At 29.2% G+C, this 72,089-nt stretch overlaps 4 protein-coding genes across 7 annotated transcripts; 2 read left to right on the top strand and 2 right to left on the bottom strand.

Annotated features, from left to right (window-relative positions):
- The first annotated feature begins 34,982 nt into the window (after positions 1-34,982).
- On the top strand, positions 34,983-36,312 carry LOC149951968 (uncharacterized). Its single transcript, XM_090168432.1, has 6 exons — positions 34,983-35,106; positions 35,352-35,550; positions 35,612-35,686; positions 35,744-35,833; positions 35,889-36,031; positions 36,094-36,312. The coding sequence occupies exons 1-6, from the start codon at positions 35,093-35,095 to the stop codon at positions 36,263-36,265; spliced, it is 693 nt and encodes a 230-aa protein (XP_090024558.1). The 5' UTR covers positions 34,983-35,092; the 3' UTR covers positions 36,266-36,312.
- A 33-nt stretch (positions 36,313-36,345) lies between these two features.
- On the bottom strand, positions 36,346-37,875 carry Fsn (F-box synaptic protein). 2 transcript variants are annotated; one of them, XM_090168431.1, is made up of 4 exons: positions 37,770-37,875; positions 37,181-37,698; positions 36,878-37,110; positions 36,347-36,813 (listed from the first exon to the last, which is right to left on the bottom strand). In XM_090168431.1, exons 2-3 carry the CDS (start codon positions 37,613-37,615, stop codon positions 36,925-36,927), a joined length of 621 nt encoding a protein of 206 aa, XP_090024557.1. In that variant the 5' UTR covers positions 37,616-37,698; positions 37,770-37,875; the 3' UTR covers positions 36,347-36,813; positions 36,878-36,924. The 2 variants fall into 2 exon arrangements, with proteins under 2 accessions (XP_090024556.1, XP_090024557.1); XM_090168430.1 differs by having other exon boundaries at positions 36,346-36,813; positions 37,181-37,813.
- A 200-nt stretch (positions 37,876-38,075) lies between these two features.
- Positions 38,076-48,153, top strand: LOC149951966 (phospholipid-transporting ATPase IF). Of its 3 annotated transcripts, XM_090168427.1 has the most exons (25): positions 38,076-38,332; positions 38,491-38,580; positions 39,642-39,758; positions 39,816-39,905; positions 40,204-40,392; positions 40,458-40,586; positions 41,876-42,027; positions 42,153-42,217; positions 42,281-42,362; positions 42,431-42,569; positions 42,668-42,749; positions 42,843-42,958; positions 43,015-43,176; positions 43,263-43,426; positions 43,521-43,767; positions 43,827-44,212; positions 44,271-44,424; positions 45,025-45,333; positions 45,400-45,527; positions 45,588-45,726; positions 45,796-45,861; positions 45,925-46,028; positions 46,093-46,255; positions 46,731-46,916; positions 47,039-48,153. In XM_090168427.1, the coding sequence occupies exons 2-24, from the start codon at positions 38,530-38,532 to the stop codon at positions 46,842-46,844; spliced, it is 3,348 nt and encodes a 1,115-aa protein (XP_090024553.1). In that variant the 5' UTR covers positions 38,076-38,332; positions 38,491-38,529; the 3' UTR covers positions 46,845-46,916; positions 47,039-48,153. The 3 variants fall into 3 exon arrangements, with proteins under 3 accessions (XP_090024553.1, XP_090024552.1, XP_090024554.1); XM_090168426.1 differs by having other exon boundaries at positions 38,076-38,580; XM_090168428.1 differs by having other exon boundaries at positions 38,076-38,580; positions 46,731-46,925.
- A 790-nt stretch (positions 48,154-48,943) lies between these two features.
- Positions 48,944-53,004, bottom strand: Acadvl (Acyl-CoA dehydrogenase very long chain). The gene is made up of 12 exons (XM_090168425.1): positions 52,917-53,004; positions 52,457-52,603; positions 52,306-52,396; positions 51,761-52,240; positions 51,573-51,686; positions 51,133-51,516; positions 50,169-50,298; positions 49,957-50,070; positions 49,714-49,892; positions 49,584-49,656; positions 49,374-49,522; positions 48,944-49,320 (listed from the first exon to the last, which is right to left on the bottom strand). The coding sequence occupies exons 2-12, from the start codon at positions 52,576-52,578 to the stop codon at positions 49,183-49,185; spliced, it is 1,974 nt and encodes a 657-aa protein (XP_090024551.1). The 5' UTR covers positions 52,579-52,603; positions 52,917-53,004; the 3' UTR covers positions 48,944-49,182.
- Between the last annotated feature and the right edge of the window lie 19,085 nt (positions 53,005-72,089).

The raw sequence follows: 72,089 nt of genomic DNA, 5'->3' as shown, positions 1-72,089 counted from the left end.
TGGGCTGAAGTGGGCTTTAGCCCCCCTGCCTTTCTGAGAGGGGCCACATATTTCTATTAAAAGGGCCACATATTTATAATTAAGAGGCCACATATTTCAATTTATGAATTTTTTTTATCTCTAGAAATTGGTTTTATTGCGAAAAAATTTCTGAAAAAAAATCAATTTGTTTACTCAATAGTAGACCATAAACAGTTAGATTCGGGAGGAAGGGAGCGGAAATTGATAGAAAGTTGAATGGACAATAGAAAGAAAAGAAAGGGAATTTAGGGAAATTCCCCGGGCATGCACGTATCCCCTCCAGGTCAGATACAAGGTCATAGGGGTCCAGTAAACGCGACGAGAGCCGCACCAAGAAAACGACCTTGCTCTTCTCGCTTCCTGGAAAATTTATAAGGGGTCACTAAATTTGTAAGTTGGAGTGTAGCTACACTCCATGGTTGTAAGGGCCACAAAATTCTTAGGGGCCACAAAATAATTAGCCCACCTGTGAAAAAACCTTAGCGCTGCTACCGGCAGGGTTTCCACCAATTGTTTACGGTATTCGTCTTAGTGTCAATTTGCGATTTATTGGTGTCGGCCAAGGGGGGCGCATCTTTGGAACTCGTTTTTTGAGAGAAAGTCGAAACGAATAGAGAGAGGTATATTTCTCTCTGACCAGTGACGTCACTGGTCAGATTTCAAAAGAACTATTTTCGGGGTGGCTACGTCTGTTCTTATAAGAGTCTGTCCTTCAAAATAAGCGGTTTTTTGCTTTTATACTAATCTTATTTTTAAATCAAAGCCTAAAATACAAATTAGTAATTCTTTAAATTTATTTAATCAAATAATGGCAAAATAAAAACTTACCCAAAATCAAAACTTTTTATTGAAAATATAAATCATTGTTGGCTCGGCCATGTGGTTAGTAACATATCATAAAGAAAACTAATTTAAAAGATTTAAAGGCCTCAATCGCCCCGCATTACTAATAAATACCGCCCAATAAATTAAATAAAAATTGTAGCTTCATTGTTTCATTATATTTTAATATTACTTTTCAAGATTAGCATGTTTAATAAAATCTTAATACCATAAAATTAATTCTTCAAATAGCGACATTAATATAAACCATAATGTATGTTAATTAAAATTCACTGTTTTACTAGAATATAGCCAACTTGGGCTGATATAACTATAATCTGGAAGCTCAGCAAAAGGAATTTCTTTTTATACCTTTACGCCTGCGCAGTTGCTATAGTTGCTATAATTTCACGCGGCGTCTTGTTTAGATTTTCCCTCCAGTTAAAAGGGGAATACAGCGCTATCTTTCCCCTTTCCGCACAGCTGCAGATATCTCCCTTCCCGCCACTTTTACAAGAGCCAACCTTATAGTGCCTTTTCTTTTACGAACCTTGGGTGTCGGCTGGGAATCGAACCCGGGTCTGCTGCGTGTCAGAGATTTACTCTAACAACTGAACCACCGACGCTTGGTGTTTTTCGAAAACAGCTTTGCCGAATGTCCTGTACGAAGTTATAACGTAAGGTACTATAATTTATTCTACATCATTTTAAATATTTATAAATTATATTAATCTTATATTTAATTAAATATTTATAAATTATATTAATCTTATATTTAATTAAATATTTATTAATTTAATTTAATTTATTCTACATCATTTTAAATATTTATAAATTATATTAATCTTATATTTAATTAAATATTTATAAATTATATTAATCTTATATTTAATTAAATATTTATAAATTATATTAATCTTATATTTAATTAAATATTTATAAATTATATAAATCTTATATTTAATTAAATATTTATAAATTATATTAATCTTATATTTAATTAAATATTTATAAATTATATTAATCTTATATTTAATTAAATATTTATAAATTATATTAATCTTATATTTAATTAAATATTTATAAATTATATTAATCTTATATTTAATTAAATATTTATAAATTATATTAATCTTATATTTAATTAAATATTTATAAATTATATTAATCTTATATTTAATTAAATATTTATAAATTATATTAATCTTATATTTCATTAAATATTTATAAATAATATTAATCTTATATTTAATTAAATATTTATAAATTATATTAATCTTATATTTAATTAAATATTTATAAATTATATTAATCTTATATTTAATTAAATATTTATAAATTATATTAATCTTATATTTAATTAAATATTTATATTATCTTATATTTAATTAAATATTTATATTAATCTTATATTTAGTTAAATATTTATAAATTATATTAATCTTATATTTAATTAAATATTTAAAAATTATATTAATCTTATATTTAATTAAATATTTATAAATTATATTAATCTTATATTTAATTAAATATTTATATTATCTTATATTTAATTAAATATTTATATTAATCTTATATTTAATTAAATATTTATATTAATCTTATATTTAATTAAATATTTATAAATTATATTAATCTTATATTTAATTAAATATTTATAAATTATATTAATCTTATATTTAATTAAATATTTATAAATTATATTAATCTTATATTTAATTAAATATTTATAAATTATATTAATCTTATATTTAATTAAATATTTATAAATTTAATTTAATTTATTCTACATCATTTTAAATATTTATAAATTATATTAATCTTATATTTAATTAAATATTTATAAATTATATTAATCTTATATTTAATTAAATATTTATAAATTATATTAATCTTATATTTAATTAAATATTTATAAATTATATTAATCTTATATTTAATTAAATATTTATAAATTATATTAATCTTATATTTAATTAAATATTTATAAATTATATTAATCTTATATTTAATTAAATATTTATAAATTATATTAATCTTATATTTAATTAAATATTTATAAATTATATTAATCTTATATTTAATTAAATATTTATAAATTATATTAATCTTATATTTAATTAAATATTTATAAATTATATTAATCTTATATTTAATTAAATATTTATAAATTATATTAATCTTATATTTAATTAAATATTTATAAATTATATTAATCTTATATTTAATTAAATATTTATAAATTATATTGATCTTATATTTAATTAAATATTTATAAATTATATTAATCTTATATTTAATTAAATATTTATAAATTATATTAATCTTATATTTAATTAAATATTTATAAATTATATTAATCTTATATTTAATTAAATATTTATAAATTATATTAATCTTATATTTAATTAAATATTTATAAATTATATTAATCTTATATTTAATTAAATATTTATAAATTATATTAATCTTATATTTAATTAAATATTTATAAATTATATTAATCTTATATTTAATTAAATATTTATAAATTATATTAATCTTATATTTGATTAAATATTTATAAATTATATTAATCTTATATTTAATTAAATATTTATAAATTATTTTAATCTTATATTTAATTAAATATTTATAAATTATATTAATCTTATATTTAATTAAATATTTATAAATTTTATTAATCTTATATTTAATTAAATATTTATAAATTATATTAATCTTATATTTAATTATATATTTATAAATTATATTAATCTTATATTTAATTAAATATTTATAAATTATATTAATCTTATATTTCATTAAATATTTATAAATTATATTAATCTTATATTTAATTAAATATTTATAAATTATATTAATCTTATATTTAATTAAATATTTTTAAATTATATTAATCTTATATTTAATTAAATATTTATAAATTATATTAATCTTATATTTAATTAAATATTTATAAATTTTATTAATCTTATATTTAATTAAATATTTATACATTTTATTAATCTTATATTTAATTAAATATTTATAAATTTTATTAATCTTATATTTAATTAAATATTTATAAATTTTATTAATCTTATATTTAATTAAATATTTATAAATTATATTAATCTTATATTTATATAAATATTTATAAATTATATTAATTTTATTTTAATTAAATATTTATAAATTATATTAATCTTATATTTAATTGAATATTTATAAATTATATTAATCTTATATTTAATCAAATATTTTTAAATTATATTAATCTTATATTTAATTAAATATTTATAAATTATATTAATCTTATATTTAATTAAATATTTATAAATTTTATTAATCTTATATTTAATTAAATATTTATAAATTTTATTAATCTTATATTTAATTAAATATTTATAAATTATATTAATCTTATATTTAATTAAATATTTATAAATTATATTAATCTTATATTTAATTAAATATTTATAAATTATATTAATCTTATATTTAATCAAATATTTTTAAATTATATTAATCTTATATTTAATTAAATATTTATAAATTATATTAATCTTATATTTAATTAAATATTTATAAATTATATTAATCTTATATTTAATTAAATATTTATAAATTATATTAATCTTATATTTAATTAAATATTTATAAATTATATTAATTTTATTTTAATTAAATATTTATAAATTATATTAATCTTATATTTAATTATATATTTATAAATTATATTAATCTTATATTTAATTAAATATTTATAAATTATATTAATCTTATATTTAATTAAATATTTATAAATTATATTAATCTTATATTTAATTATATATTTATAAATTATATTAATCTTATATTTAATTAAATATTTATAAATTATTTTAATCTTATATTTAATTAAATATAAGATTAATATAATTTATAAATATTTAATTAAATATAAGATTAATATAATTTATAAATATTTAATTAAATATAAGATTAATATAATTTATAAATATTTAATTAAATATAAGATTAATATAATTTATAAATATTAAATTAAATATAAGATTAATATAATTTATAAATATTTAATTAAATATAAGATTAATATAATTTATAAATATTTAATTAAATATAAGATTAATATAATTTATAAATATTTAATTAAATATAGGATTAATATAATTTAAAAATATTTAATTAAATATAAGATTAATATAATTTATAAATATTTAATTAAATATAAGATTAATATAATTTATAAATATTTAATTAAATATAAGATTAATATAATTTATAAATATTTAATTAAATATTTATAAATTATATTAATTTTATTTTAATTAAATATTTATAAATTATATTAATCTTATATTTAATTAAATATTTATAAATTATATTAATCTTATATTTAATTAAATATTTATAAATTATATTAATCTTATATTTAATTAAATATTTATAAATTATATTAATCTTATATTTAATTAAATATTTATAAATTATATTAATCTTATATTTAATTAAATATTTATAAATTATATTAATCTTATATTTAATTAAATATTTATAAATTATATTAATCTTATATTTGATTAAATATTTATAAATTATATTAATCTTATATTTAATTAAATATTTATAAATTATATTAATCTTATATTTAATCAAATATTTTTAAATTATATTAATCTTATATTTAATTAAATATTTATAAATTATATTAATCTTATATTTAATTAAATATTTATAAATTATATTAATCTTATATTTAATTAAATATTTATAAATTATATTAATCTTATATTTAATTAAATATTTATAAATTATATTAATTTTATTTTAATTAAATATTTATAAATTATATTAATCTTATATTTAATTATATATTTATAAATTATATTAATCTTATATTTAATTAAATATTCATAAATTATATTAATCTTATATTTAATTAAATATTTATAAATTATATTAATCTTATATTTAATTATATATTTATAAATTATATTAATCTTATATTTAATTAAATATTTATAAATTATTTTAATCTTATATTTAATTAAATATAAGATTAATATAATTTATAAATATTTAATTAAATATAAGATTAATATAATTTATAAATATTTAATTAAATATAAGATTAATATAATTTATAAATATTTAATTAAATATAAGATTAATATAATTTATAAATATTAAATTAAATATAAGATTAATATAATTTATAAATATTTAATTAAATATAAGATTAATATAATTTATAAATATTTAATTAAATATAAGATTAATATAATTTATAAATATTTAATTAAATATAGGATTAATATAATTTAAAAATATTTAATTAAATATAAGATTAATATAATTTATAAATATTTAATTAAATATAAGATTAATATAATTTATAAATATTTAATTAAATATAATATTAATATAATTTATAAATATTTAATTAAATATTTATTAATTATATTAATTTTATTTTAATTAAATATTTATAAATTATATTAATCTTATATTTAATTAAATATTTATAAATTATATTAATCTTATATTTAATTAAATATTTATAAATTATATTAATCTTATATTTAATTAAATATTTATAAATTATATTAATCTTATATTTAATTAAATATTTATAAATTATATTAATCTTATATTTAATTAAATATTTATAAATTATATTAATCTTATATTTGATTAAATATTTATAAATTATATTAATCTTATATTTAATTAAATATTTATAAATTATTTTAATCTTATATTTAATTAAATATTTATAAATTATATTAATCTTATATTTAATTAAATATTTATAAATTTTGTTAATCTTATATTTAATTAAATATTTATAAATTATATTAATCTTATATTTAATTATATATTTATAAATTATATTAATCTTATATTTAATTAAATATTTATAAATTATATTAATCTTATATTTAATTAAATATTTATAAATTATATTAATCTTATATTTAATTAAATATTTATAAATTATATTAATCTTATATTTAATTAAATATTTATAAATTATATTAATCTTATATTTAATTAAATATTTATAAATTTTATTAATCTTATATTTAATTAAATATTTATAAATTTTATTAATCTTATATTTAATTAAATATTTATAAATTTTATTAATCTTATATTTAATTAAATATTTATAAATTATATTAATCTTATATTTATATAAATATTTATAAATTATATTAATTTTATTTTAACTAAATATTTATAAATTATATTAATCTTATATTTAATTAAATATTTATAAATTATATTAATCTTATATTTAATCAAATATTTTTAAATTATATTAATCTTATATTTAATTAAATATTTATAAATTATATTAATCTTATATTTAATTAAATATTTATAAATTTTATTAATCTTATATTTAATTAAATATTTATAAATTTTATTAATCTTATATTTAATTAAATATTTATAAATTATATTAATCTTATATTTAATTAAATATTTATAAATTATATTAATTTTATTTTAATTAAATATTTATAAATTATATTAATCTTATATTTAATTAAATATTTATAAATTATATTAATCTTATATTTAATTAAATATTTATAAATTATATTAATCTTATATTTAATTAAATATTTATAAATTATATTAATCTTATATTTAATTAAATATTTATAAATTATATTAATCTTATATTTAATTAAATATTTATAAATTATATTAATCTTATATTTAATTAAATATTTATAAATTATATTAATCTTATATTTGATTAAATATTTATAAATTACATTAATCTTATATTAAATTAAATATTTATAAATTATATTAATCTTATATTTATTTAAATATTTATAAATTATATTGATCTTATATTTAATTAAATATTTATAAATTATATTAATCTTATATTTAATTAAATATTTATAAATTATAATAATCTTATATTTAATTAAATATTTATAAATTATATTAATTTTATATTTAATTAAATATTTATAAATTATATTAATCTTATATTTAATCAAATATTTTTAAATTATATTAATCTTATATTTAATTAAATATTTATAAATTATATTAATCTTATATTTAATTAAATATTTATAAATTTTATTAATCTTATATTTAATTAAATATTTATAAATTTTATTTATCTTATATTTAATTAAATATTTATAAATTATATTAATCTTATATTTAATTAAATATTTATAAATTATATTAATCTTATATTTAATTAAATATTTATAAATTATATTAATTTTATTTTAATTAAATATTTATAAATTATATAAATCTTATATTTAATTAAATATTTATAAATTATATTAATCTTATATTTAATTAAATATTTATAAATTATATTAATCTTATATTTAATTAAATATTTATAAATTATATTAATTTTATATTTAATTAAATATTTATAAATTATATTAATCTTATATTTAATCAAATATTTTTAAATTATATTAATCTTATATTTAATTAAATATTTATAAATTATATTAATCTTATATTTAATTAAATATTTATAAATTTTATTAATCTTATATTTAATTAAATATTTATAAATTATATTAATCTTATATTTAATTAAATATTTATAAATTATATTAATCTTATATTTAATTAAATATTTATAAATTATATTAATCTTATATTTAATTAAATATTTATAAATTATATTAATCTTATATTTAATTAAATATTTATAAATTATATTAATCTTATATTTGATTAAATATTTATAAATTATAATAATCTTATATTTAATTAAATATTTATAAATTATATTAATCTTATATTTATATAAATATTTATAAATTATATTAATTTTATATTTAATTAAATATTTATAAATTTTATTAATCTTATATTTAATTAAATATTTATAAATTATATTAATCTTATATTTATATAAATATTTATAAATTATATTAATTTTATTTTAACTAAATATTTATAAATTATATTAATCTTATATTTAATTAAATATTTATAAATTATATTAATCTTATATTTAATCAAATATTTTTAAATTATATTAATCTTATATTTAATTAAATATTTATAAATTATATTAATCTTATATTTAATCAAATATTTTTAAATTATATTAATCTTATATTTAATTAAATATTTATAAATTATATTAATCTTATATTTAATTAAATATTTATAAATTATATTAATCTTATATTTAATTAAATATTTATAAATTTTATTAATCTTATATTTAATTAAATATTTATAAATTTTATTAATCTTATATTTAATTAAATATTTATAAATTATATTAATCTTATATTTAATTAAATATTTATAAATTATATTAATTTTATTTTAATTAAATATTTATAAATTATATTAATCTTATATTTAATTAAATATTTATAAATTATATTAATCTTATATTTAATTAAATATTTATAAATTATATTAATCTTATATTTAATTAAATATTTATAAATTATATTAATCTTATATTTAATTAAATATTTATAAATTATATTAATCTTATATTTAATTAAATATTTATAAATTATATTAATCTTATATTTAATTAAATATTTATAAATTATATTAATCTTATATTTAATTAAATATTTTTAAATTATATTAATCTTATATTTAATTAAATATTTATAAATTATATTAATCTTATATTTAATTAAATATTTATAAATTATATTAATATTATATTTAATTAAATATTTATAAATTATATTAATCTTATATTTAATTAAATATTTATAAATTATATTAATCTTATATTTAATTAAATATTTATAAATTATATTAATCTTATATTTAATTAAATATTTATAAATTATATTAATCTTATATTTAATTAAATATTTATAAATTATATTAATCTTATATTTAATTAAATATTTATAAATTATATTAATCTTATATTTGATTAAATATTTATAAATTACATTAATCTTATATTAAATTAAATATTTATAAATTATATTAATCTTATATTTAATTAAATATTTATAAATTATATTGATCTTATATTTAATTAAATATTTATAAATTATATTAATCTTATATTTAATTAAATATTTATAAATTATAATAATCTTATATTTAATTAAATATTTATAAATTATATTAATTTTATATTTAATTAAATATTTATAAATTATATTAATCTTATATTTAATCAAATATTTTTAAATTATATTAATCTTATATTTAATTAAATATTTATAAATTATATTAATCTTATATTTAATTAAATATTTATAAATTTTATTAATCTTATATTTAATTAAATATTTATAAATTTTATTTATCTTATATTTAATTAAATATTTATAAATTATATTAATCTTATATTTAATTAAATATTTATAAATTATATTAATCTTATATTTAATTAAATATTTATAAATTATATTAATTTTATTTTAATTAAATATTTATAAATTATATAAATCTTATATTTAATTAAATATTTATAAATTATATTAATCTTATATTTAATTAAATATTTATAAATTATATTAATCTTATATTTAATTAAATATTTATAAATTATATTAATTTTATATTTAATTAAATATTTATAAATTATATTAATCTTATATTTAATCAAATATTTTTAAATTATATTAATCTTATATTTAATTAAATATTTATAAATTATATTAATCTTATATTTAATTAAATATTTATAAATTTTATTAATCTTATATTTAATTAAATATTTATAAATTATATTAATCTTATATTTAATTAAATATTTATAAATTATATTAATCTTATATTTAATTAAATATTTATAAATTATATTAATCTTATATTTAATTAAATATTTATAAATTATATTAATTTTATTTTAATTAAATATTTATAAATTATATTAATCTTATATTTAATTAAATATTTATAAATTATATTAATCTTATATTTAATTAAATATTTATAAATTATATTAATCTTATATTTAATTAAATATTTATAAATTATATTAATCTTATATTTAATTAAATATTTATAAATTATATTAATCTTATATTTAATTAAATATTTATAAATTATATTAATCTTATATTTGATTAAATATTTATAAATTATAATAATCTTATATTTAATTAAATATTTATAAATTTTATTAATCTTATATTTAATTAAATATTTATAAATTTTATTAATCTTATATTTAATTAAATATTTATAAATTATATTAATCTTATATTTAATTAAATATTTATAAATTATATTAATTTTATTTTAATTAAATATTTATAAATTATATTAATCTTATATTTAATTAAATATTTATAAATTATATTAATCTTATATTTGATTAAATATTTATAAATTATATTAATCTTATATTTAATTAAATATTTATAAATTATATTAATCTTATATTTAATTAAATATTTATAAATTATATTAATCTTATATTTAATTAAATATTTATAAATTATATTAATCTTATATTTAATTAAATATTTATAAATTATATTAATCTTATATTTAATTAAATATTTATAAATTATATTAATCTTATATTTAATTAAATATTTATAAATTATATTAATCTTATATTTGATTAAATATTTATAAATTATATTAATCTTATATTAAATTAAATATTTATAAATTATATTAATCTTATATTTAATTAAATATTTATAAATTATTTTAATCTTATATTTAATTAAATATTTATAAATTATATTAATTTTATATTTAATTAAATATTTATAAATTTTATTAATCTTATATTTAATTAAATATTTATAAATTTTATTAATCTTATATTTAATTAAATATTTATAAATTATATTAATCTTATATTTAATTAAATATTTATAAATTATATTAATTTTATTTTAATTAAATATTTATAAATTATATTAATCTTATATTTAATTAAATATTTATAAATTATATTAATCTTATATTTAATTAAATATTTATAAATTATATTAATCTTATATTTAATTAAATATTTATAAATTATATTAAACTTATATTTAATTAAATATTTATAAATTATATTAATCTTATATTTAATTAAATATTTATAAATTATATTAATCTTATATTTAATTAAATATTTATAAATTATATTAATCTTATATTTAATTAAATATTTATAAATTATATTAATCTTATATTTAATTAAATATTTATAAATTATATTAATCTTATATTTAATTAAATATTTATAAATTATATTAATCTTATATTTAATTAAATATTTATAAATTATATTAATCTTATATTTAATTAAATATTTTTAAATTATATTAATCTTATATTTAATTAAATATTTATAAATTATATTAATCTTATATTTAATTAAATATTTTTAAATTATATTAATCTTATATTTAATTAAATATTTATAAATTATATTAATCTTATATTTAATTAAATATTTATAAATTATATTAATCTTATATTTAATTAAATATTTATAAATTATATTAATCTTATATTTAATTAAATATTTATAAATTATATTAATCTTATATTTAATTAAATATTTATAAATTATATTAATCTTATATTTGATTAAATATTTATAAATTATATTAATCTTATATTAAATTAAATATTTATAAATTATATTAATCTTATATTTAATTAAATATTTATAAATTATATTGATCTTATATTTAATTAAATATTTATAAATTATATTAATCTTATATTTAATTAAATATTTATAAATTATAATAATCTTATATTTAATTAAATATTTATAAATTATATTAATTTTATATTTAATTAAATATTTATAAATTATATTAATCTTATATTTAATCAAATATTTTTAAATTATATTAATCTTATATTTAATTAAATATTTATAAATTATATTAATCTTATATTTAATTAAATATTTATAAATTTTATTAATCTTATATTTAATTAAATATTTATAAATTTTATTTATCTTATATTTAATTAAATATTTATAAATTATATTAATCTTATATTTAATTAAATATTTATAAATTATATTAATTTTATTTTAATTAAATATTTATAAATTATATTAATCTTATATTTAATTAAATATTTATAAATTATATTAATCTTATATTTAATTAAATATTTATAAATTATATTAATCTTATATTTAATTAAATATTTATAAATTATATTAATTTTATTTTAATTAAATATTTATAAATTATATTAATCTTATATTTAATTAAATATTTATAAATTATATTAATCTTATATTTAATTAAATATTTATAAATTATATTAATCTTATATTTAATTAAATATTTATAAATTATATTAATCTTATATTTAATTAAATATTTATAAATTATATTAATCTTATATTTGATTAAATATTTATAAATTATATTAATCTTATATTTGATTAAATATTTATAAATTATAATAATCTTATATTTAATTAAATATTTATAAATTTTATTAATCTTATATTTAATTAAATATTTATAAATTTTATTAATCTTATATTTAATTAAATATTTATAAATTATATTAATCTTATATTTAATTAAATATTTATAAATTATATTAATTTTATTTTAATTAAATATTTATAAATTATATTAATCTTATATTTAATTAAATATTTATAAATTATATTAATCTTATATTTGATTAAATATTTATAAATTATATTAATCTTATATTTAATTAAATATTTATAAATTATATTAATCTTATATTTAATTAAATATTTATAAATTATATTAATCTTATATTTAATTAAATATTTATAAATTATATTAATCTTATATTTAATTAAATATTTATAAATTATATTAATCTTATATTTAATTAAATATTTATAAATTATATTAATCTTATATTTAACTAAATAATTATAAATTATATTAATCTTATATTTAACTAAATATTTATAAATTATATTAATCTTATATTTAATTAAATATTTAAGTATTTTAATGTAAAATTCGATCGTGATCAGGAATTGAACTCGGGTCGCAATGTTACCATGCGGATAGTTCACCGCCGAGCCATTGACTTCCTTAGGGAGCATATTAAAGTAAAGGAACCGTTATGATAAGCGGGTTCTTTTACTAAACGGATGAATACAATATATGTGGATATTTTTGTTTTTTAATTTTTGTGAACTTGTTTTTATTTCGTCGGGAATTGAACCGGGAGCGTGGTTTTAGGACTTTGATTCGTTGCCGCTGTGTTATTGATTCCTTTTACGTTGTGTTTTAAACCTGTAATATATTATTCAATGACGATGTTAAACTCTTTAATTGGCATTAGGTTTAGTTTTTTCGGATACTCTTTTTACCTCTCCGAGGGGACTTTGTACCCTAGGAGGGGTTATACAACCACCGTGTCTGTCTGTGGGTTGGTCTGTCTGTCTGTGGGTCTGTCTGCCTGCGAACGCGTTCGCATTTTCGGGGCAAAGGATAATCACTGCGTACCCAGTTTCTTAGAATAAGGGAAAAGGTTTTTCCATAAGCGCCCTCTTTTTGTCATTGGGTGTAGTATAATTATTTAATTGGCCGGGATTCGAACCCGAGCCCTCTTGCACGACAGGTGAGCGTTCTACCGCAGAACCACGGATACGGTTACGCTTCACTGAAAATTAAAAACTCTTCCGAGGAGAGGTATATTTTGGCTTGCCAACTTGTTTTAATATAATATGTATCTGGGTTTTAGGCAAAGGAAGAGTCGTATGTTATTTTTATTGATCGAGATAATGTTGTTTTTTGTCTATTCTTTGATCTTATATTTTTACCTCTCCGAGGGGACAAAGTCCTCTAGGAGGGGTTATACAATCACCGTGTCTGTCTGTGGGTCTGTCTGTCAGGCCTGCGAACGCGTTCGCATTTGTGTAGCAAAGTGTAATCATTGCGTACGCAGTTTCTCGAAGGGTTGGCAAAACCACCGTGTGACGGTGAGCGTTAACGGATTTATTCGCGGTTGAATTTGGTTGGCCTTTTTTCGTCAACGCTCACCGGATATTTCGTTATTGTTATGTTGTAGGTCGTGAATGATGATTTCGTGTTGTGACTGCTGTGGGTGTTGAGTTTGTGTTATGATTGTTGTGGATGTTGAGTACGTGTTATGACGGTTGTGGATGTTGAGTCTGTTGTGTTTGTATGGGCGTTTTCTATCCAACTTCTTCTTAATGACTTTGGGACGGACCGAGTGCTGAGTTTAATGCTACCACTCAACGTCCAATGGCAGAGTTTCCACCAGTTGTACACGGTATTCGTCTTAGTATCAATTAGCGAATGTATGGCGCCGGCCGGGAATCGAACCCGGGTCTGCCTCGTGCAAGAGATGTACTCTAACCACTCAGCCACCAACGCTTGTCAAGTTACGGAAACTATATCAAAGTAATAATATAGCGCCACCGTGTGGAGAACTATAAATCAAACCGGGTAAAAACTATAATCTCTTCAGTTTTTCGAACTTTAGTCAAATCTTGACGAGTCTAAAAAACGCCAAATTAACGTATATAAAGCCGTTGCCGTCAATAAAGTCTTTCTTAGTTCTTGGCTGTCAGACGAACTACTACAGGACGGGGTCCTGGTGTCGGTCAAAAGTTATGAGGTAACTTTGCGGTTTTAATTAGTATGTTCGGTCTTCGGTCAAGAAAAGAGTTAAATTGTGTCTCGCGTTTGGAACGTGAGTGAATGGACTTAAGTGTATGAACAGTGCGTGTTTAAGACTGAAAGTGTTAAAGTAATTGTGAACTAACTCAAGTCAGCTGTAAGATAAAATTGATTGTTTTTATTTTTTGAATTGGAATAACCCTTGAAATTATCAACTCAACCTGTGAGGCTAATTAAGTAGATTGGAAGTAATTAGTAGCGAACAACTCTCAGCTGTTAATTAAGACAAGAGTTTATAGTAAGATAGTTTGAATTTAGTTAAAATAACTCAGTATAATTTATGATATTTACTTAAGTGTAAGTATGTTTTGGTGTATTTTTCAATCACGATAAACTAAGACAAATCTAGTCTTAGACACTTGAGTACCAGTTCTGTCCAATTACGTAGGAGGGATATATATATATATATATGTGTTGTTGGGTTATTGATGAAAGTTAAATCTAGAACGTTCCATAGACTGTTCTGAATAAAAATAAACATTTATAATTTTGCATAATTCTGGTTGCCATTTTATTTTCTAATCACTCGCCCACAACATTACAGTTCTGGCAATCCCGAATCAAATAAATTTTCGTTATAACGGCGACGGGAAATTATTCTCGTAAATTTATCGCGCGGCCTTAGGGAATATTCTTTTAACAAAATTTCGATAAACTATCGTTTAATTAAAATCGGCCCGATTCCGTTAAAATTATAAACCAAAAAGCGAACCGTCGTTATAATACCCTCTGTAGATATTTCTTTCATTAACTTTGTATTATATTCAACTGACAAACTTGTACTGTAAAAAGGGTTTAATTCAATTGTGCATTGTTATAGTACGTCTTACTCACTGTTGTAACTACTTAACTTATGATATTCTGAATAAATTAAAATTGGTCGTCTCGTCTCAATTATTCTAATTATAATTAAAATTCTATACCGGGCGGGATAGAACTGGGATAACATTTTTAACAAATAACTCTAAATTGCGGAGATATATCTTTAAGGGTTATCTCGAGAAATTAATACCACTAGGGACAATTCTTCCGATGAGAGGTATATTTTGGCTTGCCAACTTGCTATTCAACGCCTTTCTTCTAAGGGCTCCCCTTTCGCTTTGTAAACAAGTGTAAAGTGTTTATGAGATTATTTTTTTTCACGAAAACGTACAGTTTTGGAGGAAACTTTATAGTGTGTACGTCGTGTTGTTTAGCTTATCCGGTTTCATGATAATAACGTCGAAAATTCCTGTTTGTTAATGGTAAGGTGTCGCACTAACTATTCCGTCTACGGTCATTTATTGATATACGACCTGTGGTTTAGTCAAGTGGCTTTCTGTGCTTGGTGAATGGTAAGTTTTTCGCTTCTTGTTAATTCATTTTTATTGGTGTGGATATTTGGACATCTACGATTCCTAATGCAGTCATTGATTTCCTGGGTGTGCGAGTCATTATGTGATATTGGAAATTGTACGATATTGGTCTTTTTCATGCGGCATGTGTCACAACGTCAACAGGAAGTCTACGAGTCGTCCACTACCAGATGTCGAATATAGCTATTCTAAGGGCGACTGTTGAAATAACATAAGCGTTAAAGATGCGGCCAGTATTTTGTAAGCGAGAAAAATACAAATACCCTCTATAGATATTTAATTCATTAAAATTTGCTTCGTAATATATTTAACTGATAAACTTGTTCTGTAAATAGTGTTAAATTCAATTGTGCATTTTTTTAGTGCGTCTAACTCACTGTTGTAACTACTTAATTTCGTCTCAATTATTTTAATTAAAATTAAAATTTTACACCGGGCGGGATTGAACCGGGATTACGTTTTTAACAAATAACTCTAAATTGCGGAGATATATCTTTAAGGGTTATCTCGAGAAATTAATACCACTAGGGACAATTCTTCCGAGGAGAGGTATATTTTGGCTTGCCAACTTGTTATTCAACGCCTTTCTTCTAAGGGCTCCCCTTTCGCTTTGTAAACAAGTGTAAAGTGTTTTTGAGATTATTTTTTTTCACGAAAACGTACAGTTTTGTAGGAAACTTTATAGTGTGTACGTCGTGTTGTTTAGCTTATCCGGTTTCATGATAATAACGTCGAAAATTCCTGTTTGTTAATGGTAAGGTGTCGCACTAACTATTCCGTCTACGGTCATTTATTGATATACGACCTGTGGTTTAGTCAAGTGGCTTTCTGTGCTTGGTGAATGGTAAGTTTTTCGCTTCTTGTTAATTCATTTTTATTGGTGTGGATATTTGGACATCTACGATTCCTAATGCAGTCATTGATTTCCTGGGTGTGCGAGTCATTATGTGATATTGGAAATTGTACGATATTGGTCTTTTTCATGCGGCATGTGTCACAACGTCAACAGGAAGTCTACGAGTCGTCCACTACCAGATGTCGAATATAGCTATTCTAAGGGCGAGTGTTGAAATAACATAAGCGTTAAAGATGCGGCAAGTATTTTGTAAGCGAGAAAAATACAAATACCCTCTGTAGATATTTAATTCATTAAAATTTGCTTCGTAATATATTTAACTGATAAACTTGTTCTGTAAATACTAAATAGTGTTAAATTCAATTGTGCATTTTTTAGTACGTCTAACTCGCTGTTGTAACTACTTAATTTCGTCTCAATTATTTTAATTAAAATTAAAATTTTATACCGGGCGGGATTGAACCGGGATTACGTTTTTAGTAAATAACTCTGAATTGCGGAGATATCTTTAAGGGTCATCTCGAGAAATTAATACCACTAGGGGCAATTCTTCCGAGGAGAGGTATATTTTGGCTTGCCAACTTGTTATTAATATAATTATAAAAGCACATTTAAATATACATAGTTAAGCCAAGAATGTATTTATTTATGTTTGGGATAACTAAAATATTTATCTAGTCAATTGAAAAAAAAACGGGAGATGAAATACGAAGTGGAGAATATCGAGGGATCGGACGCAACTCGAGATCTTCCTACAAAATCAAAATCTAAAATCACTACGCGACAGATTTAGAATTTTGACAAGATGCACTATTTCTATCAAAATTAAAAAATCTGGGAGGAAATTAAAACAGCACAAAATTTTAGAATTCCGAAATCCGTTTCGAAATCGATAAAAGTGTTATTGATTTCGATATATATCGAAATCACTAACACTTTTCTCTAAATGTTTGCCTACCGTGAAAAGGGTTAAGAAAACGCAAAAAATCATATCCACGCAATCATAAGTGGTATTACTCTTAAGTACCCAACTTCGAACGGGTTCTATGGGGGCCATGCCTGTCCGTGTACCAAACTCTCTCTGTCTAAAATAGTACTATCTATACCTGCTACTGAAATGAATGCTAACCATTGCCGCGGTAGGCTTACGCTTTAGTGCTCTGTTACTAGAAAACCGAAGGGGAAGAAAAAACGAATGTCTCTCGAGTTTCCTCTCGATTCCCGAGGCTCGGCTCGATTCGCGGAGAGGGGGATAGTTTTGAATATTCTTTTCCCCAAAATATCCTATACAAGAGAAACGGCCTAACCCAAGGCGACCCAAGGTTGGTAAAAATACTGCGTGGGCCTAACCCTCAGCACCGTTAATTCCCGTTTGGCACACTAGTGGGCGCCACTAGCAGAAATAAAATTTAAATCTTGCTCTCTTCAATTCTCTCGAGGATTTTTCGCGCTCGCAACGGCCCCCTGAACCACCTCACTTGCTGACGTCATGAAAAGTGGGAGAACACGTCCCAGAGAACATCGTCTTGGGTACTTAGAGTAATACCACTTATGTATTCATGTATTCATTATCCATAAATATAAATACGTTGTTGATAAAGCTATGGATCGTAAAGCTCACAAATATTTTATTTCCGTTTACCCGCGAGTAATGGAACCAGCAACCAGTCATTGCCGCTGTAGGAAAGTTTCGCGCGAGGCTATTTCTTTGGGAACTTTCAAAATCTGCCATTATTTTCGCTGGTTGACAAGGGCTGGTTGACCGGGGGGGTGCCTAATAAAAATCAGTGAAACTTCCGTCAGCACCCCCCTCCCTTGAAATTTTCCCTCAAAACCCCCCTGAAATAAAATCCTGGATACGCCCTTGCTGGTTGAAGTGACGGGAATTCCTGTGTTATGTATGAGAATAGCTCATTATATGCGTCTACACTTTTGCTGACCATCAACGCGTAAATTCCGGGGAAAATCTAAAAATATATAAATATTAATTTTAATTATTGTTTACTGAAACTAGCAAGTTTTACAAAAAAAACAAAGATAAAGACAATGAATAGTTATATAATATACGAGTTATCTTACGTATCTTGAGTTGTTTCCTTCTAAATGCACCATAAGCAACTGTTGAAACTTCGAAAGTACCTTAAAGGTACCGTCGACAAAAATGGACGTTGCTAATGGGAAATAAAAACGACGGTTTTAAAACCCGGAAGTAGAACTTTAAAGAATTGGTTGTTTGTTGAATTCCTTGAAAATTTGTCGCCAATTCCACCTGGTTGTAGCCCTTCCACAAAGTTGTCGATAGTGGCGGGACTAGGTGGATAGGCGGCCGTTTTAGATCTTCTAATCATAGACCTCATATTAGGGAATGATATGTGATCAATGTGTGGCTAAAAATTAAGCCACATCATTTATTTTGAATATTTTCTTAATTATCAGTAGGTGTTCCAGACGCGTTAAATTTTGAAATTATTTATACTACTGTGCGAGGGGCTAACCACTTTGAAATCCTGTGTACAAATCAGTAGTGAAATCACTTGAAATTTTAAATCAGGTGTACCAAATTTCCAAAAGTGGGCAACCCCTCGCTAGGGTACCGAGTTGAGAATTGGCGCATATTAGTATTAATACGGGAAGGAATAAAAATAAAATGGGTAATAGGTGAGAATTTATTAATTAAAATTGACTTACTTCATTCGAACGCGATCGAATGCGTTTCGATTCGAAATATTAATCTCCGATGCTCCTTTGGTTCTCAATTCCTGTTTGAATTTCATTTCTTGAATATTATTATCCGGGACCGGGTGAGTGTGGCCTTTGTTGTTTGTAAGCTCTAAGCGGTCTTTTCCTACGCGTAACACCGCTCTTTGCATGCATTGAAAATCATCTCGAAAATAACATCGCATATATTCGTTTCCATTCTTATATAGTATTATCTCTGAGATAAATATGCCCCTCATGTTGATATACCCGACTTCCATTTTTTTGGCCAGTAAATACATCAATGATTTTAAGTCGAGAGTAAAGCACGTAAGTGACGTATGAAACAAAACTTTAAAGATCTGTGACTGTGCTTATAAAAACAAAAATGTTCATCCCTCCCCTATCGCACTTTTTTGAACAAAATTATAAAATTTCACTAGATAAAAGATATGGAAGGGAAACTATTTACAATCGAAAAACACGGGAGAGAAATGCATATGATCTGGAAAACACGAACGAAGACTCTATTTTGAAGAAAATTCTGTAATTTCGCTGGGAACCATTTTATTTGAAGGAAATTCTTGTTTTGAAGCTTTCGATAAAGCACAAAATAGTATGACTCTGAAGTCTCTGATCTATAAATTATTAAATATAAACCTGTTAACATTAAACATTAATAAAACTAAATATATCTGTTTCTCAGTTAGAGCTGAAAATAATCTTAACCATAAAATCCTAGTGCATAGAACTACAAATTGTACAAATTGCTCGAATGATTGTTTAACATTAGAAAGAGTATTTGAAATTAAATATCTGGGCATTTTTCTAGATAGTTCTTTTAAATGGAAAGATCATATTAATATGATAATTAAAACGGGTGTCTATACAAATTTTACTCAATGCGTAATTTCCTAACTGTCCATTGGTTAAGAGTTGTTTATTTTGCACTGATTCAATCAATAATAGGTTATGGTATGTTAGGCTGGGGGGAACGTATAACTCAATCATTGAGCCCCTTGAAATTATGCAGAATAAAATTGTACGTATCTGCCTCAAAGCCAACTACTTGGAAAGTCGCGTAAGAATATATAATGAATTAAAGTCCTAACGGTTAAACAATTGTACGTTAAGCAAATTTTATTATTTACATATAAAATAAAAGACCCGATATTATGTCAAAATACATATTATACTAGAAACGTTGAAATGAGAAATGTTAATCACTTAAGAACTCATAAAGGCATTGGTCAAAGACATGTCACATATTTAGACCCGAAAATATATAACAAACTAAACAACAATATAAAACTATGTAACTCATTAAATGTATTTAAAACTAAAATTGAACAATGGTTAATTGATGTTGGCATGGAAAATTTATGTAAAATGTTAGAATCGTAATTTATATACGAGTCTTCAGAGATACTGTTTAATTAATTTATTCCTTTGTATAATATTTGTATAATGTAAGAGAATCCCACCCACGCACAAGCAATATTGCTTATGTGGGACTCGGACGATGTACGATATAAATAGAAAATCTTTGTAAATAATAAGACATCAATAAATTAAAAAAAAAAAGTTATGGTTGGGTCTAAAAGGGTTTCTTCGGGGTAAAACGGAAAAGCATTCTTTTCCAACAGAGGACAAGTCTGAATTCTTGGAACGTCGAAATTGGCAAGGGCGGCAACTATAAAGCTTATAGCCAGTCCTATCAAACCCAGGGGGACATCGTAAATTTTAATATGTTGAAGGTTGAAGGTCGCTTCTCCCATGACGGTTTCAGTTGAAAATTGTCATCCCAACGAAGAAGACGAAAATGACATTGACCCTCAGAGAGGACGAAGAAAAAGCAATACGAGAATTATTCGAGGTTAAAGGTTGGGACTTCGAGGCTGCCAAAGGTAATCACGATTGCTTATTTTTTGCTAGTTTATTAACTGAAAAGTTTTCAACCATTTGAATAAAGTATTTTTTTATAGGAACTAGTAGAGCGCGGAAACATAAAAGATGTTCGGACAACAGAAAATGTAGTCGAGAAACAATTTTGGATGCGGGCCCGTCAGCTCAGAAAAACGACAACGGATACAACTGCTGCCAATATTGTTTCCAAATGCCATGCATTTCAGCCAGTAATTTTCCATGGGAAGGTCCGGGACAACGTTCAAGTCCAGGAATTCGGAAACTCAAATATAAAATGTTTTGGACTTGTTTGGCTAACAAAGGATTATGGAGAGATCCCAGATAGGTGGCACGGGGTAAAAAATTTACATAGAGATGCGATCAAAATCGGAAAGGGAACTAAAATTAATCGAGGGAAAACGTGGCACCCACAGTTAGAGGATAAAAACTAATTAATCAAAAACCACGTATACTGGGCTAGGACAATTGTGATTCCTGTCCCGCGAAACTAAAAAGACTTATAGACAACTGCGTCGATCATTTTCAGGGATTACATAAAAAATGTGCTGAAGAATCGCACTGCAAAGATCCAGAATACATTCCAAGTTACATTGTTGTAAATGACCCAGTAGCGATATTAATTTTATCAAAATATTTGAAAAGCATGACCCTCTATAAATACGCCGAGGATTTTGTGGGATGCCGTGATACTTACTTTACCGAGAGCTATAACAATACCGCTCTGATGTATTTCGATAAACGGATACATTACAACATCCGAATGTACGAGGTGCGTCAAAATCTTTCGGTGTTAGATTGGAACGAACATGTGAATAGGCCGTTTTCATCCCGAACGCTCACCCAGAGAGCCAAAAATAGCAACCGATAATTGGGAAAAAAGAACTACACAGCTAAAACATACAAGTGAGTAATAAAAAATGACACACTACTTTATTTTATACAATTTCTCCAATTTAGCTTTGTGAACAAAATTTGGTCGACCCTCGCGTCTTCTCCGCCTTGTGAAGAGAATTCGACGGTTGAAGATTCAGAAGGAGATACGGAAGATAGTGATTTCGATTAGTTTGTTCTTTGTTATATTGATATTTAAATATTTTTATATATTGTAAATTTTCATATTATGGTTTTATTCTTATCAAATTATGACGGATGTCGTGCACAATAAATTGAATTTCCAACTACGTATTTTTAATTTTTCCATTATGTATAGAACTACCAAATACATAATTTATTTTAGTTTCTAGAAATACTTTTTACCAATATAATTTTGAACTATATTTAGTTAATCTAACTATAGCTCTATTTAGTTAATTTCATTAAAGCTATATTTGGTTAATTTAATTTTAGCTATATTTTCTTAATTATCTAAGTGAGTATTCAATATAAAACTGACTTTTATAATTTGCACGCATTTTTAAAAATTTCCCTAGTTATTCTATTTGGATCTAATTTCGTCATAATTTGAATTCCGCCATTATTTTATCGTGTATCTTTTTTGATACATGTTTGAGTTGCCGTATTATAATTAAAATTAGAACTAGTTTTGAATGACGTCTCATTGATTCAATGACTACCCCTTTTTCACAGAATCGCGTCGTTTTTTTATTTTCTAGGCTATTTCGCAAATATGTTTCAAAGAGAAAGTGCGTCAGGCAATAGGAATCGTCTATTTTTGGGACGTAGACTGATACGGTTCTATCGAACTCTAGCTTCTTCTAATTGTTAGGCCACTTACATAGCAATAAAGAACCCCAAACCAACTAATATCGTCTAAAATGGGATAAAATTATTACATTTTGGGGTAAAATGATAAAATTTATTAAAACAGCCAAAAATTAATAAAATATAATAAATTGTGTTAAACCAACTAAAATCGGCTAAAATTGGGTAAAATGATAAAATTTGGGTAAAATAATAAAAATTCGTACAAATGACAAAAATTGGGTAAAGTTGTGTTAAAACATAGCCAAGGGAAAATTTGAGCGCGCACGGGCTTTGTATAATTTAGTTGGCTATGGTTAAAACAACTAATATCGGTTACAATTGGGTAAAATGATAAAATTTTGGGTAAAAAGACAAAATTTGGGTAAAACAGCCAAAAACGTGGCTATAAATGATAAAAGTTGAATAAAATGAATGAAATTTGGTTAAACAAGCGGAATTTGGGTTAAATAAATGAAATTGAGTATTGACTAAAATGAACGAAATTGGATAAAAATAGAGACTTGGCACTCCGTAGCTTTGGCCAACATATACCTCTCCTCGGAAGAATTGTCCCTAGTGGTATTAATTTCTCGAGATAGCCCTTAAAGATATATCTCCGCAATTTAGAGTTATTTGTTAAAAATGTTATCCCAGTTCTATCCCGCCCGGTATAAAATTTTAATTATAATTAAAATAATTCAGACGAAACGACCAATTTTAATTTATTCAGAATATCATAAGTTAAGTAGTTACAACAGTGAGTTAGACGTACTATAACAATGCACAATTGAATTAAACCCTTTTTACAGTACAAGTTTATCAGTTGAATATAATACGAAGCAAATTTTAATGAAAGAAATATCTACAGAGGGTATTATAACGACCGTTAGCTTTTTGGTTTATAATTTTAACGGAATCGGGCCGATTTTAATTAAACGATAGTTTATCGAAATTTTGTTAAAAGAATATTCCCTAAGGCCGCGCGATAAATTTACGAGAATAATTTCCCGTCGCCGTTATAACGAAAATTTATTTGATTCGGGATTGCCAGAACTGTAATGTTGTGGGCGAGTGATTAGAAAATAAAATGGCAACCAGAATTATGCAAAATTATAAATGTTTATTTTTATTCAGAACAGTCTATGGAACGTTCTAGATTTAACTTTCATCAATAACCCAACAACATATATATATATATATATATATCCCTCCTACGTAATTGGACAGAACTGGTACTCAAGTGTCTAAGACTAGATTTGTCTTAGTTTATCGTGATTGAAAAATACACCAAAACATACTTACACTTAAGTAAATATCATAAATTATACTGAGTTATTTTAACTAAATTCAAACTATCTTACTATAAACTCTTGTCTTAATTAACAGCTGAGAGCTGTTCGCTACTAATTACTTCCAATCTACTTAATTAGCCTCACAGGTTGAGTTGATAATTTCAAGGGTTATTCCAATTCAAAAAATAAAAACAATCAATTTTATCTTACAGCTGACTTGAGTTAGTTCACAATTACTTTAACACTTTCAGTCTTAAACACGCACTGTTCATACACTTAAGTCCATTCACTCACGTTCCAAACGCGAGACACAATTTAACTCTTTTCTTGACCGAAGACCGAACATACTAATTAAAACCGCAAAGTTACCTCATAACTTTTGACCGACACCAGGACCCCGTCCTGTAGTAGTTCGTCTGACAGCCAAGAACTAAGAAAGACTTTATTGACGGCAACGGCTTTATATACGTTAATTTGGCGTTTTTTAGACCCGTCAAGATTTGACTAAAGTTCGAAAAATGGAAGAGATAATAGTTTTTACCCGGTTTGATTTATAGTTCTCCACACGGTGGCGCTATATTATTACTTTGATATAGTTTCCGTAACTTGACAAGCGTTGGTGGCTGAGTGGTTAGAGTACATCTCTTGCACGAGGCAGACCCGGGTTCGATTCCCGGCCGGCGCCATACATTCGCTAATTGATACTAAGACGAATACCGTGTACAACTGGTGGAAACCCTGCCATTGGACGTTGAGTGGTAGCATTAAACTCAGCACTCGGTCCGTCCCAAAGTCATTAAGAAGAAGTTGGATAGAAAACGCCCATACAAACACAACAGACTCAACATCCACAACCGTCATAACACGTACTCAACATCCACAACAATCATAACACAAACTCAACACCCACAGCAGTCACAACACGAAATCAACATTCACGACCTACAACATAACAATAACGAAATATCCGGTGAGCGTTGACGAAAAAAGGCCAACCAAATTCAACCGCGAATAAATCCGTTAACGCTCACCGTCACACGGTGGTTTTGCCAACCCTTCGAGAAACTGCGTACGCAATGATTACACTTTGCTACACAAATGCGAACGCGTTCGCAGGCCTGACAGACAGACCCACAGACAGACACGGTGATTGTATAACCCCTCCTAGAGGACTTTGTCCCCTCGGAGAGGTAAAAATATAAGATCAAAGAATAGACAAAAAACAACATTATCTCGATCAGTAAAAATAACATACGACTCTTCCTTTGCCTAAAACCCAGATACATATTATATTAAAACAAGTTGGCAAGCCAAAATATACCTCTCCTCGGAAGAGTTTTTAATTTTCAGTGAAGCGTAACCGTATCCGTGGTTCTGCGGTAGAACGCTCACCTGACCTGTCGTGCAAGAGGGCTCGGGTTCGAATCCCGGCCAATTAAATAATTATACTACACCCAATGACAAAAAGAGGGCGCTTTTGGAAAAACCTTTTCCCTTATTCTAAGAAACTGGGTACGCAGTGATTATCCTTTGCCCCGAAAATGCGAACGCGTTCGCAGGCAGACAGACCAACCCACAGACAGACACGGTGGTTGTATAACCCCTCCTAGGGTACAAAGTCCCCTCGGAGAGGTAAAAAGAGTATCCGAAAAAACTAAACCTAATGCCAATTAAAGAGTTTAACATCGTCATTGAATAATATATTACAGGTTTAAAACACAACGTAAAAGGAATCAATAACACAGCGGCAACGAATCAAAGTCCTAAAACCACGCTCCCGGTTCAATTCCCGACGAATTAAAAACAAGTTCACAAAAATTAAAAAACAAAAATATCCACATATATTGTATTCATCCGTTTAGTAAAAGAACCCGCTTATCATAACGGTTCCTTTACTTTAATATGCTCCCTAAGGAAGTCAATGGCTCGGCGGTGAACTATCCGCATTGTAACATTGCGACCCGAGTTCAATTCCTGATCACGATCAAGTTTTACATTAAAATACTTAAATATTTAATTAAATATAAGATTAATATAATTTATAAATATTTAGTTAAATATAAGATTAATATAATTTATAAATATTTAGTTAAATATAAGATTAATATAATTTATAAATATTTAATTAAATATAAGATTAATATAATTTATAAATATTTAGTTAAATATAAGATTAATATAATTTATAAATATTTAATTAAAATAAAATTAATATAATTTATAAATATTTAGTTAAATATAAGATTAATATAATTTATAAATATTTAATTAAAATAAAATTAATATAATTTATAAATATTTAATTAAATATAAGATTAATAAAATTTATAAATATTTAATTAAATATAAGATTATTATAATTTATAAATATTTAATCAAATATAAGATTAATATAATTTATAAATATTTAATTAAATATAAGATTAATATAATTTATAAATATTTAATCAAATATAAGATTAATATAATTTATAAATATTTAATTAAATATAAGATTAATATAATTTATAAATATTTAATTAAATATAAGATTAATATAATTTATAAATATTTAATTAAATATAAGATTAATATAATTTATAAATATTTAATTAAATATAAGATTAATAAAATTTATAAATATTTAATTAAATATAAGATTAATATAATTTATAAATATTTAATTAAATATAAGATTAATATAATTTAAAAATATTTGATTAAATATAAGATTAATATAATTTATAAATATTTAATTAAATATAAGATTAATATAATTTATAAATATTTAATTAAATATAAGATTAATATAATTTATAAATATTTAATTAAATATAAGATTAATATAATTTATAAATATTTAATTAAATAAAAGATTAATATAATTTATAAATATTTAATTAAATATAAGATTAATATAATTTATAAATATTTAATTAAATATAAGATTAATATAATTTATAAATATTTAATTAAATATAAGATTAATATAATTTATAAATATTTAATTAAATATAAGATTAATATAATTTATAAATATTTAATTAAATATAAGATTAATATAATTTATAAATATTTAATTAAATATAAGATTAATATAATTTATAAATATTTAATTAAATATAAGATTAATATAATTTATAAATATTTAATTAAATAAAAGATTAATATAATTTATAAATATTTAATTAAATATAAGATTAATATATTTTATAAATATTTAATTAAATAAGATTAATATAATTTATAAATATTTAATTAAATATAAGATTAATATTATTTATAAATATTTAATTAAATATAAGATTAATATTATTTATAAATATTTAATTAAATATAAGATTAATATTATTTATAAATATTTAATTAAATATAAGATTAATATAATTATTATATATTTATTTAAATATAAGATTAATATAATTTATAAATATTTAATTAATTATAAGATTAATATAATTTATAAATATTTATTAAATATAAGATTAATATAATTTATAAATATTTAATTAAATATAAAATTAATATAATTTATAAATATTTAATTAAATATAAGATTAATATAATTTATAAATATTTAATTAAATATAAGATTAATATAATTTATAAATATTTAAAATGATGTAGAATAAATTATAGTACCTAACGTTATAACTTTGTAAAGACATTCGCCAAAGCTGTTTTTTAGAAAAACACAGTAACTTAACAAGCGTTGGTGGCTGAGTGGTTAGAGTAAATCTCTGGCACGAGGCAGACCCGGGTTCGATTCCCGGCCGGCGCTAACAAATCGCTAATTGATACCAGGACGAATACCGTGTACAAATGGTGGAAACCCTGCCATTGGAGGTTGGGCCGAGATGAGCTCATCTCTTTAAAAAAATTGCGCGTTAACTCATCTCACTTTCAAAATACAATAATTAAGCTCACTCCCTTTAAATTTAAGGTATAGCTCATCTCCCACTCATAAAAATTTTAAAAACACTATTTACTCATTATTCTCATTACATTACATTTAGCTCATCTCCCACTCATTAAAATTTTGAAAACACTAATTGCTCATTATTCTATATTTACATTTAGCTCATCTCATTTTGATATACATTCACTCATCTCACTTAAAATTAACATATACTAATTCAAATTTGTAGAAAAATAACAAATATCGCCAATGTCAAAAACCAAGGAGTAAGGACTAAGGAATCCCCCGCTTAGCATAAAAGTAATAAACAATAACCTAACAGCTAAAACACTTCCTTTAATTTAAAATACTTACGAAGAAAACCGAATTTTCGTTTAAAAGACTTAAAATATTCGAGGATTACCGAAATATACAAACTCAGTAACTCACCCGCCACGAAAAACACGCCACAAATAAATGAGTCAATTCCGAAACAAAGAAGACAGGATCCGGCACGAAGTTCCGCGAACACGTACACGCCCTGTTCAAACTTTGTTACAGTAAGTTACACCCCTCTCCCCCTGATTAGAAAGTACTACCGGAATCTGTGACCCAACGAGAGCGTTATAAGGATGGGTCCATTTATTTACATTCCCCCGGCGATTGAAAATAGACGACCGTTTTTTACGCTAAATTTGCTCACCAATCTCTTGAAGCGGTTTTCCACTCAACTCTTTCTCTCTTAGCAGTTTTCCACTCACGAGTGTTATGCCCCTTTTTTCGTTTCGTAAGATTCACTCTCTCATTTCTCTCCTCCATTTTTTTATATTATAAAATCACTCATTTGCTCTTGTTCATAAAAATGAACTAAGTATGATCAGCTCCCTCTCCTACGATTAACGGTTTATTGCATACCACTCATTTCGCGCTCCTCTCACGACAATGAAAAACTGTGAGCAGCTCCTCTCAAAAAAAACATTTCACTCCATCGTGAGATGACAGCGCCCATGTATGCTCAGCACTCGGTCCGTCCCAAAATCATTAAGAAGAAGTTGGAGAGAAAAAGCCCATAAAAACACAACAAACTCAACATCCACAACAATCACAACACAAACTCAACACCCACAACCGTCACAACACGAAATCAACATTCACAACCTTTACATAAACATTACAATAACGAAATATCCAATCAAACTGAATTAAAACTGTCGCGACGGTGAGCGTTGACGAAAAAAAGACCAACCAAACCAAACCCAACCGCAAATCAATCCGTTAACGCTCACCGCCACACGGTGGTTTTGCCAAACCTTCGAGAAACACAGAAATTTCGAGAAACTGCGTACGAAATGATTAACCTTTACCCCGAAAATGCGAACGCGTTCGCAGGCCTGACAGACAGACCCACAGACAGACAGACATAACCCCTCCTAGGGGACTATGTCCCCTCGGAGAGGTAAAAATTAAGACAAATCCAAAAACCCAAAAACAATATTACATAGAACGACTACAACGTAAATGACTTATTTACTCAATCTACTAAAAATATAAAAACAAAACACACTATTTACGTAAAATTTTGCAAATATTGATGAATTTCACCCAAAATAGTTCAAATTTAGCATTTTAGTTGAGATTTGAAATTTTTTTGATTTTTGAAACATTTTCACAGTAAGTACGACTACAACGTAAATGACTTATTTACTCAATCTACTAAAAATATAAAAACAAAACACACTATTTACGTAAAATATTGCAAATATTGATGAATTTCACCCAAAATAGTTCAAATTTAGCATTTTAGTTGAGATTTGAATTTTTTTTTTATTTTTGAAACATTTTCACAGTAAGTACCCTGTGAAACCGAGAAATCCCACGCTTTTATAAATGTAGATTTTTCATTTTAAGTTGTCAAAATCATTTTCGGTTGCCATAGCAATACGAAAGCCCAGCGTAACTTTTACCTTGGTGAAAATTTATGTTACCTCAAGGTCTACACACCCCCCGAGTTTCATCAAAATCGGTGATTACCACCTCGGGTACACTCCTCGTGAGAGCTATTCACACAGTGACGCCATCACAAGAATAAAATCGCCCCCTAGCGAGGTACTGTCAAAGGCTACGTAAGACGCGGGAGCAAGTGTCCGCAAAACGGTAACGAACAGTGGCGTCGGAACGTTTTTACACCTGGGGGGGGGGCAAGGACATTGAAATATGCACATATCGGCCTCGCTCGCTTCTCTCGCTCGGCGGTGTGCGTGTATTCACGCAATTATCCTACGTTATCCAAAAATGTAAAATGTTGCCTTATTTGAACTTAAGTCACTTAAAACATATTTCGAAATTTTTATGTATCGTACTTTTCGTTTATTTATTTTATTTAAAAGATTTTAATTATCGTAACGTTTAGGCATTTATTCACTTTTCCAGTGTTCCTGTGCTTAAAACGGCTTCGCTAGCAAAGGGTTCCCTTCAACCCACTTTTTATTACTGTCTTAAAGTATTCCGTAAGATGGCGCATTTTTAGTTCGCGATGATTTTTACTTTCATATTGGTTTTCTATCAGCAACAGTTTCTACTATATGTATAAAAGAAAGTTACGTGTGTCGACGTCAAACAATCTTGTAGAGAGTTCGGCGGATAATTCGTCGTAAAATGCGATTTTTTTGCAATTCAAAATTTCAAACTCTTCACAAGGATTATTGCCCAGTAAACACAAATACATTCTACAAACGTCTCCAAGACAAAACATTGGATATTCATTACATCTCCAAGATGACCAAATATAAATAGTTTACAGTTCAATGATATATTCTGGATATCCAGATGTTACAGATTTGAACATCTCAAAATCATCTGAAAAACACTCAAAATGAGCTGTTTGGAGAATATGTTTACATAATAAAGATATTTATTTGACATTCAAAACTAGACATTTCGTTATTAGGTTTATTTTAGATGTATTATTTTATAATTTTAGAAAATTCGCTATAAATATGATATTTGAAACGTAAGAAAAACGCAATAGGAACGTATGAATACTTTTTATTGGATATTTAAGAGGCATTTGTTAGTTTTTTTAATTTTCAGCCTTGATATCGACCTTTTGAAATTAGCTAAGGGATCCTACGTGAAGTGAGTATGTTTAAAAATATAGCAATATTATTTATGAAATCAGGAATTCATATTCCTGATGAAATGTATCGACAGTCGATGGTATTGATGTTTCTTCCGTTTCATACGAAAACGAAGGAAAAGGTTTACGAGTGCCATTGATATTTGAATTAATCATGAACATCTATAGAACGAACTATTTTGGATAATTAGATATATAATCTACCAGAGATTCTTGGACAAATACTTGATATCTAGGTAAAATTTTGCGCCTTGAATTTTTCGACCTTACCAAGAAAAGACTTTTAGTCCAAAATAAGATATACCTGTGTTTGCTGGCTGAAAGCTACGTTGTTTATAAACAGGACTTACCCGTTTTTTTGACAAAACAAATAAGTATCTCGAACAGGAAATAGTCGAGATACTTATTTGTAGCGGGCTCGGGCCGGGTCGGGCATAAAAAGCCCGACTCAATCGGGGGCCCGACTCGTCCAGGAAGCCCGTTATAGCGTTTCTCTTGTGAAAAGTTATCCTTAAAACATTCGCGCGTAAAATATATTAATTAAAATATTATGGTATCACACATAATACTATAAACTTCAAAATCTGAATTTTTATTAAAAAATACATCTACAGTATGAAATATTACGCATAATATTACATAGTATTAAACGGTAAGTGGTATTACAAGATAAAGAAAATTCACTTTATTAAAAGATTAGAAGATATACCAAGAACGTTTTAGTTTTATCTGGTAATTCCAAATATTTACATAGTCACTAATTTTAAAACCTAATAAGTCCATGGTATAGAAATATTTAAAAATTGAGTCTTTAATGAAAAGGTCTCATGGATAATAAAAACTTTTTTTAATAAAGGATTTTCATGCGCAATGTTTATCGCGAAAAGATAATTGAGCGTCTGATAATGGTCTGAATGATGTGAACCAGTGTCCTATTATTTTTTATTTTAAAAGTCATAGCTGGTACGAGATAGTCACATTTTTACAAGGGGTAGTCACTTAAAGGGAATAGAACCTCCAACGCGTTCTTTATGGAAGACCCCATCAATTTCCTTTATTCCCTTCACAATCAGCGTTTATCAGCGCCGCAGGTGTGATAAGCCGTGGGATTCAGCGGACAATATTGGAACCCTCGGAGGGCGACAGAAATACCAGAGGTTATATTCCCTTTAAGTAATCAGGCGTACAAATCATAGGTAATAACGGGAATTCACTTATAATAATCACCATAAATCACCGAAAAATTGTGAGTAATCACTGGAAATAACCGAAAAATACTGAGCAAAATCAGTAATCAGGTGTACAAAATATTTACGAATGACTACCCCCTAGCATTTTTCTCACACGCACTCATTGTTTAGATATAAATAGAGCTCTTGTATATATTTTGTAATTTTATATTTTGACATTTTTTCAGCCATGTTTCCGGAAATTAAAATGATTGTGTTGTCCGTAAACTGAATTAATATAGAGGTTAAGAAGACCTACCCAATGTGAAACTGAATGGCAAACTGGAAACGAACGCGTAAAAATATTTTTCTCTCCGTTCGAACGTCATTAGGTTTAATGTCAATAGAGAGGTTAAAAAGACCTAACGTATACGGGAACGGGAACGCGCAGTGGCGCCGATCGCTTTTTTTTCCAATGGGGGCCGAAGCTCACTAATAAACTTGGAATGAGGCTGCTGGCAACACTTTCTTGCTTAAAAGTAAATGGCCTTAAACATCGGCGGTTTTACCAATGGGGGCAGAGCCCCCATTGATTTTTCCCAATGGGGGCTTCGTCCCCGCCGCCCCCATGGGATCGGCGCCACTGGGAACGCGTAACGTGGCCTACACGTACCAAGGTTCGTAGAGAAAATTTTTTACACTACGACGTCAAAAATCATTAAGAAACAAAATATCGTCTGCTTTCACAGCAGCTATTCGGACGGGATAAAAATATTCACGCGTTCGTGGTCACTTTCCTATATACGTAAGAGTCTCTAATGAAAGGCTGGAATAGTTGTTAAATCAGACGGACTTTGGCTAACTAATTAGAAAGTGCGAAAAGAAAAAATTGTAGCACCTTTACAATTTTTTCTGTTCACACTTTCCAATTAGTTGGCTAAGTTCATTGGCCAAATTAAATGGCCCAATAAAATTGTATAGTCTGCACTCCCATTTAGACATTCCCAGTGTATACCTTTATAATTTCCGGGTTAAGTTTTTTTTCTTCAAATCTACCGCTCGAAAAGGTAATACTTTATATATTTCCTCTGCAGTCATTTTACCTCTGTAATTTCTACTAGAAGTAGGAATTGCTATTGCCGAGCTACTTTTTGGGAGTTGGCGAAATGAACAGTTGGGGAAATGAGCAGCTCATTTCCCCAACCCTATCTAGTATTTGGAGAAACGAACGGTTTTCGAAATGAACGGTTGGAGATATGAACAGTTGGGGAAATGAGCAGTTGGTGAAACGGAGCATTTGTGGTTGGGTTAATGACAATTTGGGGAAATGAGCCTTTCCCTGGAAAACATGGTGACCTCATAGTTTTAATCCTCCTAGGTTTGTGAACCGTGTGTATTTTGTGCTTTTTAGTCAAGGCCATGATCAGGTAATGGTCAAGAGTAGTTAAAATTGTCTTGGTGTCTAAGGTCTTTGGCCGTTACCATAAGTTTGCTCAAAAAAAAAGTTAAAATTGTCGTCTGCTAGCTACGTAATTTAAACTCGGTGACAAGTCATGCAAACCTTTTTCCGATCGCAGTTTGTAAATTTCGGTAAATAATTTACTTCAAAGGCAATGGAAAAATTAAGGTACACATTTTCTTATGTTTGCTTTATATTTTCAATTGAATGAATTCATATGAGAAAAAGAGAGAACCCTTAAAAATTTCCAAAACCTTACGCCTTGGCTTTGTTTACAGCATTTGGGTAAATTGGGTACAAGCTTGGATTTATAATACAAGCTTACACTTATTATTAATCCAAGGTATAAGCTCCACTGTTACTCTGTCATCGTTATTACTGTCTTCTATTATAATTATGTTTAAAAAATTTAGGTCAACTCTCTCTAAAAGGCCAGGACTACAATCTTCTTGTGAAGAAGAATTTATACATCTTGCTCTTGAAGTAGAATCGGTTCTTTCACGTAAAAATAAAGAACACGAGAGAAAATCTCGAGAGTTGAAACACTCTCATAAAAAGTTGCAATCAAAGTGCAAAGAACTGGAGACTGAGATCAATGTTACTAAACAGGAGGTTGAAGAGACAATATATACTAAAAATTAAATTACTTGTTCTCATCCCTTTTGCTTTTTAGAATTCAGTTTTGAAACATCAAAATATGATTCTAGAAAATACATTCAAAAATCAAATTATTGACTTAAAAGATCAGGTAATGGTTCTGACCATTTTTAAAATAGTTTAAATTCATATGTAATAAATTCATTAGATAAAAGGGCTTGGAGAAATAAATAATGAACAAATGAAGCGAAATACTGATGAAGTTGAGAGTATTAACAAAGAGAGAAACAAATTACAGGTAATTTTTTTAACAATAATGCATTTTTGATTCATCCAATTTTAAATCATTGCAGGATGAAAAACTGTCCCTGGAGAGGCGTTTGTTTGAAACTCAACAACAATCGAATCAACTACAGAAGACGGAAGAAAAATACATAAACACTATCAGAGATTTAAATAACAAATTACAAGTCAAAGAAGATCAAATTAACATATTGTAAGAAGACATTTTGCTTTCTTGTGCACTCCTATGTTAATTTATTATATATGTAAATATAGAAGGAATGTGGAAAAAAAGGAAAAGAAATTCCCAAATGATAGCGAAATTGAAGCATTGGCCCAGAAAATTTCCGAGAGATTTTTACAAGAAGAGACTCAACACCATGATGGATTGAAGAAAAAGATAATGCAGAAAATTAGGGACATTGAGGTTAAAATGAATATAGTGTAGATATATAACAGCCTTCCAAATTAAATTGTTTTAAATACTCGTTAACAATTAAACTTAAAAAGAACAACATTAGTTTTAATTTATAAATTAAGATTTGTTTTAATTCCATGTTAAATTTTCAATTACTCAGTCAGGAACAAGTTCTTTTATCCAGCATTTTTTTTAAGCATAGTACATATTCCAGAAAACACATATCATTACTCCTTATAGTCTCGCAAAAGTCAATACACAAGCTTTGTTAAGGATAAATTACATGACTTTGGACACGCTTTTTTCAGTGACCATAGTTTTAACTTTGTTGACGAAACACAACCCAAATAACCACTCGCGTTTTCAGTCGGATCATTTTTTTGCGTGCTGTTAACATAAAATTTACAACTTGGAAGCATTTTTTTCTCTTTCTGTATTCTTTGGTGTAATGTTGAGGTGAACTAATCCACCATCAACTGACTTAGTTTTTTTAGTTTGCCCAGACACAAATGAGAGAGTGAATGAATTATCCCACCACGATGTGTGATATGTTATCCAAAAATAATTTCTCATCAAATCTAGGTACGAGAGTTAAATATTAGGTTTGTCCCATGATAATTTGGTAATTAATTTGGCATTTACCTGTGGCTTAATTTGTAACTTCTGGCACGTGAATAAACTTGGGTTTGTCAGCCATCTAATGGGTGACCTAAGTAGACCATCGATACTTCAGTGTTCCCATACACAGCGGAAATTGCTGGAAAAAGTTTCTTGTCTGGTAACCCCCGGAATGCTACACCTAGAAATTCGTAATTACGTTCGAAGGCGAGAGTATTATCTTCGCAATCCAGTATCACCCTTATTCTTTCACCTACCTGAAAGAATAATCGCTCATATTTAAGATAGGATTAAAAAATTAGGAAGTAAGGTGCTTTTATTTCATACTTGGTATTTGGGAGCATTGTTTAAAAGCGGGTAATTTCCTTGACTATCGCCATTGTGCAATAAATGATTGTCCACTAAATTCCAGCCCCAACTTTCCGAATTTGAGCCTAAAAGGGCTACGTACCCAGGACACTGCACAGGGGCTTCGTTAGTCGCGATACCTATAACAGCTACAGTGCCGAGTGGTCCTTCCCACCACACTTCCCAACAATGCCGACCAGTCCGAAAGCCGATTTTGCCTTTGGCCGCGTCTGTACTCTGAGCAACCGGATTTCTATGTAATGTGAAGCCATTCGGCTTAACATAAATGTTCCTCGAACATTCGTTGGGGTCCCACGCGTGGTAAAAAGCTCGTAACTTTGCCTTATATGTAGGAACACTGGAAAGTAGGTCCGACTTCAAAGCTTCTTCGGCCAATTTTCGAACACAATGCATCCTCCAAACATCGTTGTTTTCGTCGTTTAGTATTTTGTACCACGTTTTACACACCAGCGAACTGTTTCTGAGATCGGTTAAATCTAAATACGAAAAAATATTTTCCAACACATTAGCGTAAAGTTTTCCCCACTTGGCCGTCGCCATGACGAACTCTCAAAATTTGTGACTCAAAAAAAACTGTTCCCGCTGCACCCTTTGCCGTACCAAAGAGCATAGATATAAAGAGGCCGAATATATCAAAGTTGTAATGTTATAGCCGTCGGTCTTTTTCAGCGATATACACGGCAATTTAACTTAAAACTTCATGCTTCTCACAGCACTTATAAATGTTATTCTCCTTGTAATTGTGAGACGGCTCATTTTTAATCACGTGGTAAAAATCAACCAATAACTTTTCAGCGAATACATTTACGTTAATCTCTGACCTTTGACCGTGTGAAAAGGTTATAAAAAGGGGGCTTGACAATGTAGTTGCAGTTAGTTTGACAGTTCGGTTGACGAATGTCACAACGTGGGTGTGTTTAACTCGTGTTGAGGAGCAAATATTTGAAAGTATTTCTAAATTATTGGTCCAATATAGAGGATTTTTCGAGTTAATTGCAACCGAAGGAAATATATGTTTTGTTAACTCTTAAGAATAAATTTGATAACCAAACGAAACCAAGGCTTACAAATAGCAAAGACTTTTGGCAAAAACTGGCTTCCATTTTGAAGGTGCTTTTTTTTCTCAAACCATGTGCCACATGACATTTTTGTGATTGTGATGTTACAAGCTTGAGCTAGATATTTCTTCAAATGAACTCTGTATAATCGTGCAAGAAATTAACTTTGTAGACATTAACGCTAGAGCAAAACAATTTTTAATAGAATAGCTTCTCAATGACCCTTACTTTTGCCATAAAAATTGCAAGATGGGTTGCTTCAGTCTTCCATCTCTCAAATCTTTCAAATCTGCGAGACCGGTAAAGTTCAAACTTTTTATACTTTATTTTCGCATTAACATCCCATTTAAACCAAGCTCATTGCAAACATTGCGATTTACAATGTGTGAGCCAAGAATTTCTTGGTAGAGGCCTAGCCTACCTCAAAACTAATCTGCTTAGGGAAAAAAAGACCTGAATCGTGACACAGTAGAAATACATTTGCTGTTTCCTGCAACTACCTGCTTCAAAGCAGAGCGTGACAAATATCTAAAAGTCAAGAGTCAGCATGCATTAACAATTAATACCATATATAAAATATCTTGTTATATGGAATGAAAGCTCTATTTGTTTGCAAAGTAACCCAGAATTTTATTTTATTTTCCTTGATTTAAGTAAGAAGTTATATATTTATCATATATATATAAAAATAGGTATATTTCACCTTACCGCTTTGTTGTGATAAAGCATACTGAGGTGTTTTTTTTTTTTTTACTCATTGAGTTAACCAGATAAGATCCTTTGAATACAAATTGGTAGCTAGATTAAATATGAAATCTATAAAATATGCCACAACTCTGGTTTGCTTAGTCATGGATTTATGTTAACCATCCATATGTTAGAATTGTCTTGATTTATTTGACGGAGCAGGTGTCATTGGTAGTTTATATATATGGCCTTCAATAAAATGTGTCACACGCGTTGAGTTTTCTCCCCCTGTTGAAATTTTGTCTCTACTGCATTAGAGAAAAAAATACAATTGAAAGTGAGGGATTCAATAGAAATAATCAAGTCTACTTTGGAGAATCTTTATCAGTCGCGGCCTTCTTGGATTGTGTTCAGTGGTAGTGCCTGGGAGTGGATTATCTTAAAATAAATACTGTATAACTGCGTCTCTGACAAAGTTATTGCATGTTCAACCGTAATTATTTAGCAGAATCATCTAGTACTAATTGAAGGAAAATGTCGGATGGTCTTAATAATAATGGTATTGAATTGGATGACAAAAATGAGGATGATGTTAGCTACTCTTTTTTTATTTCTTATCTAGCCTAGTTTTATTTATACGTAGCTTTTAAACTTAATAAGTGGTGTATTGGCAGAGATCTTCCGTTAATGGTGCACCACCTACTAGATCTATCATTGTTGGAAATAAAAACATTCCAGGACAGACTCCATCAACTAATAAATTTGCCGACAATGTTGTTACTACTTCTAAGGTTAGTTTTTGTTTAATTTTTAAATTTATATTTTTTTTAAATTGTACCATTTTTTAGTACACAATCTTTAATTTCATACCAAAGAATTTATTTGGCCAATTTAGAAGGATAGCCAATTTTTATTTTTTATGTATAGCTGTTATACAGGTAAGAATTTATCATTCGCATTTTACCTGTCGATTTTCTGTTCTTGATATATTTTGGTTGCTTTTCTCCATAGAAAAAAAATTATTGCCACTTCATGGGATTTAAAAAAAATACCCAAGAAATAGATTTTTAAAGATTGTTTTTGTGACATTTCTTCCAAATAAGAAAAAGTTATTTTTCCAATTAAACTTTTATTAATTAATGTAATGAAAAAGGACCTTAATTAAGAACTAAAAGTCTTGGGTAAAGCTTTTATTTTATAAGCTATATGTCTAATGTTATCTTTGTTTAAACTTAGCTGAGTATAAATAGTCCTGTTAGTCCTGCCACCAGTCTGTCACCACTCATTTTTGTAGTGGTTGTGACAGCTATAAAGCAAGCCTACGAAGATTGGCTGAGGCACAAAGCTGACAATGTTGTAAATAAGCAACTAGTCAGGGTTATTAGAAATGGGGTGTTACAAAGGGTCCAATCGCAAAGTTTAAAGGTAAACAGTATTTTCCACATTTTGAAAGTCCTTATTTCTAATTTAAATATGAAATTTATTTTAAGGTTGGGGATATTGTGATGGTAAAATCAGATGAGGAGTTTCCTTGTGATCTTGTGATACTTTCATCCAATGATCCAGAAGGTAGATGTCACATTACAACTGCCAATCTTGATGGGGAAACAAATTTAAAAGTAAGAACTATTTATTTTTATGAACATGCTGTAGAGAAAAAGGAATGGGATTCCTGGAAAGGAAAACAAAAAAGTGACATTGTCTACCAATATTAACACTATATATATATATATATATATATATATTTGATAACATATGTTGAATTATTCACTATTATATCATGAACTGATCTGAATTATTTATAGAATTCTTATGAAAGCATAAGGTTTTAGTACATACGGTATCCCCAAACCCCTTACTGTTGCTTAAAATTTTTCTTTCTATAATTGCTTATCTCTGATCGAAATCTAGTGACCATTCCCATATTTAAATTTGGTTTCGTGATCTAAACAGAAATCCATCTTTGGCCCTTTATTTGTACTTTTCTCCAGTACTTCAGATAAAAATCTGGCGCCAGAGTTATTCCTGTCGATTTAATACAATGATGATTATCTTCTATATATATAGAAGATATTTTGGTGGTTCTTTTAGCTAGCAACTGACGTCAGTTGAATGTTCAATAATTTAAGCCTGTTGTGATTTATTTACTGACTGGGTTTCCCATTTGTGGGATCTAAATTTAGCAACGTATGCTTGCAAATTAGTAATGACCCTGAACTGAATTTGTTCAATGTCATTTTCTTTGTTATTGTTGCATGGGAAATAGTTACCCCAAATTATGCGTTAAAGGGGATTAAATCTGTTCCTGTCGATTTAATTTTACGCCTCATTGGTTCTGCCACTATATTTCAGTTATGAATATCCATGCTATATGCTAAATTAATTTTTAAATATAAATGTTTGCTTGAATCGTAAATGTTTGGGGATTTTCTGCCACTGTTTAAATGTTACCAGTAATGTCACTGTCTGAATTATTTACAGATTTGTAACCCAATAATGTTGGCTCTAGTTTTTATCAAGTTTTTATAAGCGTTCCTATTGCACACAAGTCATGCTTTAACAGTTGGTTAACAGTTGGTGTTTTGCAACAAATAATGATAGTTATTTTTAAATGTATAGGAAGTTTTACTTATGCCCACTGCTTATTTTCTACCTTTTTTGGTTTTAAAAGAAATTTACTAAATTGTAATTTGTATGTAAAATTTACAATTCTAACCAATAGGACCATTTGTCAGCTATTTTAAGTCTTAGACCTATTTATACAAGTTATTATAAACTGTTTAAGATTTGGTTGGCAATTGCGTTTTCTTTTTTATAAATGAAGGTTATTGTTTTATCCAATTCATCGCATGATATTAATTTAAAGATGTTGAAATAGAAATTCTTATGGTGTTTTATTATGAATTAGGTTCACGAAAGCATTCCCGAAACCAAGGAGTTTAATAGTATAGAAAAATTGGAGCAATTATCTTCAATTATAGAATGTCAGCTACCCAATGCTGATCTGTACAGGTTTCTTGGTAGGATGACTATCTTTAAAAATGGAGGAACCATTGTTAGGTACAATCATCTTATTTTTATACTTATTAGTGTTTTTATTCAAAACAAGGTGCTACTTAAGAAATTACACGCTAAAGACCAAGCATGTAAAATATTTTAAAGAATATTTATTTATTTTTTTTTAGATCTTTGGGACCAACAAATCTACTTTTAAAAGGAGCTAGATTAAAAAATACTCCTTTCATATTTGGTCAGTTTAAAAATAAAACTCATTTTTGTACGTTCTAAACTTCTAATCAATTTCGAATATTAGGTTGTGCAGTATATACTGGCCAAGAAACCAAAATGGTTTTAAATTTAAAATTAACTTCTAATAAATTTTCCACAGTGGAAAAGTAAGGTTTTTCTACACTTTAAATTTCTTTAATTCAACTTTACGTAAATTCCATTAAAATGTTTTCAGATCTATGAATAAATTTTTAATAGTCTTCCTTATATTTTTACTAATTGAGACTACCATAGCAACTGCTTTAAAATATTCGTTTAGAATCAACAGAGATCCATCCATGCATTGGTACTTACCACCGCCACCAGTTTTAAAAGTAATTACTACCCTTCCACTCGAAGCACTTCATTATCAATTAACTCTGTCATTATGAAAAGATTTGAATCTGAACTCCCACCCCTTTTTTGCTTTTAGGCTCGGAAGATATTCGCCGACTTCTTGGCATTTTTAGTGTTATTTAATTATATCATACCCATTTCTCTCTATGTAACTTTAGGTGAGGTTAATGATTTTTTTATTAAAAATCACTGGAATTTTTCTGGTTTGAAGTTGCTAAATAGAAGAATTAAGTGTATAATTTTCGTTTCAGAAATGGTGAAATTTGTAGGGGCTATGTTCTTTTCCTGGGATTCTTTATTGTATGATCCTGAGAGTGGAGAATTTGCCAAGTGCAACACTTCAGATTTGAATGAAGAATTAGGACAAGTTAGTGAACTTTTTCTTTTAATCCTTTCATTTTGTTAATTATGCTAATATTGTAGGTGGAGTTCTTATTTACCGATAAAACCGGAACTTTAACAGAGAATTATATGGAATTTAGGCAGTGTTCCATAAATGGTGTTAGGTACATGGAGCATGGAGGAACACTTTCAATAATGTCCCAGAAACTTAATTCTCAACATGAACCAATTTATCATTTCAGTGTAAGTTTTCATTACCACAAATTCTAATGAACCATGTGTAATTTTTGGACAAATAAAGAAATAATAATAATATTTTGGTTTTGTAGGAGGAAATCGAACAGTTTTTGTTGGCTTTGGCTATATGCAATACCATTCAAGTTAATGTGAAAGAGCAAAATGGTTTTGCAAATGGAGCTATACCCACCCCTGAAAATTTAGATTACCAAGCTTCGTCACCTGATGAAAAAGCCCTCGTTGAAGCTTGTAAAAGGTGTTTTTTATTGTTTTAGTTTTACCGTTGCCACCTCGTTTTGCTCCACCACAATCAAAATGTTGCCTTCCTTAATTTATCTCCCCTTATTTAGGTTTGGAGTAACATTACTTACAACAGTAGACAACCATTTGCGAATAAGCTTTCGAGGGGCTGTCAAAGTTTATAAAAGACTGCATACACTGGAGTTTGATTCTGATAGGAAAAGGATGTCTGTTATTGTTCAGGATGATAAAGGGAATTATTTGTTATTTTGCAAAGGAGCAGAATCAACAGTGTTATGTAACTGTTCTAACGGTCCAATGGATACAACACTACAGCATGTTAATGGATATGCATTGGTATTTTTCAAACTTGTTGAAAAATTCTATATTATATCACAATGTATTTTATGGTTTAGGCTGGATTGAGAACCTTGGTAGTAGCTTTCAAGAATCTAACGAAGTGCGAATTTGAACACTTCCATGAAGAACTCAACAATGCGAGAAATAGTATGGGAAATAGGGAGGAATTGGTTTCCTCAGTTTTTGATACCATTGAGTCTAACTTGGTTGTACTTGGAGCTACCGCAGTTGAAGATAAACTTCAAGATGGTGTCAAAGAAACTTTAGAAACTTTACGGGCAGCAGGTATCAACATTTGGGTTTTAACAGGTGATAAACACGAGACTGCCATAAATATTAGTTACTCCTGTGGTCATATCAAAAGAGGCATGACGCAGTTGAATTTAACGTTAATGACTTCTAGTCAACAGTGTCGATTAACTTGCGAGCAACTTAAAGCAAGGTAAGATGTTTGTGTTACCTCTTTATACCAGTTGTAAATCTGGTAATTCCCGTTTTAGAATTGATTCCGAGCCATTAGCCAATTATGCCCTCATTGTTGATGGTGTAAGCCTAACATTCGCTTTAGGTGATTTTAAAGACTTATTTTCTGAGATGTCAAAGTCATGTGGTGCGGTTTTATGCTGTCGAATGTCACCCCTTCAAAAAGCCCAAGTATAATTCTTCTATTATAATCCAAGGGAGATAAGTATTTGAACTAGAACAAATAATGGAAGAGTTAATTCTATTGGTAATGTAATTGCGGCCGTCGTACTAAAATTCTTTTAGGTTTTGCAATTTATGCTGAAAAAGTAGATGACGCTTAACAACAACCAAGGTATCAAAGATTTTTCTTGAGCTTACAATGTTTCAATTATAACCTTTAAACTGAATGTCAGTGTCATCTACTGTCTCAATTTGCCCTCAGAATTGCCACCTCTGAATTATTTAATTTAACTCTGAAAATAGCTTCTGTATAGATTTGGGGGTGGCTCTTAAACAAATTAAGTGTAGTTTTAAATAATTAACTGATTGGTACAATCTAGATCTGGATCCCCATAATTCCTCTTCTTCAATACTTTAAAGTTCAGGACTTGCTTATGGTGACTGGTTTGTTATACATTGAATTAGAGGAATTGTATTTATTGCTTTAAGGGTTAAATACTTAATATTACCATTGGAATTGGCTTGTTCCTAATTTGATCAATGTTTGGTCACATTTCAACCAATTTTCCAGATCTATTTCTTCAAGCAGTCTATATTAATTTTTCATAGATTGTTTCAATGATCAAACATCTTCCCTCCAGTCCAATTACGGCAGCTATTGGTGATGGTGCCAATGATGTTAGTATGATTCAAGAAGCTCATATTGGCCTGGGAATTATGGGCAAAGAAGGTCGTCAAGCCGTCCGATGCAGTGATTTTGCTTTTGCTAAATTTAAATTCCTTCAACGGGTACTTCTTGTTCACGGCCACTATTACTATATTAGAGTTGCCGTCCTAGTTCAATATTTTTTTTATAAGAATATTGCGTTTATCACTCCTCAAGTTATTTATTCTATTTATAATGCATTTTCAACACAGGTAAACATTGAACTTTTACAATTCCACTTATACTTCATTTAATCTAAATATTTATATTTTGTGTAGGCTTTATATCATAGCATATATCTTATGTTCTTCAACATTTTCTTTACTTCCCTTCCTATTTTGGTATTTGGTCTTATGGAACAAAATGTTCCTCAAGAAACACTCATGACAACACCAAATCTATACAAGTATAGTGGTTACCAAAGAAAATTTTAAAGGAAATTGGTTGAGTTAATTTTTTTCTTCAGAACAATACGACGCAACGCAAAACTTTCAAAACTTCAATTTGTAAAATGGATGGTTCAAGGAATTTGGCATGCGTTTGTTTGTTTCTTTGGATCTTATGCCCTTTTTTGGGATGACCACTCTCTACTACAAAATGGCCAGGTAATTAAAGGTTCAAACAATGAATTTCTCTAAAAAATTTTGTATATTGATAAATGATCCTGTTTTTAGATGCTGGATATGTTGAGTTTTGGGACTATAGTTTATCATATTGCTGTTTATGTCGTTAACTTCAAAGTTAGCTTATGTGTACTTTAAAAATTTTCATAGATCAATTTTCTTATCCTTAAATCATTTTAGTTGGTTTTACATACTCGTTACTGTACAGCTTTCTTTCTGGGAAGCATTGCCATATCTATAATTGGTTTTGAAGGATTCAGTTTATTGTACAGTGGTGTCATGTGGTAAGCTGCGGGTATTTCGTCACATTCTATCAATAGAATTAAAAAGTTCCCGGTTTTCTTTTAGGCCTTTCCAAGATAATGACTTGTATGGGGTGTACCTAAAAATGTCATCGTCTCCAGCTTTGTGGTTGCATCTGCTGTTAATGCTCGTTGGTGGCCTTTTACCTGACTTGTTGGGTATTATTGTGGAAAATAACACCGGTAAATTATGCCGTATTGTTCGAAGTGTAAGTAGTTAAAATTGTTTTAATATTATTAATGATTATATTAATATAATTCTCTTAACCACGCAGTCTGATATGATTACTGGGGTAGGATTGTGTATCATTTAACACTGAAATTTGTAGGGTGCTAATAATGATCTTTTTTAACCTATCGCTTTATGCTTGCTTTAAAAAAACACCAATAGCTTTGATGATTTCGAAAGGTAACAAATGTTGTGGGTAGTCCCCATCCCCCTTGTGTGACGCTATTTTTGCTTAGACCTCCTTTGTTTTAACAAAACCTCTTTAAAATTCCTCTGGGGCACCGTAAACTTTTTTAGTTTTAATAGTCTGAATGTCCCCTGAATAATATAGATTAATTACCATTTAACACTGCTTTACTCTCAAATTCCGCATGAATAATATCAGCATGATTTTTATCGTAGTATCTTAATGTAGTTTATTTTAGAAAATTGATGTTTAATGCCAAATCCAACAGGTATTGTCATCATGTTTCAAGCCATTCCAGCATCTTAACTTATCCTCTTCCGGTCCCCGCCAATCCGAAATGATCACAGTTTTCCATATTTCAACCCATGAAAGGTCCTTATGATGTCTCTTTTAACCTCAACCTGTAGTGTTCAATTATCCGCACAAAACCCCCGTTGGACCTTTTTTCTCGCAGGTAGTAATAGTTAAGTATTTAATATAGAGTATAAGTTAACTGAGGAGGTATATGATCATATATTTATATTTGATATTGTTTAATATTAAAAAAGTAGAGTAATTTATGAATTGAATTGACAGCTCTTCTGCTTGTGTCTTAACTGGGATATCGGTGAAAAAGCTCCTCTCATAAGTGCCATCTACAAACCTGCATTTGCCGAGTCGATATTGTGTAACCCCACTACCTCTTCCAGGATTGACTTGTCACCATGATTAACTTACTTTTTAAATTAATGGAGTAAGAATAATATCATGCCGAAACTATTACGTGACAATCTAATTACAATATTTTAATCACTTTGTCATCATAGTTTGAATTTTTCAAATTGCACACTTTTTTACTGGGAAAATGCAAAAACTAGATTTTAAAGACTAGAAATTTCTATAATGTTGTAGAAATTTGGGGGAATATTTTAAAGCATGCATTTATGAAGGTTCTTTAGCATTTAAGTGCCAAATATAAGTTCCTGCGTTAGATAGCTCCTAAATGTTTTGGCTGTAAATTTGACTAGGGCTATTTTTTATACATTTATATTTTTTTGATGCTAAAACTTACGCTTTGTTAAAGAAAGTTCCTTTATTGCCAAAGATTTTTCAGCAAGAGTAACTTTGTTACAACTAATTGCTTGTGCCAAATTTGAGAATTGCGACTGTAATGGAAAATCAAAATATTTTTAATAGGATATAGTGATATTATATACCCACATTATTATTTCTATTAAAGTCCAAGAAGTCTTTAAAGTGTCATTTTAAGAATTTATAGTAAGTATCATGCCATGTTAAATTATTTATTACAACTATCAAAATTTATTATAATTAAAATTTAAAATGCTAATTTGTGATAATTTGTTATGTAGAAATATTCCCATACTGTAAATATTGCAGATTTTATACATGTATATATATATAATAAATTTTAAGTGTAAACATTTTCAACCAAATTATCCTACAGCTACAATTTTTATAATCACCCAAATAGTTTAACCAACACCAATTATATTCAGGCTTGTTAACAAACATTAGATTACGCTTTTCTGGTAGCTAATCTGTAAGAAATCACGGGCTTAGCTGAGAATCCTATAGGCATAAGTTAGGTATGCATCCCCAACCCATCGGGCCCCAAAAAAAATCAATTGCTCAACTACCAAATAATGACATTGGTTACCTGTATTTTTAATAAAATATTTAGTTTTCAATGATGTTGAAATTCATAATTTAATAAAACTAATTTTGGTTTATTTACTGATTTTGGGGGGTGGGAGATTAGGATTATCAGTATCAAATCATTGGCACCCCCAGGTTTTGGGGGCTAGTTGGGGGCCTGGCATAAGTTGTGGTTATGGAACCAATTAATTGGTTCCATGTTTCAAATTACAGGGTAGATGGTAGGGGTGTGCGAGCACTCTGCTCGGAAGTCGATAAGCCTTGTCCAGAAACTCGCTAAACTTTTGAGTTTAAAATTTGGCCAAGTTTAAACTTGATAAAAACTTGTTACGCAGTTTTTGTATTACCAAGTTTCAGGGCATGCGAGCACTCGTTTAAACCGAGTAGTCGGATCAAACATGGAAAAATTCTCGGAGCTTTCATTCTTCTTATAGAGTTTCAAAATTATTACATCAAAACTCCACGAAATAGGGCTCACATAATACATTCGGCGTCATACTTTTATCTGCTACTGGTTTTTCTTTAGATTATGTGACATTTCGAATTTTTAATTGTCATTTGCTATTTAAACAGCTAATATTGGCTGTGTCGTTTTAAGTTATTTCGGTTTCTATAAAAAAAAATCTTACGAGAACTCCGCCGATTGTCATTTCTGATTAATTTAGTTTCAAAATAGATAATAGTAATCAATCATGGATGAAGTGATTTAACTTCATTTAATAAAAACTCGTTAAGGGCTGAAGCTTAGAAAAGGGGTCAATTCAAAACTTGTAAACTCGCTAGGTTTTTCAAACTCCAGAAGAAACATAAGAATAGGCATGGTTTTAGGCAAAATAATTAAACATTTTTGGTTTTATTGTGAAAATACAACTAAACATTGTTTTATACAATTTGTTGAAGCCCATATTTACATGTAATTTAAATAACTAGTAATATGAAATTTATTTTTTATATCCCTTCCCTTGATACAAAATTATTTTTTTTAAAGTTTTAAACTGAAATAATTTTATATTAATTTGTTTGCATTGAAAGTTGTTGCTTGCAGCGTCCAGTCATTTTGTTTATATTCCCAGTGGATGTTGCTGCACTAATCCTCCAATTTCAATAAGATCATTTGCAACAATGGTCATGTCACGATTATTCCTTAGTTTATCACTGTTCCTCAAAGCTCCAAGGTTATTCTGTACTCTCTCAGAACACTTAAGAAAAGGTTTTGTTAATATTTTATCGTTAATGTATGATTTTACATTACCTCTGAGCAAATGATGGAAGTTAGTTTAGTTTCATGGGCTGCAGAAGATAAATTCATATTCAAGGCACGAGTCGCTCTTGATAATACGCAGGTCATAGAAAAAATATCAATGGCAGAATTTGCAAGGCGATTTAATAGGAATTGCTGGTCTGCAAGACAGTTATTGGAGATTTAATATAGCAATTAACAATATTATCAAGGCTTGCTTACTTATAATATTCTTGCCATGTTTCAATAACACCTGTTCTACAGAATTCCCGAAAGCTTCCACTGATCTTGAAGCCTTATGAAGACAACAAATTTAGATCAAAGGTATGTTTTTGAATATCAGATAACTTACGAGAGCACCCTGATGGGACAAGTTAGGATGAATGTGGTCAGCCATTGAAATTCCACCACTTAGGCCAACTGCCCTCTTAACTCTCTTTGACCCTTCTTCAAAAATTAAGCCCAAGTTAGCAGCTGGATGTTTCATTGCATTTTGTAGCTCTCGCAAATGACTTCCAGCATGTTGTAAACCTTTAATGATTATTTAGAAAGGTTCAGATCTATTTGTTGCATATTTTAAATTGGTTAATTTTACCAGTCAAGGCTACAAAAAGTCTTAAAATGTCATTAGTTCCTTCAAAGATACGGAAAATACGAACATCTCGGTACATTTTTTCTAAACCAGGCGCTCTCATGAATCCCATTCCACCTGAGGCAAAAAATTAATAAATAATGTTCAATAACACAACTCCCAGTCTGCGCACGCCCAAAACTTTTGAAAAACTGCCATATATTGAGCCACAATACCGTGAATTTGTATAGCTTCATCAATAACCATCGAAGCTGCTTCGGACGCGAAAACTTTACTGATTGCAGCTTCCAGTTGAAAATCAACAAAACCACGATCCATATTCGATGAAACCATAAAAGCCATTGACTATATATCGAAATAAAGTTAAAAAATTACCTTAAGCAGGGAAAACACGGTGTTTAGATATTATTGTCAATCCGTGCCTCAAATTCTCTACACACACTAATAAAGTTACCTAACTTATTTCGGCTATTGTGGAACTAATTCGCAGTAATTTTCCCTATTCTTGATTATTGTTCCCCTATTTAGATCCCGCATTTATCTACGGACCTATCTGCTCTACAAAAGTCCCAGAATCGCATAAATAAACTTGTTACTAAATTGCTTGCCCCTTCTCTTTTAAATCCCTTAGTATTCAGCCTGTTGACTTGTGTCATAAAATCAATAACCTTTGTCTGTTACACAAATTCTTTTACAATAATTTGGATCTTAACTTTAAGGAGTTTTTCACCCCTCAAGTCCATGTCCGTACTCAAGCCCATTCTTTAAAATTGTGTAAACCGCACGCCATCTCTACTACTAGACTAAATTCATTTTCTCATAGTGTCATTACTGATTGGAATGCTTTGCCCTCGAATATTATTACTCAATCTAATTATTGGAATGCTTGGCAATCTAATATTGTTACTCAATCCAATTATCATAAATTTCGCTATTTATTACATGAACATTCATCTGCCAGTAACTGACCTTGTCCTGATCTCATATTTTTTTTGTTCATTGTTTTTTTAATGTTTGGTTTTTTTAATTGTCTGGATCTATATATTTTTTTTAACTTTTTTTAAAATAATTTATATTCTGTTCATTGTCAATCCCGTGATTCTGTATGTCTACGCATAAGTCGGCCTTTGCGGCTTTGTAGATAACCTCACTAAATAAATAAATGAACATTTATCCTACTTCCGTGATATAGTGAGCCATTGCCATACGAGCGAGTTTTTCTTGAATGGTTCCATAAGTATGTATTTTATTTCCAAACTGATTTCTGTTTTTGGCAAAATCAACAGCTTTTTCCAAAGCAACTCTCATTGTTCCTGATAAAGCCGCAGCCATTCCAAAACGCCCATTGTTTAAAATGTTCATGGCCACTTTGAAACCTTCTCCTATTTCTCCAAGGACATTTTCTACAGGGATTTTAACATCATCAAAGAAAACTTCCGCCGTATTGGAGCATTTGATGCCCATTTTCTTCTCTGGAGGTCCACTGGTAACACCACCAAATCCTCTCTCCACAATGAAAGCCGTTATTTTTTCCACTGTACCTTTTGTAGTTTCTATTGGAGTCTACGAACAAAAATTGGTATATGGATTTCATAATTTCACAGTGGTTGTTTATATACCTTAGCAAAAACTGTGAAAACATCGGCAGTTCCACCATTGCTAATCCAAATTTTACTACCATTCAAGATATAATTCTTTCCGTCCTTGGACAATTCAGCTTTGCATTTTATAGACTAAATTTAAAAAATATATATAAATCAATAGTACAAATATTTGTACAAGTGTTATTAAGGTAACACAATCTAACCCCAGCGTCAGATCCACTGCCAGGTTCGGTCAAACAATAAGCCGCAATCTTTTCCCCTGTAGCAACTTGTGGTAAATATTTCTTCTTTTGAGCTTCATTTCCATACAGGAGTATTCCTTTGAATCCAATGGACTGATGAGCTCCCAGGACAATGCCAACACCAAGATCATTTTTCCCAACTATTTCAACCATCCTTGCGTATTGGGTGTTGTTGAGTCCTAAACCATTGTGTGTTTGGGGAATTTGAATGCCAAAAGCGCCCATTTCTTTTAAACCCTTCATCGTTGTTTCATCTACTGTTTCATTTGCATCATTTTTTAAAGCATCATTAACTTCGGTAAAGAATTTTTCAGTCGGATCTATTAGCATTTCCAAAGTCTGCAGTTGTTCCTCATTGAGAACTTCCGGGTATGGGAAAATTTGATCAGTTTTCAATTCACCTTTAAACATATTCATAACGAAGGAACTAGATTCCCCTTGCTATGGAAAGTTAACAAATTATTTTGAAACAAAAACATTTATGGCAAATTACAATAACATTTTACATTCTGCATTTGTTTCTCAGCCTCTGCATTATTCTGTGCTTCTTGAGATGTAGTTTCCTTAATATTTGGTTTGGTAGCTGTAGCTAGGAATCTGAAAATTGAACCATTCCTTTAGAATTTTTGTAAGAGAATATTATTAGGAAACACTTACCGATTTTGAAGAATACTATGTGGTGATTTTTGTAAATGAATATTTAATGCAAAAGGACGAGGATGAATTTTAACAAAGATATTTTTTGTTAAGAATAAAATTTTATTTAAGTTTCGATTCATGATTGGAGTTTGCTGCCGTACTTTTCTACAAGATAAATAAGCAAATTGAGGATTTAGGTATGACGCAAATTTCTTATCTATTTTTGTTTATCAAAGCAGGCATGACCCATTTTTTTAAGAATTTCTATAGGTTTAGTAAGAGGTGTGCATGATAATGATAATGTAGTTCTACTGAATTATGTATTTCATTATTTAGAAATAAATAACTTCACTTAAAAGCTTTTCTTCTGTAATATGCCACTGATTAGTGGTTTAAATTTACAAATGGTCAATAAAAGATGGGCATATTTGAAAATTATAATTTCATTTATTTTAAATGTAAAATTCTAAAAACATACCTGTGAATGTGATATGTTACAACTGCGATGGCCTTCTCAATAACGCGTAGAGTGAAAATTCAGAAGTTGTGGTGACCTTTGTTCATGGGGTTGGCTGACATTCATTTCCCCGAATGCCCATTTCCCCGAACGCTCGTTTGCCCGAATCTATCCGTTTGGATCATATCACCGAAAATAGGAGGGTATTTTAGGTGGTGGCGGAACAACTGCGCTGGGAGGAAATATGCTGCATTAAAATAATGCTAAAAAGCCATTGGAATAACGCGTATATTGTTAAAAAGCCATTGGAATAACGCGTATAATGTTAAAAAGCCATTGGAATAACGCGTATAATGCTAAAAAGCCATTGTAATAACGCGTATATTGTTAAAAAGCAATTGGAATAACGCGTATAGTGTTAAAAAGCCATTGGAATAACGCGTATAATGCTAAAAGCCATTGGAATAACGCGTATAATGCTAAAAGCCATTGGAATAACGCGTATAATGCTAAAAGCCATTGGAATAACGCGTATAATGCTAAAATGCCATTGGAATAACGCGTATAATGTTAAAAAGCCATTGGAATAACGCGTATAATGCTAAAAAGCCATTGAAATAACGCGTATAATGTTAAAAAGGCCATTGGAATAACGCGTATAATGTTAAATAGGCCATTGGAATAACGCGTATAATGATAAAGGCCATTGGAATAACGCGTATAATGATAAAAAGCCATTGGAATAACGCGTATAATGTTAAAAAGCCATTGGAATAACGCGTATAATGCTAAAAAGCCATTGGAATAACGCGTATAATGATAAAAAGCCATTGGAATAACGCGTATAATGATAAAAAGCCATTGGAATAACGCGTATAATGTTAAAAAGGCCATTGGAATAACGCGTATAATGATAAAGGCCATTGGAATAACGCGTATAATGATAAAAAGCCATTGGAATAACGCGTATAATGTTAAAAAGCCATTGGAATAACGCGTATAATGCTAAAACGCCATTGGAATAACGCGTATAATGTTAAAAAGCTATTGGAATAACGCGTATAATTTTAAAAAGCCATTGGAATAACGCGTATAATGCTAAAATGCCATTGGAATAACGCGTATAATGTTAAAAAGGCCATTGGAATAACGCGTATAATGTTAAATAGGCCATTGGAATAACGCGTATAATGATAAAGGCCATTGGAATAACGCGTATAATGCTAAAAAGGCCATTGGAATAACGCGTATAATGATAAAGGCCATTGGAATAACGCGTATAATGATAAAAAGCCATTGGAATAACGCGTATAATGTTAAAAAGCCATTGGAATAACGCGTATAATGCTAAAACGCCATTGGAATAACGCGTATAATGTTAAAAAGCCATTGGAATAACGCGTATAATTTTAAAAAGCCATTGGAATAACGCGTATAATGCTAAAATGCCATTGGAATAACGCGTATAATGTTAAAAAGGCCATTGGAATAACGCGTATAATGTTAAATAGGCCATTGGAATAACGCGTATAATGATAAAGGCCATTGGAATAACGCGTATAATGCTAAAGGCCATTGGAATAACGCGTATAATGCTAAAGGCCATTGGAATAACGCGTATAATGCTAAAATGCCATTGGAATAACGCGTATAATGTTAAAAAGCCATTGGAATAACGCGTATAATGCTAAAACGCCATTGGAATAACGCGTATAATGTTAAAAAGCCATTGGAATAACGCGTATAATTTTAAAAAGCCATTGGAATAACGCGTATAATGCTAAAATGCCATTGGAATAACGCGTATAATGTTAAAAAGGCCATTGGAATAACGCGTATAATGTTAAATAGGCCATTGGAATAACGCGTATAATGATAAAGGCCATTGGAATAACGCGTATAATGCTAAAGGCCATTGGAATAACGCGTATAATGCTAAAGGCCATTGGAATAACGCGTATAATGCTAAAATGCCATTGGAATAACGCGTATAATGTTAAAAAGGCCATTGGAATAACGCGTATAATGTTAAATAGGCCATTGGAATAACGCGTATAATGATAAAGGCCATTGGAATAACGCGTATAATGCTAAAAGCCATTGGAATAACGCGTATAATGCTAAAAGCCATTGGAATAACGCGTATAATGCTAAAATGCCATTGGAATAACGTGTATAATGATAAAGGCCATTGGAATAACGCGTATAATGATAAAAAGCCATTGGAATAACGCGTATAATGCTAAAAAGCCATTGGAATAACGCGTATAATGCTAAAAAGCCATTGGAATAACGCGTATAATGCTAAACGCCATTGGAATAACGCGTATAATGTTAAAAATCCATTGGAATAACGCGTATAATGTTAAAAGCCATTGGAATAACGCGTATAATGCCAAAAGCCATTGGAATAACGCGTATAATGATAAAAGGGCCATTGGAATAACGCGTATAATGTTAAAAGCCATTCTAATAACGCGTATAATGCTAAAAGCCATTGGAATAACGCGTATAATGCTAAAAGCCATTGGAATAACGCGTATAATGCTAAAACGCCATTGGAATAACGCGTATAATGTTAAAAATCCATTGGAATAACGCGTATAATGTAAAACGCCATTGGAATAACGCGTATAATGCTAAAGGCCATTGGAATAACGCGTATAATGCTAAAGGCCATTGGAATAACGCGTATAATGCTAAAAGCCATTGGAATAACGCGTATAATGCTAAAAGCCATTGGAATAACGCGTATAATGATAAAAAGCCATTGGAATAACGCGTATAATGCTAAAATGCCATTGGAATAACGCGTATAATGATAAAGGCCATTGGAATAACGCGTATAATGATAAAAAGCCATTGGAATAACGCGTATAATGCTAAAAAGCCATTGGAATAACGCGTATAATGCTAAAAAGCCATTGGAATAACGCGTATAATGCTAAAAGCCATTGGAATAACGCGTATAATGCTAAAAAGCCATTGGAATAACGCGTATAATGTTAAAAATCCATTGGAATAACGCGTATAATGCTAAAAGCCATTGGAATAACGCGTATAATGCTAAAAAGCCATTGGAATAACGCGTATAATGTTAAAACGCCATTGGAATAACGCGTATAATGCTAAAAAGCCATTGGAATAACGCGTATAATGCTAAAAGCCATTGCAATAACGCGTATAATGTTAAAAAGCCATTGGAATAACGCGTATAATGTTAAAAATCCATTGGAATAACGCGTATAATGCTAAAAGCCATTGGAATAACGCGTATAATGTTAAAAATCCATTGGAATAACGCGTATAATGCTAAAAGCCATTGGAATAACGCGTATAATGCTAAAAAGCCATTGGAATAACGCGTATAATGCTAAAAGCCATTGGAATAACGCGTATAATGCTAAAGGCCATTGGAATAACGCGTATAATGCTAATAGCCATTGGAATAACGCATATAATGATAAAAATCCAATGGAATAACGCGTATAATGTTAAAAGCCATTGGAATAACGCGTATAATGCCAAAAGCCATTGGAATAACGCGTATAATGATAAAAATCCAATGGAATAACGCGTATAATGTTAAAAAGCCATTGGAATAACGCGTATAATGTTAAAAAGGCCATTGGAATAACGCGTATAATGCTAAAGGCCATAGTAATAACGCGTATAATGCTAAAAAGCCATTGGAATTTCAACCACAAAATCAGATTAAAAAAACCATTTCATTATGGTAAAAGATAGTATAAAAAGGCTTTATTTAGCCTGATGAATATCAGATTTACATAGTAAAAATTAAACCTATTTTGGTAAAACATAAATATTCAAATTACATTAACTGTAAAATAAGTAAATACAACAAAATCAGAATAAAATACCATTTGATTATGGTTAAGAGAATATGAGAAGGCCCGGATAAAAATCAAATTTACAATTAGGAATATAATATAATAGGAATACTGACAAAATCCCCCCAATTTAATAATAATGGGATCAAAGGTAAAAATAATTGATTTGGGTGGGGAGTAAATATATTAAAATTTAGGTACATTATTTACTAGCGAAAGTTATGTTTCTATCCGTCGGGTTGGGTTGGGTTGGGTTAGGTTAGGTTAGGCTAGGTTGGGTTGGGTTAGGTTAGGTTAGGTTAGGTTGGGTTGGGTTGGGTTAGGTTAGGTTAGGTTGGGTTGGGTTGGGTTGGGTTGGGTTGGGTTCAAAAGCAATCTACTGTGTACCTACCCTGGTTGGGGAGAAAGCTAAAACCTTTTAATTTACTCTATTTTACTTATATTTAATACATATGTAGGCATTATTTTGAATGTTATGTCTGGCTGCTCCAATCTAATTTAAATTTTGTCTTTAATTGGGGGATTTTGTCTTAAAAAAGCACATCAGGGGGATTTTGTCCTAGATCCAATGTAATAATACCTTAAAACAAAAACATATTTTGGTAAAACATTTAAATTCAAATTAGATTAACAGTTAAAAAATAAGTAAATACCGCAAAATAAAGAACAAAAAGCACACTATACAGTATTAAAAAAATTCAATGGAGCAGAAACACATGATCCAATATAATTAGTTGGAGATAGGTTCATTGAGGCTCCAAGCTCAATTCACCTTGCACTCTTATAACTCTATATCTAACTACCTGTTGGATATCATGTGCATGATTTGGTTCTCCAGCTAATCGAATTCGAATTATTTGAGCTGCCGGTGCTAGTGGTGCTGCCGGTGCTATTGGTGCTGCCGGTGCTATTGGTGCTGCGAGTGCTAGAGGTGCTGCCGGTGCTATTGGTGCTAGAGGTGCTGCCAGTGCTAGAGGTGCTGCCGGTGCTGGTGGTATCCAATTTACGTCTGGTAAATCCTCTATAGAAAAAATAAGTTTATTTTCATTTGAACTCTTTAATTATTAAGTAATAAAAAAATATAATTACTGACCTAGTTCTGTTTCTACTTCGTCATTTTGTAGAACTGGCCCTGGATTCATGAATGCATATCAATGCATAGGTCTAACCACCAAAATGTTTAAACATTTTAATTTCAATAAAATTTAATTTTAAAAAGTTAATTTTTAATTTTTTTTGAAAATTATGGCATGTTTTCCGTTGAGTTTTCGTTGGGGGCGGGGCTAAATAGGGGTGTGGGAATTTGTGGGAAATTTACTACCCAGCAATGGGAATTTCTGATCAACTTTCAAACATTTAGAGGTCGGGGATGGTTAACTTTTATTCAATAGATAAAGCTCTCAAAATTATTAGTAAAATGTTTTGATCAAGAAATTTATATTTTTGTATTATCCGATTAATTTTTCGATAAAAAGCTCAAATTTTCCGAATAATACATGTTTTTAAATCATTTTCCGAAATATTAACCGGCAAATTTCTTTGTTTACATTTTTTTTCCCAAAAAATCAATTTAATCATGGATAATGATTAACCGTTTCCGACCTCTACAAACATTGGCAACACTGATCTAAATACATCTTTTTTCCCGTTACTAGAACAGTTTTATAAAACAATGTCAGTGTGAGAATAAATCAGGGTTTCAAAAATCCATATAATAATAACTAGCTGAATTACACGGTATCATAAAGACTAAAATGACAACGAAATTTATTAATTAGAAAGTTCTTTACATTTTGAGCAGAAAAAAATTTTGAGTAAAAATTGTTGCATCTACGATAACACACGGAGAAAATACGGCCGAAAAAATATTAATAAATATCCAATTTAGTCTACAATAAAATTTTAATTACCAATTATTTAAACTTTAGTATATAATAATATAATCGAAACTTCAGGTTATTAAGTTCAGAGGGTATATTGCATATATTGTACCCGTGGCGTAGCCAGGATTTTCTTTCGGAGGAGGGTGCACGCCATTGAAAAAAAAGTAAAAAAATAAAAATATTTGTACGTACGACCATACGTTTCTGGGGGGGGATGTGCCCGCTGTGCCCCCCTGGCTACGCCACTGTATTGTACCCCTGTACCCTCGTGCCTACGCCACTGAGCGTTGGGATAATATTTTTGCTTATGGTTGCATTACAAATAAAATAAGATTAAGATGGAAAAGCTTATTTATTTCCTAGTCACACAGTCTGTGCTTTCAAAATAAACTCTTTTACCAAAATCACTCCTTCCCCCCCTTCCCCCCCCCCGTTTTTTTCGATGCGTTTTCCCGCCAAAAATATCGCGTCGAAACCCTTCTTCTGTGGAACCTCTCTTGCCTTTCTCTCGAGCAAAATCGGCTGACGCGTGCCCGGCTTGTGCCTAGACAATTTTTGTTTTTATTTTTCAATGTGTATTCCCCCCAAACATATCGCGTCGAAATCCTTCTTCTGCAGACTGAAACCTCTCTCCCCTTTCCTCAAAAGCAAAATCACGCCACTCGCAGGTGTTCTGGGTTACCCCCTTTCAACCCGTTTTTATTTTCACTTTTGTTTTATTTTTTATTACTTCTGTTTATAACCCTAGTTTTATAAATAAATAAAATCGTACACTTTTCATCGAGAAAAATCTAATCGTAAATCCTAATTTAAACGCAATTTGGTATTGAAATCTAAAATTAGCTATACTTATAATATAAAGTATCCTGCCTCATTATGGATATTTTTTTAAGTCTATTTATAAGTCTATAAAATTCTTCAATAAGTAGGTATCTTTAGGAAATATTTTACTTAATCCGCAATTTGTTTGTTTGTCTGTCCATTCGCTATACAAATCCACACCGTTGATCGTATCACTTTTAACGGATGTTTCACTGAAGTGTTGAAGAAGCGTAAGCATATTAAAGGTGAAAGAAAAAAAATTCGCCCCGAAAAATAGTTCAACTGGTCAACTGACGCCTGTTGAAGTGTTCCAAGAGCCTTAGGCCGAAGTCTTTAGGATCAGCCGAGCCATGCATTTCTAAGGGACAATTATGATGACAATTTCTCAAAACTTAATTTTTCAAGTTATGTTGTTTCGGAAGTCTATGGTGACTTTTCTTCATAAGTTTGTCACTTTGGGGAATGAATATTTTACTGACAACTTTGACAAGGAGACTCATCGATTTTGTTTAAATTCAGGAATTAAGTTGACCGTCATGTAACTTAAAAAAACCCAAAGGGAAAAAATGCGATGGGCATTAGTTTTACCATGGCAACTAAAATATTATATTTCTCTTAGTAAATTAACATGGCAAAATCGAAGAAATTATTCAAAAAATTAAACAAAGGTGGTTAAATTTGGGTAAATATCTAATATTGGGTAAATATCTAATATTGGGTAAATATCTAATTTTGGGTAATAACTAATTTTGGGTAAATATCTAATTTTGAATAAATATCTAATTTTGGGTAAATATCTAATTTTGAATAAATATCTAATTTTGGGTAATATCTAATTTTGAATGAATATCTATTTTTGGGTAAATATCTAATTTTGGGTAAATATCTAATTTTGGGTAAACATCTAATTTTGGGTAAATATCTAAATTTGGGTAAATATCTAATATATATCTATATTTTTGTCTGGCATCGCTGTTTCTATTTTTCCGAAACTGTCGGAGGTTTATTTTTAATTATTGATTGAAACAACGTAACTTGAAATATCAAGGTTTTAGAAATGGTCATAATATTTGCCCCTTGGAAATGCGCGGTTGGGCTGATCCTAAAGACTTCGGTCTAAGACTGTTGGAACACTTCAACAGGCGTTAGTTGACCAGTTGGTCTATTTTTCGTGGTGAAATTTTTTTTTTTTAGATTTGAATATTATTAAAATTTGAATATTTATTTTGTCGGCAATATGCAAACGCTTCTTCGCACATCAGTGAAGTATCCGATAAAAATAGTAGTGATACGATCAACGGCGTGGTAATTTTATAGCGAATGGACAGACAAACAAACAAATTGCGGATTAAGTGAATAGATATCAGTAATATTTTTCTCTACAGATACTTACTTATTGAAGAATATTATAAACTTATGTAAATATTAAAATAATTTTCTGCCTCGTTTTGAAATATAAATATCTCTAATAAGGTACGATAATTTTTATTAAAAATTTAGCTAATTTTAGATTTCAATACCAAAATTGCGTTAAAATTAGGATTCAAGCCCCATTTTCATGCTCGCTGGTAGCGGGTAAAAATCAACAAAATCCGCTTCCGCTACACACTTTTTCACTTTCCGCGTCGATCTGTTTCAAACAGATATTTTAGCTTTATTTTCACGCTTGCGAGTGGTGGATGCGAATTTTAACAATTTTTATCCGTTACCAGCGAGCATGAAAATGGGCCTTTACGATTAGATTTTTTTCGATGAAAAGTGTACGATGTTCATAGGTCAACGGGCTCGGGCTCACAGGTGAGACCGAGACCGAGCGTAAGCTAATATACGAATTCACCGAGCTGAGCTCGAGCCCAGCTCAAGATTGGCGTTGACGATGATGTTATTTATTTATAAGAATAGGTTTAAAAACAGAAGTAATAAAAAATAAAACCAAATTGAAAATAAAAGATGAAGGGCGAAAAGGGGTACCCCAGTAACCCCACAACACCTGCGCGTGGCGTGTTTCTGCTTTTGAGGAAAGGGGAGAGAGGTTTCAGTTTGCAGAAGAAGGATTTCGACGCGTTATGTTGGGGGGGGGAGGGGGATACATATTGAAAATAAAAACAAAAATTGTCTAGACACAAGCCGGGCACGCGTCTGCCGATTTTGCTCGAGAGAAAGGCGAGAGAGGTTCCACCATGGACTAATTAATGTATACACAGGGACGGTCCGCATAGGAAATTTAGCGGCTAGCGATTGCTAAATGTGCCCTCGAGCGGCGATTGTGCGAACTAACGACAAACTGAGTCAAGGGGGATGGAAACGGGAGGAAAGGTTTAAGGGAACAAAAAAAAGCAGTCGCCTTGCCGGCGATGTTGTAAGCTCCACGTGCGTTTGGTAAATGAATTCATTTATATTAACAATTAAATTGATTGATATTAATTTTTCGGCCCATACATTCGAGATGTTATTCTCAATTTCTCCAGACAAAAAGAAGATTAAAAAAGTGGATTTAAGTGATTCCGATAATGGTAAATCAAAGATATTTTTGGACAAGGCTTAGAAAAAGATGAACAGGAAAGGTATAAAGAAATCTTTCGTGTGTTCTTTATGACAATACTTCGAATCACTTTTACACGAAGGGTAAACACACAGCTTTTTTCTCATAATTAATTTATAAAACTACTTAAATAAATTAAAGCTCCTAAATCATACACCTTATTCAAATGAACGAAAAAAACCGTTTGTTTTTCAAATCATAAGCAGACGCCAACATCGATAGACTCCAAGACTTGCAGATAGAGGGCAGCATCGTTTTTCCGTTTGATGACGTTTTGACTCGGCTAACTTTGCTTAAGGGGGGAGGAAAAGAGGGAACAGCATTAACAAGACTTAGTCGCCGATTTTATGAGAGAGTAGCGTTGTGCGGACCGTCCCTGTGTATACATTAATTAGTCCATGGTTCCACAGAAGAATGGTTTCGACGCGAGATTTTTGGCGGGAAAATGCATCAGAAAAGACGGGATGTAAAATGGTAACCCACGACCCCGGGGAGGGGGGGGGGAGTGCCGTGATTTTGGTAAAAACATTTTCTTTTTGAAAGCATAGACTGCGTGACTAGAAAATAAATAAGCTTTTTCGTCTTAATTGGCATTTTATTATTTTATTTGAAATGCAACCATAAACAAAAATATTGTCCCAACGCTCAGGGGCGTAGGCACAGGCCCCCCCCCCGAAACGTATGGTCGTACGTAATTATATCTTTATTTTTTTACTTTTTTGCAAAGGCGTGCCCCCCCCCCGAAACAAAATTATGGTTAAATAATTGGTAATTAAAATCGAGGGGTAAGTCACTCTTGAAATCAGGTGTATAAACAGAATGAAATCACATGAAATTACAGTGAAATCACTAAAATCATCCTGAAATCACATGAAATCACTGAAATCATCCTGAAATCACATGAAATCACTGAAATCATCCTGAAATCACTTAAACTCACATGAAATCAATAGTGAAATAACTTAAAATTCCATGAAATCAGTAGTGAAATCACTTTAAAATCTTGAAATCACCCTTAAATCACTTTCACTCTGAAAATCCAAAATTTACTATGAAATAACTTTAAATCACCCGGAAATTACATTGAAATCGCTTAAAATCAGCAATGTGACTATAAAATCACGCGAACCATTATGAAAACATAAGAATTACTTTGAAATCCGAAAATCACCATGAAAATTTTGTTTTGTATTTGACGCTAAATAAGCTTCGAGCTTATGAAAAATAGCACCATCTGCTTTAGTTGTTTTGAACTAAATGAATGTAGAAATAGCAGACGACCTTTAGACTTAAGTGTTTCTAGGTTGAAACCTGCAGCAGTTGTGTAGATAGAATTTTGAAAGAAAAGACAGCTTACATATATTCCATAGTTCTTTTATAAAATAACCTTGGCCATCTTGTTGAAATATTGCCTCCCCGCTTCAGCTGTGGATAGAGGTCGGCGGAACAAATAAATTAACCGCAAAAATTTAAATTAATCATTAAAATTAGTATTATTTGTTTTATACGAATAAGTTATACAATTAAACAACGATTTAACATGCAAAATTAATCAATTTTTTCGAATATTTTTGAATAATTCTCGGTTATGGATAAATATAAACAATCGTATAATTTCTTATTCAAACGCCGACCTCTACCTAGGGTTCGGCAAACGGGTAAAAGTTATTTACCATTTAAAGTGTATTTAATTTTTCCAAATTAATTTACTCAACACCAGAATGTAGTATCGTTAATTTATGAACTATTAACTTTTTTGGCTAAGTTATCAGTTAACGGCTACTTTTGACAACAGGGTAGATAAACTGTGTTCAAATACATTTTCATTAACCATGCATTAATGTTAATAATTTGAACTTTATCCTTGAAGATTAAATAAAAATGATAAATTGTTTTTTTCATAATAATTTAATATTTTATGCTAAGCAAAATGTTATCAGATATAAACTACCACTTAACTTTTAAAGTAAAAAACCAACCAAGTATTTTTACATTCGTTAAAATGCAGAGATGTATAAGTAAGCAAATAATTTGTTATCGGTTTTTTTAGTTGGTTTGTAATATACAAATTTAGACTTTAAGAAATTGTTTTTTTACAACGTTAATGGTTTGTACATCGAATAATTACAAAAAATTTAAACTAATGAACGTTAACCGACTTTATCGATTCCATAAGTCAGTTAGTAGAGATTGGTCAATTGTTCCGCTACGCGCTAGCGTTAACATTTCTTGATCTAAAAACTAATATCATGGCAGAACGTCCAGGTCCAGGACGAGTTAACAGAAAAATCCGTAGTTTTGTGTGGGGCATTTTAAAATTGAAGAAAGAATGGCTATTTGCAATTATTGTGAATTCCATTATTTAATTAAATAATTGAAGCAAAGATATAAGACCGATATTCCATATACACTTTTTCTTCAAATTCGTTGTCACGGCGAGCCTATCTTTCTACTATCGGCCCTTTACCGCCTCAAAACTCGAGGTCTGACGAGGCAAAGGGGAACCCCATTCAAATTCCCGGGGCCCATGCGGCCTGAGGGGCACAGATTTGTATATTTTCCCAAGTTTTACCTCTCTTATATACAGGTTGTTACGGATAAGAGTACCGAAACTTTCTATATGCATTCTATGGGTCTCTATGAGTAAAAATGTCCAATAAACAGGGGTCCTAAAGTGCTTCGTTTCAGAGATATGGGCTCCCAAAAAACTGCCCAAAACATCCGGACACAGCCTTAAATCTGGCAAACAATATTCTTCCTTGAACCAAATTGTTTTATTAAACTATCAATTGTTTTTTATCCGTGAGGCGAGAAACTTAAATAACAAGTGGCAAATGTTCATTAATGCCCTTTTAGAAGTAAAATGAGTTTGAAGACAAATAGAAGCCATTTTAATTTATTTATACGATTTTAATTATTAAATATAAAGATACAAATTTCTTGTATTTCTTTTATTCGATCTGACACCAGTCTATTGGGAATCTACTGCTGGTTGAATCTTTGAGCTTCTAACCCATTTTTCTTGAGCCCGTCCGTGCAATAAGCGTTCCTGGACCAATGTGCCATATTAGCTATAATATTAGACAATTTTAAAACCATTCCTTTAGAATTTTTATGACATTTGTATCTTTAGATTAAATAATTAAAATAGTATCAATAATTTAAAATGGCTTGTATTTGTCTTCAAACTCATTTTACTTCTCAAAGACATTAATGAACTTTTGCCACTTGTTATTGAAGTTTCTCGCCTCACGGATAAAAAAACAATTGATAATTTAATGAAAACAATTTGGTTCAAGGAAGAATATTATTTGCCAGATTAAAGGCTGTGTCCGGTTTTTTGGGGTAGTTTTTTGGGAGCCCATATCTCTGAAACGAAGCACTTTAGGACCCCTGTTTATTGGACATCTTTTACTCATAGAGACCCATAGAATGCATATAGAAAGTTTCGGTACTCTTATCCGTAACACCCTGTATTGAAGGTGATTTGGGTTTTAATTGGTGTTCATATTAAATAAACTTAAAGCCTGAAAGTGTTAATTATTTGCAAATCGTTTAGACTCAACCGTTTTCGGAAGTGATACGCAAAAACCAGTAATATACAGGGTGTTAACTCAAAAACGATACAGAGCCAATTACTTAAAATATGTTTTAGTTCAGAATTTGAAATTTTCAGGTTACGTAGAGCATGCAGGGGGACAAATGTCAATGAAAATTTCAATGACCTTAAACCAGGTTTCCAAGGTCATTCAAAATGTATCTCGAGAACCCTTAGGATTAGAAGAATGGTTCCAATAATAAATGTGTTCTACGTCTTATTTTAAGTCTAAAAAGCTTTGATCCGATCTGATTTGACCAATGAGAAGCCTTGGGTACAGATTCGGTGCTGTAACTCAGGTTACAGACATTTAAGGAGGTAAGGGTGGAGACCATTGGGTCCCACTGCTTGATTGAAGTTGAGGGCTCGAAGCTACCTAAAACATCCTGAGTTTTACAGCTGAAACCAGTAAGGCTGTTTCTGCCAGCAAAGATTAACGAAGGGGGATAAGCAGATTGGGTGCAATGCAATGAGACGGCACTGATATGAGCATTGAGGGCATCAGCCATTTGGTCGGGATCAGATGAGACACTGCCATTGGGAAGTTTCATTTCCTTGATAGTAAATTTGGTCCTACGGAGACTGTTAGTGTGGCTAAAGAATACTTTAGGGCTGGACGCTATTTGGCTTGGGAGGTGGTGCTCCAATTTTCGTTTGCGGTTTGTAGAGGCGTTGATGCGGCGTTATGGGCCTGCTTATACTTTTCGTGCGCATCTTCGACTTGGGCGGATGGCCTTCGTGAAGCTCCGTCACGCTGAGGTCTTAAACTGTCGGTATTTGGTAAATCGGACGTCGAGGTGAGAATGGCGAGAGACTCGATGCCGTCGAATGGGAATGAAGTGATCGATGCCAAAGTGCAGAACGCCAGTGAAAGCGGCCCATCAGGATTCTACTGAGATCCAGTTCATCAGCCCAAATTATGCACGAAAGGTAACAAGTGAAGCTGTCGTAATCGCTCTTAAAAAAGTCTCGACAGAGACGGGTGGGGTGTGAAGAGGAAGGGCATGCCATGCGGAATGTTATAACATTGTGATCGCTTTTACCGAGAGGCGTATGCTGGCCATTTCTGCATCAGCGGTGAAGACCAAATCAAGGACGCTATGGCTTTGGAAGACACGACCAACCCTAGTGAAGTCGTGTACTGATTGCACAAGATGGTGGTTAAGGACAGCGTCCAGGAAGTTCCGGGTGGGTTCATCTGCAGAAGGGAGCAGGAGATCAGATGCCCAAGATATATTCCGGCAATTAAAATCACCCAGGAGGACGGGTTCAAGGTTCTAGGAGGCGCAGTGGCCAACAATTGAGGCAATAACTGTAAGAATGGCGCTATGGTTGTTGTAAGAGGGAGAGTGATATATAACGCGAAAAGCGCATTCAGAGCGGGGAAGGCACAACGCACAGTAAGGACATCGAGGCCAGTGAGATAACGTCAACAGGTTGCGCGGTGATTGTGGAGGATAGGAAGAGGACTACGCCACCGCTCCTCGCTGTACTATGATGATTACGACGGAAAATGTTAAAATGAGGAATGTTTATTTCACTGTCTAGGACCTTGGGTTTGAGTCCAGTTTCCGTAATAGCCACAATGCTAGAGTTAGTAGTGGCTATAATGAGAGCCATTTCGAAGCGTTTGTAGAGGGTGAGCGTGTCGGTGGTGGTGAGTAGAACGGTTAGATCATCCATATTGGGTATAGAGATTGTAATCGGTTGGGAGGTGAAGTGATTAGGGAAGGCACCAAGTCGGGTGGGGCCAAAAGGCTTAGTCAGAGGGTCAAGTGAGCGATAAGCGGGAGGAACGTTGCGGTGGGCGATACTCGTGGAGGTCGCAGTATTTACAATATTTACAGCAGTTGACGGAGAGGCTAGAATTGAGAGATAACAAATAGGTAGTCGTGGAACGAAAACTGGAGAATACGAGTTTAAAGTCATGGCTGGCGGTGACGGTAAAGTTGGCGCAGGGATATTTGAAAAAGTTAACGAAAAAGAAGTCTTCGACGAAGAAAACTTTATATTCCCTTTAAGACGATAATACTGTATTTAGCGAGGCCGTCTTTTTCGGATATATACCGATTTGTAGCAATTATAGGTCGTATTTCGTTTTTTGGGAACTATTTTTGAACACGGGCCGTTTTTAAGAAGGGACAATAACATATTTATTGAACAATTACAGCCTTGGACCCTACCTTGAAGTTTGACCTTCTACAAAATAATTATGATAAAACTACTGTCAAATCTTTCAAGGCAATGATTTTGAACGTGTTCAATACATGCTATAAAGGAAGGTCCAATCAAGCTTCGACCGCTCAAGCTTCAACCGCTCAAGCTTCGACCGCTCAAGCTTCGACCGCTCAAGCTTCGACCGCTCAAGCTTCGACCGCTCAAGCTTCGACCGCTCAAGCTTCGACCGCTCAAGCTTCGACCGCTCAAGCTTCGACCGCTCAAGCTTCGACCGCTCAAGCTTCGACCGCTCAAGCTTCGACCGCTCAAGCTTCGACCGCTCAAGCTTCGACCGCTCAAGCTTCGACCGCTCAAGCTTCGACCGCTCAAGCTTCGACCGCTCAAGCTTCGACCGCTCAAGCTTCGACCGCTCAAGCTTCGACCGCTCAAGCTTCGACCGCTCAAGCTTCGACCTCTAAAAATTCCAATGCCCAGCCTTTAGTCGTTGACGACAGTCACGACACTGAGGGAATATATGCCTTTTACCCTAAGCGGCGGGCTCGGATAGTCCGTGGATCGAAGATTTTGAAATATTTAAAAGATGACCTACAACCGCCCAAAACTAACGTACTCCTACAATGGTGGTAGGTTAGTATAAAAATGACAAACAAAATCTAATCTGTATTGAGCAAGACATCGAAAACTAAGTAACATGCCAACGGCGGACAAATATAATAAAAAATTACTTCATTGCTTGCGCCATTGTGGGTGGAAATGTTTTATATATATCTGAAATAGCATGGGTGACGTCGGGTCACGTCACACTCCTATCTCCCTATAGTCCTATACCTCCCCCTCTGAATCAGGGGCGTAGGAACGTTCTAGAAGTTGGAGGGGGCAAAGATAAACGAAAAGGGGTCTGGATAATGGTTTTTAATTTTTAATGGAGTGTAGCTTCTTCGAATGCATGTGTACTTGTTACTACTATGTAAATTGGCGGGAAAAGACTGAAATTTAAACACAGTTGAGGTTCTATAAACTGTATATGCTTTTAAAATGATAATTTGAGCCTTTTGAAGATTTCAACTGACCAAAGGTTGGAGGGGGCAATAACATTAGTTGCCCCTCCCAGCAAAATTCTAGGGAGGGGCATTGCCCCCCTGCCCCCCCTGGTTCCTACGCCCCTGCTCTGAATAATGGGATAAATTGGTGGCGATTTTCCGTCGAAGCCGTGCGATTTTCCGTTTCTTAGTTTCCTAGTGTCTTAACTTCCTAAGATTAGATAATGGTATCCAATTCCAAACAAGCGATGTTACATTGTATAATTTAAATCTTGACTATGGGAAAATGAAAAGAGTTATCCTTCAGTTGCCAAAATGGCTCGAGATTACCTCGCTATACCTGCGACATCGGTTCCATCAGAAAAATTTAATTACACCAACCAGAGAAAACCTACATGCAGAAACAATCTCGGCTATGATGACAATTTAAGCTTGTTTCACACTCGACGGAAAATATGGTGGAAAGACAATAATAAACGCCGAGCTGAAAATAGATTCCCATTCGATATACCGCTTACGTTAAACTTTACGCTGCTAATTTTCCGTCGAGTGTGAAACCAGCTTTATATATTAAAAACGAAAATAAAATTGAATTGAAATTATTTATTATCGTGCGACCTAAATATTAATTACCGTTCTATCGGTTGACGGTTCACGTTTAGTTATAAAATAACAATTTTGTGCAAATTATACGACGGTCTATTCTTATCAAACCGTTAACCGATCGCCTTTTTCTTACAATTAATCAAAAACTCATTTAACAACAACAACATAATATTTTTTAACGGCAGGGTAAAATAATTGTACCAATATTGAAAAACAAATCGATAAGAAATGTTTTGTTATAAATGCTTAAGTAAATTCCTTGTTAACAAACGTAAACGTACTAACACATATTGATAAAGTTAAAAAAATAGGCGCGGTACCATTTATAATTGTTTTTTTAAAATATATTTCAAAGAATAATCTCCAAAACGTTATCCTTTCTATATCAAAAGAAAAAATAACCGAAGAAAATTAACTATTTTTTTTGGGGCTAATCATAGTTAACCGGTCATTTTTACGTTAATTTTAACGGTTTGACGAACCCTACCTCTACCTGTGGATCCGTTTTCCCTCCCACTAAAGAGCTTATGAACTCATTCTTTGGCATTGGCTGAACTATTCCAGGGCAACATTTCAACAAGTTGGGCAAGCGTAAAGGCATTTTATAAAATCAACTATTGTAAACTCGACCGGTAGGAGGCGTTACGTCCATGATACGTCCGACCAAAATTTAAAGTCGCACGAAGCCTATAATTTAAATTTTAATGAGAATCTACTCGCTCTTACCACAATAAAAAGAGTTTTGAATAGTTTCGTAAAAGTTTAAGGGCTTTTGTAAGGTTCGTATGTTAGTTTGAAAAAATGGAGTAGGGTATTAGCAAGATGGATAGCGTCACGTTTTTCAATGCTGAGATTCCCTCTAGAAATTTCCTTCGTGCGCACCGCTGGGTGCGCTGGTTTCGTAAACGTCGGGGAAATAGATGATAGTTATGATTAGTAAAAGATTTTCAATAGTTGTTAGAGCAGGAAAGCTGAATAGTAGGAATAAAGTGGAAATTACGAAAATGAAGATAAATCATCAAGAAACAGATGTAATCAATAGTCTTAGTCGATAATTCAAAATAACGGTCTAAAACGCCGCCGATCAGTTTAGTAAAATACATTCGGTGGCGTAATCGTCGGCCATTTTCGGTATGGAGATACCATAGAAATCTCATAGGTAACTAGAATGCTGCCGTGTAACTGGCAGACGATAGCCAGATCTCAGCCAATCAGAGCTCAAAGAGTGGTTCTGCCAAGAATTTAATGTCACCAGAGAGAATGACGTCACCTAGCTCCCGCTATAGTTACGCGGAACCAAGGAGGGTTATTATCCTCCTTGGCGGAACCACTCTACGGCCTCTCATTGACTGAAGGTTCAAAACGAACTGGCGACAAGCTCGGCCGTAGGCAGCAGCATTCTAGTTACCTATGAGATTTCTATGGGAGATACAGGCCGGAAGGCAGGCAAAGCTGCCAGATTTCGATAGACCGAAAACGGCCAACTCTCTCAAATGTTTTCGTTTTCAAAACTAAAATTTTGCGGCGTAGCTATCGACTAGACTATGATATCACCGAGAATCGGTACGAAATGAGTAAAATCAACCGGAATAAAAAATTCATTAGTGAAATCATAAGTAACATAATTAAAATAATTATGACACTTCCTATTGCTTTAATGCTAATTTTCTAGCCGAACCTTTTTTCGTCACAGATACTCTCTTCAAGCTGAGACTTGGACTCGCGACCTACCGTTTTGGATGACTACCTTTTGATAAAAATTTAAGCCTAATATCGGAGAGCACGTTCTGGAGCCGCTAGGGGCTTTGTAATTGTTTTGAAACCCGCGTGCGAATCACGCGTGATAAAAAACATGAGCTCGTGGAGCCGAGAAAAACTTTTAATTTTTATCATTTTAACCTGGGCTGCGTTCAAAACTCTAAAAAAGCTCAGCGCTGAGCTCAACAGTAAGCGGTTTTTTGCTGAACGGGTTTTTTGACTTCCGGTTTTGACGTCACGTTGATCATCGGAGACTCAGCGGGAACATCGGCTGAGCGAGATGTTTTTTCCGTTGCTCATCGGTGTCGTGACGTCATTCGACAAAGTTAAAGGAGGGGTAGCAGACGATATTTTGTTCGTTAAGTCAGCGAACTATAAATCGTACAACAACTTTTAGCTTATTGTGACGTAGCGTTGATTAAAAGAACTCAACGATAACTCAACGGTTTTTCTCCGTTGATAGTTGTTGAACGCAGCCCTGGGCTACGTTCAGCAGCAGTCAACGGAAAAAAACCCGATGGATTTGATATTTTCCATCGATGAGCTTTTTCGTCATAATGACGTCGTAAGTTGCTGAACGCTTTTATTCAGTCATCGGTGTTTTTTTAAAATGCCGTAGCTTTTATAGTAGTTTTACGTCAGAAATGACGTCAGTCATCGGAAAAACCGACTATCTCTTTCGGTGACTTCGGTGTCTCACCGATGACTATCGTGACGTCAATAACCGAAGTTAAAATGCGGTTCAGTAAAACACCGGTGTCAGCGGTGACTCAGCGGACTCACCGGTGAGCGTTTCTGAACGCAGCCCTAATATTGATGGTTTTTAAAATTCATTTTACGCGTGAAAATACGACGCCATGTTTGGGTATTAAAGCAGGTAAATAAGCTTGCTATAACTCACTGTAAAGTACTGTTA

Source organism: Leiobunum rupestre, chromosome 3 (assembly GCF_980474605.1).
Source record: "Leiobunum rupestre chromosome 3, qqLeiRupe1.1.hap1, whole genome shotgun sequence".
Classification (NCBI taxonomy): domain Eukaryota; kingdom Metazoa; phylum Arthropoda; class Arachnida; order Opiliones; family Sclerosomatidae; genus Leiobunum; species Leiobunum rupestre.
The sequence above is the reverse complement of the archived record's forward strand: the minus strand, read 5'-3'. Positions and strand labels throughout refer to the sequence as shown.

Excerpts from the sequence above, each read along its gene's own strand:
- LOC149951968 (XM_090168432.1), top strand. Across the intron at positions 35,687-35,743 it reads TTATTGACTTAAAAGATCAG|ATAAAAGGGCTTGGAGAAAT; the intron begins GTAATGGTTCTG and ends TAAATTCATTAG. Across the intron at positions 36,032-36,093 it reads GAAGATCAAATTAACATATT|AAGGAATGTGGAAAAAAAGG; the intron begins GTAAGAAGACAT and ends ATGTAAATATAG.
- Fsn (XM_090168430.1), bottom strand. The coding sequence starts at position 37,762 with ATGGCGACGGCCAAGTGGGGAAAACTTTACGCTAATGTGTTGGAAAAT. Across the intron at positions 37,111-37,180 it reads ACAATGCTCCCAAATACCAA|GTAGGTGAAAGAATAAGGGT; the intron begins GTATGAAATAAA and ends TTATTCTTTCAG.
- LOC149951966 (XM_090168427.1), top strand. The coding sequence starts at position 38,530 with ATGGGTTGCTTCAGTCTTCCATCTCTCAAATCTTTCAAATCTGCGAGA. Across the intron at positions 45,528-45,587 it reads ACAACACCAAATCTATACAA|AACAATACGACGCAACGCAA; the intron begins GTATAGTGGTTA and ends TTTTTTCTTCAG. Across the intron at positions 46,256-46,730 it reads TATGCCGTATTGTTCGAAGT|GTATTGTCATCATGTTTCAA; the intron begins GTAAGTAGTTAA and ends CAAATCCAACAG.
- Acadvl (XM_090168425.1), bottom strand. The coding sequence starts at position 52,578 with ATGAATCGAAACTTAAATAAAATTTTATTCTTAACAAAAAATATCTTT. Across the intron at positions 52,397-52,456 it reads CATAGTATTCTTCAAAATCG|ATTCCTAGCTACAGCTACCA; the intron begins GTAAGTGTTTCC and ends TTCAATTTTCAG. Across the intron at positions 50,071-50,168 it reads TGAAGCTATACAAATTCACG|GTGGAATGGGATTCATGAGA; the intron begins GTATTGTGGCTC and ends TTTTTGCCTCAG.